Source organism: Lepisosteus platostomus, chromosome 10 (genome assembly GCF_059453375.1).
Source record: "Lepisosteus platostomus isolate fLepPlt1 chromosome 10, fLepPlt1.hap1, whole genome shotgun sequence".
In the NCBI taxonomy this organism is placed as follows: domain Eukaryota; kingdom Metazoa; phylum Chordata; class Actinopteri; order Semionotiformes; family Lepisosteidae; genus Lepisosteus; species Lepisosteus platostomus.
In genome coordinates, this window is record NC_142620.1 from 7,380,066 (window position 1) to 7,450,573 (window position 70,508).

General features: G+C 44.4%; 3 protein-coding genes and 1 long non-coding RNA gene across 12 annotated transcripts in view; all 4 read left to right on the forward strand.

Annotated features, from left to right (window-relative positions):
* Window positions 1–294, forward strand: part of LOC148653169 (hypoxia-inducible factor 1-alpha-like) — a 21,014-nt gene extending 20,720 nt beyond the window's left edge. The window contains exon 15 of the mRNA XM_088647809.1: window positions 1–294. This exon is cut by the window's left edge and continues 1,045 nt beyond it. The gene's annotated coding sequence lies outside the window, so the exon portion shown is untranslated.
* A 3,197-nt stretch (window positions 295–3,491) lies between these two features.
* Window positions 3,492–12,607, forward strand: LOC148653171 (snRNA-activating protein complex subunit 1-like). 3 transcript variants are annotated; one of them, XM_088647835.1, is made up of 11 exons: window positions 3,492–3,629; window positions 4,301–4,448; window positions 4,951–5,110; window positions 6,402–6,542; window positions 6,957–7,061; window positions 7,555–7,713; window positions 8,807–8,890; window positions 9,424–9,486; window positions 10,440–10,590; window positions 11,023–11,106; window positions 12,156–12,607. In XM_088647835.1, exons 2-11 carry the CDS (start codon window positions 4,318–4,320, stop codon window positions 12,191–12,193), a joined length of 1,116 nt encoding a protein of 371 aa, XP_088503961.1. In that variant the 5' UTR covers window positions 3,492–3,629; window positions 4,301–4,317; the 3' UTR covers window positions 12,194–12,607. The 3 variants fall into 3 exon arrangements, with proteins under 3 accessions (XP_088503961.1, XP_088503963.1, XP_088503962.1); XM_088647836.1 differs by lacking the exon at window positions 3,492–3,629 and adding an exon at window positions 4,117–4,194; XM_088647837.1 differs by lacking the exon at window positions 3,492–3,629 and having other exon boundaries at window positions 4,109–4,448; window positions 8,810–8,890.
* A 2,839-nt stretch (window positions 12,608–15,446) lies between these two features.
* Window positions 15,447–50,993, forward strand: syt16 (synaptotagmin XVI). 7 transcript variants are annotated; one of them, XM_088647819.1, is made up of 8 exons: window positions 15,447–15,638; window positions 33,489–33,668; window positions 38,345–38,975; window positions 42,343–42,540; window positions 43,876–44,135; window positions 45,961–46,404; window positions 46,759–46,948; window positions 48,223–50,993. In XM_088647819.1, exons 3-8 carry the CDS (start codon window positions 38,438–38,440, stop codon window positions 48,534–48,536), a joined length of 1,944 nt encoding a protein of 647 aa, XP_088503945.1. In that variant the 5' UTR covers window positions 15,447–15,638; window positions 33,489–33,668; window positions 38,345–38,437; the 3' UTR covers window positions 48,537–50,993. The 7 variants fall into 7 exon arrangements, with proteins under 7 accessions (XP_088503945.1, XP_088503947.1, XP_088503944.1 ...); XM_088647818.1 differs by lacking the exon at window positions 15,447–15,638 and adding an exon at window positions 31,033–31,403; XM_088647814.1 differs by lacking the exon at window positions 15,447–15,638 and adding an exon at window positions 32,293–32,546.
* Window positions 50,994–53,225: 2,232 nt separating this feature from the next.
* LOC148653173 (uncharacterized) lies at window positions 53,226–60,425 on the forward strand. The gene is made up of 4 exons (XR_015941621.1): window positions 53,226–53,723; window positions 55,518–55,623; window positions 56,576–56,691; window positions 57,523–60,425. It is a non-coding gene; the product is annotated as an uncharacterized LOC148653173 (long non-coding RNA).
* The last annotated feature ends 10,083 nt before the right edge of the window (window positions 60,426–70,508 follow it).

Genomic DNA, 70,508 nt, shown 5'->3' on the forward strand with positions numbered 1-70,508 from the left:
GCATATTGTAGATCAATCATGGAAGAGGTTTAGCAATTTTCCATCCTGTTAAGATGCATAGTACATTGAATGTTTGGTTTTCATGCTCTTGTGGCTATGATCATTACTACAGTATTGAAATCTACAACATACTGCAGCCGTTTTTACACTTATGGGGGGAAATGGAAAGGCATTTCCTAGTGTGATCGTGTCATGTAACCCTTTGTTAATTCATCTTTCTGCTGTCTGTGGTTTGTTCTCCGAACACTAAATGTATTGTTTTATTACATCAATAAACAACAAATGTGGACCAGGCCATGTTTAATTATGTGCGTGTACAATTTCACCACCAATTTATGCCACTTGGATTGTAACCATCAGCCTTAAAACCCAACCAAATCTGCAGGAAGACCACACTGCATTTGTGGTCACATCTTTTCGTTTTAATTATCGCTGAATTAATACAACTTATTAAAATAAGATTTAGCTTCTTCCCCTCCCGTTTTCTGCAATTTTATAAAACAAATATTACCATTACTAATAGATACATAATCAAAACTTCTGGTAAGAGAAGTGCACTGAATTTGTAAGATCCATCAGCTATGACCTTGTATTGCAACATATCTTTTTACTTACAGGTGGTGAATGTGTGTTAATCGTTGAACTATTCATCAGCACCCGTTTACTTTATATACTTAAGAAATAGTAAGCAACATTGTTTAAAACTGTGAGAAGGTCCGAAACTGAGCAGGTTTTAGAAGCAAACATTTCCACAACCTTGCTTATAAATATAAATGTGCATCAAGCGAAACCACGTACAAGTCCATGGGTATCGGGGAACTTAATGCTAACTTTGCAGTCTTTTGCATAGCAGGTGCAGTGACATTCATGCAAACATACATGACAATGTTAATTCATTATGTTGATTACCATCCATCAGAAACGTGGAGTCTACTGTGAAAGACACAGGCTAGTTGTATGACCAACATTAGAAGAATGTTGTACATCCGGGACATGCTTCATGCCGTGTTGCAGATGTTGTGTTTTAAGAGTCTGTCCCTTGCGTCTCGTAAAACTTTGGGCAAGTGTGCACTAGTTCACTGGTCTCCGAGGTAGATACTACAAGACGTAGTCAATTTTTCAGTGGGACTCAAACTGGCAAGTAAGGCATTAAAGGAATAATTCCAATCCTCCTCTCTCACAAAAGGTGCTGCTACAGAAGCACCTTGAGTAGGTGCTGTCCTGCAGGAATGTTTTCACATCGAAATGACACAAAGGGCAGCAAGTGTTCCTGGACTTGATCAATGTGGTGGTGGTAACTCAGGCTGCCATCAATCATAAGTGGAGCACTCTTCTGTCCCCTTTATTAAACAGCATCTGCATACTTGCAGATAGGATGACCCAGTGTTACAAGGTACAATATTGATTGTTTTATTTGAAGATCTCTGATGGGGAGAGATGGCATGAAGTCCTGGTTGCATTTTTAGGCAAAACAAGACTGCACCATAGTCTAATAAACATAAAAGTCTAATAAAAATAAATGAAGTGAACTTTTAACTTTTCCTCCCATGGAAATTGCCAATAGCCCAAATGCTGTGCAACACATTTTACTTATCACCATCTAACAGAAAAGAATGACTCCAAAGCCCTCCAAGTCTCCTTAGAGACTTCATTATTTATAGTTTTTTCCCCAACTGATTAATTATTTGATTGACAGCACACATTTACACAGTTCGCACATTTTGCTTAAGTAACTTGAGTTAAACACTTTGCTCGATTGGTATAACAGGAGTGCCACACCCTGGATTCGAACCCGGAGCCCCTTCTATTAACCATATTGCTGCATTTACAATCTGTATAGGCTGAAAAAAGTCCCCTGCTGATCTTTTTCACAACACGTCCACCGCGGTCCAGCCGTACAGAAGCCATACTCCATGCAACTCAAATCTACCATTATATTGTGCAGTATATTAATTTCTCCTTCCTGGTCCCCTTCCTAGTTATTACTGCCTATTGGGGGAGAGGGGAGAGGGGAGAGGGGAGGGGGGACGGGACGCGGAAAACTGCCGTCCTAAAATTCCATATGCGTATCCTTCCCAGGCTTGAACATTTACTGTAAATAAAAGCGTGAAGCATAATCTCTCAATTCTTACCGTGATAGTTTTGGAGTGCGCTATCCGTTGCCCCGTTCAGATCACGACTGCAGTCCGGGACATTCACACAGCCGAAATGGCGAGCGGTATGACTGCTACATGTTTTGAGTTTGTGTTTAGGCACAACCCACTCGTACGTGCCACTCATCAGGGCCCGGCGACAGGACACAGAGGGCCGCTGGGACTCATTTTTATGCGCAAAACGGCTCAGATTGACTCGTCATGGTCGAAGAGACAAGGGGCTACGTGTTCACACGCATGCCAAAGGAAGCAGAGTCCGATTATCAGGTCAGCTGATTAGTGAAGACCACAAGAGGCAACGCCTCTGATTATTAACCCATCACACAGTCCCAGCGCCCCCATTAAAATCTTTTGGAAAGAGGCTTGAACGCAAGCCGTCGGCATATGCGTAATGCGTCTCATTTGCTCTTGCTCCGGTAATTCAAAAACCCCGAAATCGTACGTGGTTGAAATGTGATGACGTGTGTCAAGGAAGAGAAAACGGGCGTATTTTAAGTGTCTTCAGTTACAAACACCGGGGAAGCTCATGGTGCACGTAAGTCATTCCCCTCTCTCTGCCGTGCACGTACATCACAGCACCAGTTGTTCTCTCACGTACACAACAGACCCGCCGACCTCACCCACGTGTCCGCCCCCCCCCCTGCTCAGCCCGAGAGCGCTCCTCCCCTGGAGATGCCGAGTCCTATCGGCGGCTACGCTGCCCGTGCATTTACCCACCAAGACTGAACCCACGGACGCTTCAATAAAAAAAAACAAAAACAGAATACTATCCTGCGTTCTGTTGTGACGTTTTAGTATTTGTCAAAGCCACCTTAATTTTCAGCTGTAAACCAATAACTAAAAAAACAACTCATCTTGTGCATCAAGAAAATGCGTTTCAAAATCAATTGAGCAAGATCGGTGCAAATAATGACCGTGATAAAAACACTTAAAGAACAGTCGACCGCACTTAAAATCAAACTGTTGTTGTTTGTTTCAAACCGCTGTTCTCCCCCAACACCGGGACCCCCCGATATCGCTCCACGCGTTTTTAACAGCAGCTATAAACCAGAACCGAGCCGAAGCACTGCATCCACGAGAAATCATTACCTGATCGCGCGTGCGGGGAGTGCGCTGTCTCTTCTGAACGGCATTCTGCTCTTAAAGCGGGACCTTCTTTCCCCAAATCGGCAGCACTACCATTTTTTAATCTTGAAAAACATTACCGCAGCAGACGTTCCTGTCCTGCCGTGCCGTGCCGTGCCGTGCCGTGCCATGTGACAAATACCCAGGTACCACGTCGCTGTCTGTAAGAGGACACTCGCCTCGACACAGCTGGGGCTGCAGCAGCGCCTTACTGTTATTAATTAGCGCACGCGCCGCTCGCCCAATCAGTTTCCAGCTGGCGCGTGCTCACGTGCCTGCCGCACCGTCTGCGCCGCCGGCCGAACAGCGCGAGAGCAGCAGGTCTCCCAGTGCGAGTGTCACGACCGGACAGTAAGTCGTTACCAAAAACACTGCTACCAGAAAGCGTCGCAGTATTTTCTCATCATCTCCCAAGAGCATTCTGTCAGAGACGAAAATCTGGCGACTGGCTTAATCTGCATCTATTGTTTCATTTTTAGTTGGGTTTTTTTTTTGCTTTATTATAATACAGACATTATAAATATTTTCCTCTCATTGTGTATTGTCCTGTAAAGCGCTTTGAGGAGCCACCTTTAAAGGCGCTCTATAAATAAAGTATTTTATTATAAGAATTATTATGAGTAGTAGTATAACTATTTGGGGGGAGACAATCGATTTTTTCCCACAGTTATTTAACGAAGATGCGGGCACTTGAACGGTATGCTTGATAACCACACGTAAGGTCGGGCAGAGTGGGAAAGCTAAAATAACTCAAAAAGCAGCCGCTTCAAATAGTGATCAAGTGGAGCAGATCGATTTTAAAAGTAGAGACTGTTTGTCCCTAACTGCAACCCGTACTACTGTGTTTAACACGGAAGTATTATCCGAACCGCTTCACTTTTCATTATTAAAAACACTACGTTTTGCGGGGCCGAAGGTAGACCGTAGGAATTTCTATATTAAAATCTATAACTATAGTTTATATGCTCATTAGCAAGATTAAGATGTACAAAACATGTTTCATTTTCACAAATAAAATTTAGGGGACTAGCTAAAAGCGATGGAAAACTTCTCAGACGCTGCAAAATCCGATTGCGAGAGCTTGCTGCACCGATTCCAGCGGACCGACTCCGTACGCTATGAGGAGTTCTCGGCGATATGGAGGGACATGAAATTCTCCACTGTATTTTAGTAAGTCTTTCTCTTGTTGAGCAGTTCTACTGTGCAGCCTGTAGTTGCATCTTCGTACCGCAGACAAAATCGCTTCAGTTTTGTTGTTGCTTTCGACGTCAGTACCACAGATTCGGGCTCTGGCTCCGGATGGTCACGAGTGCTTAAAAGAAAAAAGAGTTAGAAACAGATCAGCATCAGCCAGTTGTATAAACATTAAACGCCGGAGTAAAGATTAAAGCTACTCTTGCTTTCGTGTGCTATGATACACAAACTGCACTACTAATACTACTTGGTTTGCACTAGGAGTTCAATTTCTGCCCTCCGATTTCAGAGCGAGAGTTGGATTTGGAAAACATCTTTATTTCATGATTCTGTTTTGTGATTCCTGTACTTGTCTCGGGCTGTTCGTCAGCATCTGACAGGTGGTGGGGAGATGGTATTGCACAATGGGAGTGCGGGGCTGGTTCTGTAAATCCTGACATCACACAGTGTATTTAAACCTCTCTTCCTTTCTCTTCAGCGGTAAAATGGCAGCGAACGAGAAGAGGTTTTTCAGCCGCGAGATCCTGGCCATTGCCTCGCATTATTTCCTCCCTCCATACAGCTTCCAGATCCGAGTGGGCAGCCTGTACCTGCTGTATGGGCTCTACAACACGCAGCTGTGCAGTCCCAAGGAGAAGGTACCACAGGGGCACTGCTCTGTCTACTCTGCTCGAGTACTGTACCGATAATTCAGCACCAGTACCTATAATTCAGCAGCCATATCACCCTGCAACTCACAACTGGCAGCCCACTGAAGCTCAGCAGGTGTGAGCCTGGTCAGTACCTGGATGGGAGACCTCCTGGGAAAAACTAAGGCTGCTGCTGGAAGAGGTGTTAGTGGGGCCAGCAGGGGGCGCTCACCCTGTGGTCCATGTGGGTCCTAATGCCCCAGTATAGTGATGGGGACACTATACTGTAAACAGGCGCCGTCCTTTGGATGAGACGTAAAACCGAGGTCCTGACTCTCTGTGGTCATTAAAAATCCCAGGACGTTTCTCGAAAAGAGTAGTGTAACCCCAGCGTCCTGGCCAAATTTCCCATTGGCCCTTACCAATCATGGCCTCCTAATAATCCCCCTCTATGAATTGGCTTCATTACTCTGCTCTCCTACCCACTGAGAGCTGATGTGTGGGGAGCGTTCTGGCGCACTATGGCTGCCGTCGCATCATCCAGGTGGGGCTGCACACTGGTGGTGGTGGAGGGGAGTCCCCATTACCTGTAAAGCGCTTTGAGTAGAAAAGTGCTATATAAGTGTAAGCAATGATTATTAATTATTATTATTACTGGAGTGTGTGTCCAGTATTGTACCCCACCACAGTTCTCGCAGATTAACTCCTCACAAGCTAGCAATCAGAGTTCACATGTACTGTACCACTGCCTCACACTGAGGTTTTTATTGCACACTGCCTGTGCTAAGTTTTATTTAGCCTGGGTGGTTATTTCACTTTGTTGTTGCTGATGTTGTTCTGTGTTTAAGTTGGTGTTTCCTTCATGTCTTTGTATTGCAGCATGCAGTACACGTGTTCAGTTTATATGACAAAGAAACTGAACGCTGCAAGGAAAACCCTCAGCTTGAGAAACCTAAAATGGGTGAAAGAGCGATGCACTCCTGGGCTTAGCCTGGGATCTCAGGCCTGCAGTCTGCTTCACAGATCCGCAGTGCTGGGGGTTATCACAAGGGATTTTTGCTACCTGCACTGTATGAGCAGAGAGGGGAGTTCTGGGAGGGACACCCTGTTCATTTACACCACTGTACACTTGATATCCAACGCACCTTCTTGTCCGTGAAGATGACAGCGGTTATGTGTCAGTCCAAGCTGAATTCCTGACACCCTGGGTGAGAGGTGTGGGGGTACAGTGGTGGCTGTGGAAGGGAGCAGAGTGAAGCTGGTTTCAGTTCGTGAGGAAGGTGCCTTTCTCTCTTTCCAGATACGGATTGCACTGAAGGACTGGGACGAGGTGCTGAGGTTTCAGGAGGACGTCACTAGCGCCCAGCACTACGATGCAGCCTACATCATGAGGAGACTGTTTTTAGACAAAGCGTTTTACTTCTGTGCTATGCCGGAGATGGTATGTCACCTCCCCTTAAAAAAACCAGAAGGCAGCATCCACAGTACTCTGACATGCACAATGCACAATGAGCAACTGTTATGCCTAAAAGACAGGCTGGTAATGCTTTGTTGAATGAATGGTATTTTAAATTGGGTCACTGGTATGAACCCAAGAGGAAGCCTTTTGGCCCATCTAGTCTGTTTGGTAGTTTGCAGTTAATTGATCTCATCCAGCTGTTTCTTGCAAGAAACCAGGTATCGGCTGGTTAGATTTCCACCATGGCCTCCTGTTCTTGGTTGTATATTCACTTCCAGATTATGATTTATACATTCCATGCGTCACCCTGTAGCACATAACAGGGACATTTGTTGGACTCCGTTTCATGAATACTCATGTGTCTCCTTTCTCCCTGTCCGTTTTTGCCCTTTGAAGTTGTGTTACAGAATGGGTAAGAGACAGCACAAGCACCCCATCTGTGAGGAGTTCAGGGACAGACCAGCCCGAGTGAAAGACCTTGTTAATTTGGAAACGCTGGAGGTAGAGTCACCTGACGCACTCCGTCACATACGTTGCGTGTGCCTCCAAGATTACTGAGAAAACGAGGCTTTTCTCTTCCTTGCAAACTACTGTGCCTTTAAAAGCCTTCAAAATATGTGGATGCCTTGGCATAAAGGTAGTATAGAGAGCAAATGTTTGCCCGACATCTTTGAGTTATAGTTAAAATACTGCGTCAGTGTTTTGTGATGCTGAAACCTTGAGGTGATGGCTTGTGTTGGAAATATAAACAGTGCGGGAAATGTACATCAAAATAAATTGACTGCAGAGACTTTTAAGCCTAATATATATGGTAATATCCCTCTAATACATTTACAGTATAGTGTAATGCAGACTTCGGGTCAATAGATATTGTGAGTATGAGATGGGCTCATCATTGTTCTCCTTGCATAACCTAAGGTGTGCCAGCAGAATATTAGAAACCTTTTGTGTCCTTCTAATAATGGTTTCTTCCTTGTGTCTGGTGCGACTCTAGGAGGTCCTGAACGTTCACGAACACTACCATAAAATGAAGTGTGCGATCTCAGCCAGTGCCAGCCAGCCCGACAGTTCTTTGAGCCTCATCCAGCAGGACCTGGTGCCTCAGCTGAAGGACGTTGTTCTGGACTTCCACAACTGGCAGGAGAAGAGGACGGTCAGCACCGTGTCTCATCTGCATCTTCCAGCCTCGAAGCTGTTGACCCTCTGTGATTTTAGACTGCTCTCTTTTAGGGATACTGTGTCCCAGATGCTGAATGCCTCTAATTTGTAAATTTTCTTATGTTCTTATGGGGATCTTTACTGTATGAAGGTCTGGATCATCTGAGACACTGAGATCCCATCCAACCTGGAAGCATGCCAGACTTCCCGGCTTTCTGTTTGCTAGAATAGGGATGTTATCTTTAGTTTCATGACTAAATTTTAAAATGGGTTATGAAGTTTGACCTAACTAGTGTCTCCGTACTATATTTACAGCATCTCGGCCATCAGAATGGCACTAAGTTTAATGTTATTTGTAGATTGACCATGAATAAGACGCAGGCGTAAATTCAATTTATACAGCGTTTTACATCCCAAAGGATATCACAGTGCTTTAAATGTAGGAGTGGACCCACTTCACCTGTGCTTGAAATGCACCACCAAGCTGAGTGACGCACAGTAGATCGGGTGAAGAAATTACATTAACTGAATAGGGAGCTTGCAAAACTCAGAGTTTTGCAAGCTCAGAGTTGAATTTGACCAGGACACCGGGTTAATACTCCTACCCTTACGGACAGTGTCTCAGGTTCTTTAATTACTAAGTAATCAGAACCTTAGTTTCATTTCTCATCTGAAGGACACTGTCTCCAATAGCCCAGTTTCCCCCAGCACCATACTAGGGCATTGCTTTGGGAAATCCTGGTCCAGAAGGAAGAGCCTCCTATGTCTCCAATCCCAGTACTGACCAGATCCAGCCTTGCCCGGCTCCTGATGAGATCAGGCTGGACTGTAGCAGGTATAAAGGTTTATTCCAGGCTGAAAAGAAAAGAGACAATGTTTTGGCTGTGGAGCCGTCTTCAGGTGCCACACTCAGCATGGAATAAACCTTTACCTGTTCCTTTGCAGCCTAAGCATGCTGCCGCAGCTCCCTGCTTAGACTGTAGTAATGCTGCTCTTAGCTAGCTACACCCTCACTGGGGCTCAGTGCAGATCGGACAGCCCCGAGTGCTGTGCTGGGATTGACACCTGTGTCCCTTCTTGTGTGCCAGAAGCGGGTGAAGCAGTCTGTGAAGACCAACTCGGAAGAGGACAACGATGCAGAGGCAGGACAAGGAAGCTCACAGCAGGATGAGGTCAGTTCATTTCCTTCTCCCCTTGGGCTGGCATCAGGAACAGGAATAGGCCAACTTTATCAATTAATCAATTCAATTCAACTTTATTGTCATTAAACTTACACAGGTGCATAGTATAATGAAAAGTGTTTCTCATTAGTCACTCAGGTGCAGGATATAAATAGGACAGAAGATAAGACAATAGACAGTAACACAATAGCAATAACATAACATAAATAACATGTAATCTTATAACATGTAACTTAAATCTTCCACTTTGTGCAGTTGCAGGGCTTTGATTCACCCAGTATTTTATCTGTTTGATTCAATTTTAATGACTTAATTGTTCCTGCTCCTGAAAACGACTTCAGATTTCATGGACTGGCAAGAGCAATGTTTTGAAGTCGAGTGGAAGAGATGATATTTTATACACCTGGAATAAAACTCAGTTCTGTGATTTCAGTACAAAACATGTCATTCGCCGGTGTCACCTTCACCATCTCTTTCTTGGCCTGACAGCGCGCTGTCATATCCTCTCTTCTCTTTTTTTCCAGTCTTCCAGGAGAGCACAGCTGCTGGCGAGCATCAAATCCAAATCCTATGGGCAGTTAGTAGAGGTGTGCCGTCTTTTGTCATTATTCTTTTCTGAGCAGGAGCCTAGAATTCATTTCTGTGCTAATGTGTGCATCTCTTATCACCCATGTTCTTATACTAAGATGTGTGGAAATTAGATGTACATTTGCCGGGCGATTGAATTATCAATGATTCGTTTGCAATTGAAAGCTTAGTTCTCCTTATAGTTACCTTGAGTGCCTGCAAGCACGTATACGTGTCATATTTATAAATCACGTAATCCCAGTCTCTGTAGTTCTTCTTGCTAATGTGTAAATGTGTGCAGTGGCCCATTTAAAGTAGATGTGATGAATTATGTTGTTTCAAAGAAGCACAAATCCAATTATGTCGGTCAGTGTTGTAAGTGTTTTTTATAATTACACTTTTAAAAGATGGCTTTTCACGTCTGGCTTTTTTCAATACACATTGGCATAAATGTGTGACCCGTGTACTGTACTTCAGCAGAAAACAGATGCTCTCAATCTCAGTCTCATTCTAGGCCTGTGAAAGTCACTCCTGGCTCTGAAGGTCCACAGTCTGTCAGGGTTTATTGGTTACTTGATAAACTCCAAGGAGTGAAGACGTGGGAGCAGTGGCAATATAGACCAATTAAGCTGATCTTTTACAAGTAGTTCTTTTGAGCTCTCGAGAGTCCTGGGTTTGATTGCGATTAGGGGATGAAATAAAACGACACCACCAGTAGGTGTAAAATCTGCGAACGGTCACACAGATTAATCCTCTTATTAAGCCAGTTACGAATTCAGTGGTCTAACTGACAGCTTGGCAGGAACAGAAACTGACCGGGTCACCACGACTGGGAACCCTGGTCTACAGTCTGGTGAACGTTTTTTCTACAGGGGTTTTTAGTGTATAGTGTTTTCGTAATGCTAGAATTGTGAAGGCGTGACAGTTAGACCACACGTGGCCTTCAGAGTGGACTGGTTTTCCGCGCACTCAGGTGTCCAAGTCCAGGAGGCACCGCCAGACCGAGATGGAGTCGTCGGGCTCAGGCAGTGACCAGGGCTCGGCACAGGCTGGCTGTGGGGGCAGGAAGAGGAAGACCCCCCCCTCGCTGAAGGCCAGGATCGCCAAGGAGGTCTGCAGCAAAGGTGCGGCGCCCTCACCCTATTCCTGACTGCATCCCTTTAACTTACTCATAGCCTCAACCCAATGCCCAATGCTTACAGTGTAAGAAGGGTCACAGACGAGAGGAGGCCACTCGGCCCAGCTGGTTCATTTGGTAGCTGGTAAATGATTGATCCAAGGATTTCATCCAGCCTATTCTTGGAACCAGGGTTGGGCTCCAGCAATATGACTGGGGAGTTTGTTCCATACTCCCGCCACCCTGTGTGTAAAGAAGTGCCTCCTTCTGTTAGTGCACACTGTCAGTATCTCTCTGTTCAAGACTGAAAAAGTTTCAGTTTCCCTCAGCCTGTCAGTGTGGGATTTACACCTGATGTTGAAGGTGATCCCCCCTCACACCCAGGCCTGCAGTTGGGCCCCTGCTGATGAGGACCGTGTCTCCTGGCTTTGTCTTGCAGTGGAGCTGAAGGAGGAGGCGACCCCTTTAAGCACCCCGTGGCGTCTCAGCATCATCACGGAGAAGGACGAGGAGCTGGAGAAAGGTGTGGGGTGTGGGGGCAGTGTTGGGGTAACGCGTCTCTCCCGCCCACAGACCTGGTCTGTAACACCCTGGAAGCAGCGCAGACTTAAAAGGGTCAAACAAATTGTCCATCCAGCTATTTTCGAAGTGCTTTATCCAGTACGGGGCTGCAGGGGAGCCAGAGTTTATCCCAGCAAGCAACAGGCGCGAGGCAGGTTACACACAGACACAAACACTCGCTCCACGGCCGATTAAACCACCACGAAGACACGAGAGGAAACCGGAGCACAAGGAGGAAACCCACGAAAACAGAGAGAGAACATACAGACTCCACGCAGACAGCACGCCAGGTCCAGGGCCCTGGTGCTGTGGGCAGCTTGCACTGCGCCACCATGCTGCCCAGGTTGAACAGTCTTTACATGTCAAATCTAAATGACCAGATCGTAGAGCACGGGGAATGTAAATCTTACGCCTGCTTTAAGATGACAGAACGGCATGATTTGTTCTTGCACATCTTCAGGACTTGGAGCATGATGGCTAAAATGAACACGCCTGTGAGTTCAGCACTTTGCTGCAGACATGAGTGGTAAATGAATAGAGTGACAGAAGCTATACAGAGAGTGTCCAGTGCTCAGCAGGGAGGCTGGAAAGCAGGGGTCCTGGAGAGCCCCACCCCAGTTAGTCTTATAGGCCAGCTGTTTCTGAAGCTTGGGAACACTGGAAGCTACTGATGAATCAAGCACTCGAACTGTTCAGTTGGGAGTGTTGAAAACTGCGGCTATTTTGTTCACAAATGATCTCTAAATTGCTTAAGAGATCATCTGCTTAATTGAACACAGAAAAGTGCTCCAGACATTTAGAAATGATTGAATTAACAATGCCCTGCTGGATTGAGGCTCCCCAGACCGGGATTGTGGATGCCTGCTGTAAATCAACCAGGATAATAAACCATAATGTTGGGATACTGAAATACATTCGGAATAGATGACTTAATTTTTGTAGAGGGAGTGTGGTCTGAAAGTTCAAGAGGCGGAAAGAAAAATTTGAAATCGCTTTATTTATTTCCCATAGTTAAACCACCAACAAAAAGGAGGAAGTTTAAATGGTGAAGAACGGGACAAGGCGTGATCCGAGGTGACGGAAGAAGAGCTGGTGATCCCGGGACTCTGCACTCCTCTGTACCGCAGGAGGGTTTAGGAAAAGGCAGATCCCAGGTCTGGACTGAGTGTGAAAAGACCTGGTGTGTTGAACACTTTGGTTTGTCAGTAACGAGGAGCTTGTTCTCCAAAGGCAGTTTTGCCACAGTTTTAGCAACACACAACAAAGTGTTATTTTTTTTTTGTAATTCAACACACATTTGCAGGGGAGAGATTTGATTTGAGATTGTGACGTTTAAGGATGGTCTTGCAGACCTTCAAAGCTGAACCATGGGGAATTGAAATGGGGACTGTGTGAAAATGGAGAGAGAGAGAGTTCTTTTGGGGTTACAAACGTTACATTAAAGTCTGAAGTTGTTTCTTCAAGTAGTGTGCAAGATGCGTTTGTCATCCAGAGATGAAGGATGGGGTAAGATGAGGAATCGGTTGAGAAGGGATGTTAAAATTGTCTGAACATTCATCCCACAATTAAGCAAATCAAAGGCTGGAAAGCAGAGGTACAAATGGTTCCATTAATTAATTAAAAATAAGGAGAAAGAACTTTATTAAATAGACACACATGAAAGCTATTGGGCTGAGAGGACAATATTGTAATGAAGGCTAATTTATAACAACAAATAAGCAGTAATGTAAGAACTGAAGTGTCATGGCAATAATAGTGGGAAAACATTCGGATGATTAAGGTTAATGACTCATGTATTAAATTAGTATTTCACTCTTGTGTTTATCAAGGAGGAAACTGACAGCATGCCTCAGGATGAGTTCTGTGTTAAATATTATCATAGAAGTGTTGCTTGTGCTTAATGATGAACAGATCTCCAGGGTCTGATTGTATTCTCCCAGTTGTACTTCTGTAGGCAAGCTGTGCCAGCAGTCATCACTCAAGACTGGGGAAATACCCAGAGAAATTGCTAATGTAGTAGACCAATATGTCTTGTATTATATGTAAGATTTTCAAAACAATAACTAGAGGATTGTCTATTTGGAAATATAGACAGGGGTGGTTTGGCCTCCCCTAGCTCCTCTGGTTTTTAGTGGCTTAATTGATTAGTTAGCTAGTTGTACAATACATTAGTAAGACCAAGTTTAGAGTATTCTGTACAGTTTCGTTTACCACATTAAAAATTATAGTGCTCTGGAATTAGTCCAGAGCAGAGGAACCAGATACGCTTCCTCTCTTAAAGGATAGTCCCACTCTTGACAGGCTAAATGAACTGAACCTTTGTAGTACAAACAGGAAGGACTAAACGATCACGCTGATAAGAACAGAATATACAGCAATGGTTACAGAGTACAAGAGGCCGTTTGGCCCATGGAGCAATCCTGTCTTCTTCCATGAAACAGTTGGACAAAATCCTTGCATCAAGCTTCTAAGCCAATCAAGCTATAGGGGCTGAATAGCCCCCTCTCATTTCTAACCGTTCTTAAGTGTTTCTCACTGGGGACGGGAGGAAGGAGTCAGAAAGCTAACCGGTTACGCTTCAGTACAGATGAACAATCGCTGGCGCGTTCAGGTGTGATGCTGCAGTGTATTCAAATAGGTGATAAACCTAACGTGAGAAAGGGGCTGTCAATGGCTAGCATGTCTTGCGGGCCCTCTGTCAGTGTTGCTGTTAAGTGTAGACCCTTCGGGAAGTGTTTTTCACTGTTTCCTGACAGACTGTACATCTGCTCTTGACTAGTGCTGTCACCATGAATTATGGCAAGACAGTGCCACCCTGAGAGACAGAGCTCTGAGCAAGGCAGCCATACAGTGTCAGGCCCTCCTGCTCCAGTTCCCAGTGGTTTGCAGTAAACTGGATTTCCCCTGTGGTTCTGCTGTACTGCTTTGCTTTTCTATTCTCAAGAACAATCTGCGGGTCCCTTTAAAATCACAGTATACTCTGCCATCCACTCCAATACGTCTGTACACTCTGGTGGTTTAAGCCCATTGAAAGACAAAACGTGAAAACTTACATTACTGTCTGTGAATTGAGCCCCCCGTCTTCATTTTGAAGCTCAGAACAGGAAAAGCACCAGCTCTGTTTCTCTGCCTCTCCCATCCCCAATCCTCAGGGGACACCCAGAGCACAACCAGAAGCCATGCCTATTAACTCCCTTTTAATGCCAAGTGGAGTTCAGAGTGCAAGACTGTCTGATTTACAAGAATTGAGTGCTCAAGTTACAATCGATGCTGCTCACTACACATTTCTGCTCATAAACGAGAAGCCCTGCGGTACTTTTCTAAGTACTGTAACAGGTTTAACGCCTGTCAGGAGCTGAAGGTGCATCAAAGTTTCCTGCCAAAGTTTAAAGCCTGACATTTTTATACCACCACGGACGTCATAAACTGTTTTTGTTGTTTGGGCAAAAAACAGTCGACAAAATTGTATAGAAACGTCTGTAACAGAGCACACCTGGCCGGCCTTCTGTAAACAGCGAATCTCGCAGTGTTGGACTGGATTTAATTAATCATTAGGCAGGGAAGAGCTGCCAGCAACACAACGTGAAATTAATCTCGCACTGCGGATCCAGTGAGAAAGGTTAATAACTAGAATGATTTTTTTTTTTTTAGAAATGTCAACGTCTCATTTCTGGGGTTTATATTTAGTGATCTGCACAACTGAATCAACAGAAGCGTCAGCCGAGGCGTGGGTGACTACAGTGGAGGCAGGATCCGGTGTGATGAAAACACACGTTGTTCTCTTGCTGTAAGCTCGTTGAAGCGCCTTGCACCAGATGGGACTTCTGGTTTTTGAACTTAACATGAGTTTAATCAAACGCTTATTTATTAAAGATTTCCGCTGGGGGAAAACCGTTTGGCCAGTCACTGATTTCAGTGGGAGAGAAATAACTACAGAAGCTGACACAACGGCTCTGTTGCTGCCTCTCTGCTTCTCGTTTGTCAGAAGTCAGCATGTGGCCGAGATTTGTGCATCTACCCCCTCCCCCCCGCGCAGGAAGTCCAGCTTGTTTTTATTCAGCAGCTGGACGATTAAAATTCGGAGAAATTTGCGGTTCTCATTGTCTGCGAGGTGATGGACACTCCGGGGAATCCGATCATTTCACACCCTAGCGGAGCACTGGAGAAGCAGTATCTCTCCAAGTGCCGAGCGACAGAAAAGAAGGGGAGTATAGTCGCTTGAACCTCTAGGTGCCGGGAGACGGAGACTGAGCCGAGTTGACGGTTCGCCCGGCCCGACGGTGAGGCTGTTAAGGATGCTCGGGGCGGTTTGAGCCAGGCTTGCGTGACGCGAAACTGCATCTCGCCTTGACTCACTTCGTTGTAGGTCTTCGCACGCTGACCGGAGAAGCGCTGACTGAGACACGGACCTGCTCTCCTCTGGGTGAAGAAAGGGTAGTGCCCTGATCCCCAAAGGGTAAATCTTACTATATGGCGGTGGTGCAACATTAGTAGGTACGGTATTATCGCTTTTTAAAAAAAATATATAAATATAATTGATTGAAATTTAAAACCATATCAAAATGCTTGTTTAGTCAACGATGCTCTCGTCGTCTTGCCTTGCACACGTTCTCTTTGTCTGGAAATGCACGCCGAGTGTTGTGGGTAGTGAACCCCACCCCATTCCTCCGGGACCCCAGATCCCAGGAGCGGGGACTAGGAGTCTCAGAAGTGAATTTGCCGATTTCTGCAAAGCTGGTCTTGCATGGAACTGTGCCATGAGCGTCGCTCTCCTCCAGCACGGATGAATTACCGTCCTTCTCCGCTAGCATCCTTAAACGGGCTGTTGTTCGCCTTTCCCTGTGCCTGTACTTGTACTTCTGAGAAGTTCGCTTCTGTTGCCTGCTCGCGAACGCGACACGCCCTGCTCAAAATAAATGATGCATCTACAACATTTAGGAATGAGTTCTGGGCTGTTTATTTTTAAATACGTGGTTCTTAAAAAAAATGAAGAAATGAATTTATGTTGCTACGGGGACGTCAGTGTCTGTGATAAAAATGAACGTATTTGTGAACTCTTCAACAAGTGTTGCGGGTGAAGATAAATGCCCTTATCCGGTGTTCAGCGAATAGTTGTTGAATGAGCTTCCAACACGCTTACATTAAACGCCCAGACAAAGAAAAATACGAAGGAGGGGTGATTTGGGAAGGCCGGCGGGGGTACTGGCGCTGTCGCCCGGGCGCTCCTCTCGTTCTGCACAGCCGCCCCGCTGGTCGGTCACTGCGGGGCGACAGCGCACCTGAGCGAGGGGCAGTGGACCGCGGCCGGGGAGAGGTGGGGACGGTGTGGGACGCGCGGGGGAGAGAGACAGGAAGAGGACTCGGGAGCGCAATCGCGCGGCCGGCAGAGGTGGAGAGGAAGCGGCTCGCTCTCTCGCGTGCCATTAGCACCGGTCCCTCGCGCGCTCCGGGCAGGATGTGAGCCATTTAGGAAGAGCGTGACAACAGAACCCCTGCGTGATACATTGGGAGGGATTTTTTCTCGCCAGATCCACCAGATTTCCAGTCATGGCATCGGATAGTAAGTAATCCACCGGTTTATTTATTTTCACGTCGTTTTGCATTCTGCGCTCAGGTCTGCAGCTCGGGGTCATTTAAAATGATTTTTTTTGCCCCTTTATTTTTCTAAAAAAAAGAAACCGATAATCGATGTGCTAGTGTTACTGATTATGTAATGAATGCTGTCTACTGCAATTTCAAGTGGGCTTCAGCTTGCATATTTCGCCATCCATTTCTTAGAATTCGCTTGATTAAATTTTAAAATCTGATTTAGCAGGTAAACAGTGTCTTAAACGTGTAAAGCATAATATGATATCGTGTGAACACGCTTCGTTCAGTTACGGGACGTGTCCCTTCCTGCCATAATAAGGAAATAAAAATCTGTTTAATTTTTAACATTCAAATAGAATCCGTTGACGACGTTATAGTGTTGATGTTCCTTTCAGTTGTTCCAATCGGACATGCAGAGAAATGTTTTAATTACGCTGAAGAGATATGACGTGGGTGCATTCGTGTGAAGATACAGTGTCACCGGTTTGGTGAAAACTACGGAATCGGTTTGCAGTGAGGTACTATATACTGAGGGGACCACACTAGGAAAAATACAGTAGTGACGAGTCGCAGCCTAATGTGCTTATTCTTCTGAGAGCGCTGATGCATTTGATACAGGATTTGTATTCTCGAATGAAGGTACAGTAGGTGGCAGGACAACAGGACATCGCGCACGGTGGGCAGTAACACTCCCGCACAGAAGATCCGGAGGAAGTCTGGCGCTCAGCCTGAGCTTTTGTCAGAAGTCCACAAGACAGGTTGAAGGAGTTCACCTGTTTATCCAGGAAGCCTCGATGTGTACGATCTGGCACTGGCTTTGAAATACAAGTTTACCATCAGCGCAGTTAGCTCTGAAAAACCAGGATTGAGCAGGGTATTTTGTTTAACGCAGTACGTGAAAGGATCACCGGTTACTAACATTTTGTGCTCTTAGTTTTCAAATCTGACTATTGCACTACTTTTTCAACAAAATATATCTCTGTTGGGATATACGGTCATTTAGAATTATATTAATATTACTAATATATATATATAGACGTTTGTTACAGTGATTGCCCAGTGCGTACAATATGGAGGGGGGGTTTCTAATCCCCACAAACACAAAACATTTCGATAACATTATACAAACGTTATTCAGATGGTAAGGAATTAATTACAGGTGACATTTTCTAGATGTTCAGAAAACACTATTCATTGTTTTATGCATATTTTAATAGGGCAATAATATTGTACTGCAATATGACACAATACAAGAATTCTGCTTCCCTCATCAACAAGGTGATGGGAAAAGCCTGGCATGCTGTTGTGATTCTTTCTCTACAAATGGTATTAAAATGATTCTGAGCCCATCCATCTGCCTGTTACATGTCCAAAATAATTATGAGTGTCATTATAAATCAAGATAGTGTTTGCTGTGGATGTTTGATGCTGAGATTTGTGCTTTGAGAAATGCCCTATGTGGATATGCAGTACTATCTTTTTAGTACAACAGTGGGGTTGAGTCTGGTTTCTCACTTGTGGAAGTCTTCTCTGTCCTTCCACACAGCCCTGCCCTGGACCTGTGCAGCAGGTGTCATCTGCTCTGCTGCGCTGGCTGTTCCTTTTCACAGAAGCGCAGGAAAGGTGCTGAGGAGCTGCTTTCTATCCTAGACTGCCCATGTACTGACCAGCACCCTGTCCTGTATTGACCAACCAGTGCAGACTGGGGGACAGAGTACTGACCTCACAGTGCAGACTGGAGGACAGTACTGACCTCACAGTGCAGACTGGGGGACAGAGTACTGACCTCACAGTGCAGACTGGAGGACAGTACTGACCTCACAGTGCAGACTGGAGGACAGTACTGACCTCACAGTGCAGACTTGGGGACAGAGTATTGACCTCCGGCGCAGACTGGCCTTCCTGTATGTGTAGATGCACATGTGTTTCACCCCTGCTGTTATTTTCCCAAATATTACTGAGGGTGCATTTTAGATCTATAAGAAAATACTTGTCTAGAATACTGTGTTGGACTGCAAGGGTGTGTGGGGATCATCGAACCACTCTTTACTGAAATGACACTAGAGCACTTATCCAGAACTTCATTGGCTAACGTCCTGGTAGATGGAAAGGGTTGAACTTTTGTATGTTTAAATTCAGCCCACTGAAGCTCAGCAGGTGTGAGCCTGGTCAGTGCCGGGATGGGAGACCTCCTGGGAAAAACTAACCTTGTTGCTGGAAGAGGTGTTAGTGGGGCCAGCAGGGGGCGCTCACTCTGCAGGCAGTGGGAGTCCTAAAGCCCCAGTGTAGTGATGGGGACACTGTACTGCAAAAGGTGCCGTCCTTTGGATGAGACGTAAAGCCGAGGTCCTGACTCTCTGTGGTTGTTAAAAAAAAATCCCAGGGCGCCTCTTGAAAAGAGTAGGGGTGTTACCCCGGTGTCCTGGCCAAATTTCCCCCTGGCCTTTACCAGTCATTGTGGTTTTCTTTGACTAATGAAGAAAATGTATGAATAACTAATGTATGAATACTAAATAATGACATTAAATCTATAGAACAGTCAAGCGGAAACCGCAGCAAGAGTGACCTTATTCGATATGTGACATCATGACTGGCAATAGCTATGTGCTGTTAAAGGTAAAGGGTTTTAAATCCATGGAAGTACACCTGAAAGAGACTTTAAACCTACTGCTCAGTAGGTGTTATGAGGGACGTTGAATTGCACACGGCCATTTACATTTTGCTGACAGAAAAGTTTTTGCTTTGCCTAGATCTCAACAGATAACTGTTAAGTTCTTTTGTACAACCCTACTGCACAAGAGCTGGAGTTAATCAAGCTTTATATGCACTTTGCAGTTAGCACCTGATTAAGACCTCAAGCCACAGGTGGTCTGGCAGTGTTTCCTCAGTTTAGATAAGCAGCCGAGATCAGTGATGGAATCAGTAATCTGAGCATTCTGGGACTCTTGAAGACTGGGCTTTGTTCATCTGTGCTACACAGGAATAAAGCTTATGTTCTGTAGTATTAAGACCTACAGTTATTACAGAGAATTCTATATAATATATATTCGATATCATATACTATAGAATATATAATAATATATGGAGTTTGCATGTTCTCCTTGTGTTTGCATGGGTTTCCTCCAGGTGCTCCAGTTTCCTCCCACAGTCCAAAGACATACAGTGTTGCTGGGTTAGTTGGCCCTGGTGTGAGTGTGTGTGTCTGTGTCTCTGTGTGCCCTGTGGAGGACTGGCGTCCCATCCAGGGTGCACCCTGCGCTGCGCCCATCGCTCGCTAGGATGGGCTCCAGCTCCCCTGGGACCATGAATTGGATGAAGTGGTTAGAAAAACGGATGGATTGTTATAAAATACAGTCTTAACACCTTGTGAATAAACATTCTCGTGTATTAACAAGGCCGCCCCTCTGACTGTTGAGAGCCTCCAGTGCTGTTCAAACACCCACTCTCTCTCTGCGGTGTGTTTGAAGTGAGACTGTGGGAAAGATGGAGATTCCTCGTCCTGGCCCTTCTTCGGTGAATTCCCTCCCGCAGCCGCCACAGCGCAGCTATGTTCTCAATGAAAAGAATCACTTTACTGGTGGAGTGCTCTTCACCATGAGTGACCACTCGTTTCTTTAGTGAAGCTGGCATATTGGGAATGAAGCTTGTTTCGCTTTTTGGAAGTTGATCATATTCTTTGATAATATTAAGTGAATTCTCGACCCTGGTGTAATAAATGCATCTTGCCTTAAAAAAAAAAACTCTGCAGGCCTTGTTATTTGAAATCTTTACAATGTAGGTCTGCCGAAGTTCTTGACTGAATATGAATCTGAAGTGAAGTGATCTGTGGGGAGCTGTATCAGTGTGTGATCAAAGGAGCAGGTTTAACTCCACTCTGAGGAGTGGAAGGTAAAGGCCACCATAGTGTTTGGATGCGAGTCTCCTTCATGTGTGTCTCCACAGCTGAGAGCTTTTCAATTGTGGAATTAACCCCTACGTGTTCCTATGATTCTAGTGTGCTCTCTTCTGGCATCTCAGGAAGGGCAGATCCCCTGTGTGACAAATCTTTAGCGCCAGAATTGACTATAATTAGGAAAGAATAAACTAGGGGTCTTGCAAAATCCTTGTGCATATGAAAAGTTACACGTGAGAAGAGGGCGTTCAGCTTATCCGGCAGTTTGGCACTTAGTAGTTAATTGATCCAAAGACCTTATCTTGCTGTGTCTTCTTCAAAGAAGCCGGCGTTTTCAGCTTCAATCACATGGCTGGGTAGCTTGTTCCACGCTCCCACCACCCTCTGTGTGAAGAGGTGCCTCCTGTTCTCAGATTTAAATGCACATCCACATACTGTAGTTTCCACTTGTGATTTCCGATTCATATGTTCGTATAATATAGAAAATTGAACTAGCACGCACCTCGTGTCGTATCTTAATTCTATAGGATGTGCTTGGATTCACTGCTCCTCTGTTCAAATGAATAATTTTTTGTGGTTAAGAATCTTTCCAGGATGCTCAACTTTATCTTTAATCTTTCCAGGATGTGGCAAGATCGGAGCTGGGAAAGGTAGTTATGTTCTCATTGAATGGTTTTTACAAATGTGTTTGTGGGTGTGTCACACACTTGCATTTAATGAAACCACACGGGTTCATACAGCCCTGTTGAAAATAAATGATGACTGAAGCTTACCGACTGAACGTTCTTTAACCGATTGTGTAAAATTAAGGGAAATTTTCAGAAAAACAACTGATAATTATTTTGACTTGTGTTGATGAAATAAACATTATCAATAGATGAATGATTACTCGGCCCTTTGACACTAGATATGAGCTACAGCACTGCAGACTTGCTGATTGGCACTGAGCAATGAAAGCCTGACACTTTATAATCACTGACACTTCACTGGCTAGCCTGTCAACAAACCCCTCCAGCACTCAAGGGAGCAATCTGTAATCTTACAATTATTGTATTTCTGGAACCCACATTGAATAGTACACTTGAATGTTTTTGTCATTGCAGTGTTTCGACAGTGAATAGGTGAACAGACTGAACAGAGTCTTGGCAAAAGGATTTGCAAGAGGTCCAGCTGTTCCTCTTATCCAGCCAAATGTCATGGGGGGGGGTTGGTGCTAGGCTTGGCTATCTTGTCTGATGCTTCCTCACACACCTGCTGTGAGAAACAAAGTGCCTAACTATGATACTCCTGCCCAGACAGACTAGGGACAGCTTACTTTAGTTGGTAAAGAGCCAGAGGTACTTAGCAAGCTGATGGTCATTTCTTATGGGCAGAGCCTTGGGTCATTTGTATGTCCGAAAGTGTAAGGAAATCAAATCCCTTTCCCTTTCAGGTCCTTGACAGCTGAAAATAATGCTGAAATAAATCTGATAATGAGAGTTTTGTGCTGCTCTCTAGATGTGTGGTGTTTATGCTGTGCTCTGGTGGGTGACAGCCAGTTTTTATGTATCACTGTCTCAAATCTCTCTAATGGAGGTACATTAGAGCTCTCTTCCGGGCACTGTTTTCTTTCTGAACTGATTTAAGCCACCTTGTCATGCTGGAGACATTAATAGAGGTTATAGAGCTCATGTTGCCAGCACACTCCCTGCTTACGTAGGTCTTTGCAGTCTGGTGAGGATCCTGGAGCACATTACAGCTGAGCCCTGGCTGATTCTTCTGCTGCAGACTGATAATTGAATTGAAGGCTGAGGTTATGGCAGCAAAGACTTGCCCCTTGCCCTCTCGATCTCAGGTTCCTAACTCTACTAAATATAAGTTGGAAGCAGTATTAAAAATGGCACATCTTTAATTCATATTCACCTAACATTAAATGTTACTGTTGTTTTATCTTTAGCTGATTTTTTTTCCAATTTCACAGGTTCACATGAGAGGACTGGCCCTCTGGGCAGAGCTCAGTATAGTCATGCCAGTTTTTCTCCTTCGTCGGCTGGGCAGTGGGTGCATGCAGTTAAATCTGCCTGGGCAGGGTTCCTGGCACAGCAGAAACACGAATGTCCTGAGCCTGGCACTGGAAAAGACACACCTGTCCGTTCACCCAACTTTGCTGCAGTTTCTCTAACATTTTAATCTCGTGGGCTCAATTTCCGTAAGCGTCTAAGAGCTTTAGATGATCATAAGTCACGTTTTTAGACATATAGCCTGGGGTCTAGTGTAACTGCACTTTCTGAAGCATCTAAAATGTGTGCATTGAGGTGTCCTTTGGCGTCTATTGCCTCACTTTATGCAGGGAAAGGCTTGTTAACCTTTGCACATGAGAAGGCCAGTGTACACGACTAAAATTAGACGTTAGAAGTTACATCTGCTTCAAAACTGCTTCTTAGACAATAAAATGTTAAGAGTTTCAACTGTTTACCTGTTTGCTTAGAAGTGAAGTTAGAATGTCATTTTAGTTAGAGCGAAAGTTGGGCACATAAAATAGCTAACTTTAGGCAGAGGAAGTCTGCCTAATAGCATGGTTTGCTGTGTGTGATCATCTCCCTTGGGGCTGCCCAGGACACTGGACAGTGGTATGGTTCAGCTGCTCCTGTGCCAGGTGTGGCTTCATCTGCATGCATGGAGAAAGAAACAGCAGGAGCTGGCAGGAGTGCTGCAGAAAATCATTAAATACCGCGTGGAAGACGTAATCCACAGGGGCGGCCGTGCTGCAGTGCCAGCCCTCTTGGCTGAGGATTTGAGGGCTTGCAGCTTCAGTGGAGAAATGCTCATGTAGCTGTCAGCCAGAGCAAAGTCTGGGCTCTTGGGGGCTGTGCACCGCACTGTACATTCTATAATTACCCAAACCAGGGTGCTCATGACCTGCCAGTCTCTACCCGGTGATTCTGCAGCGTTTTGTGCTAGCTACCTGACCTAGGAAATCACTTCCTTTCTAAATGTCTGCAAAAGACGCACCCGTGAGTTTGGGGGAGCAGAGTCGTCGTTCGTGTTTGCTCTGAGTTGAGGTTTACTTCCTTGTTTACTTGCTGGGAACAGGGCAGCTGCACTCTATTTAGAAGGAGGTTATGCTGATGGTAATGCAGCAAGTTTTTCTTTGCCATCAGGCTAAAGAGGAATAAGCTGGTACAGATAATTATGTGCACCTCTCCAAAGTTCTACTGCTGTACTAAGTCTACCATAATGAACTTTCCTTTAAAGTAATCATTGTCATTGCAGACATTTTTGTCCTGTGATGCACACATTTCTCAAGCTTCGGAAAATAAAGAGGAAACATCTGTTTGCTCTGTGACACAGTTGTTCCCGATCTTTCATTGCCTTTCTTGGTTTCGGCTGTTGCACTGGCTCAGTGAGTGATTCATGCTCTGACTCGGTTACAGTCGCAGAAGGAAGAATTCCCAGTGTGTCCAGCTCATAGCCCTGGCAGTGGTTCAGAGAGCACGCTACAGCGGTATGGCACTCATCTTCGCTGTGGTCACTGAGGCCATGAAAAGCAATAATACATTTAATTTAGAACGTGTTACTGGTATTTACTATTTCTTCAGGTGAAAAACAAGAGTAACGTCATGACAAAATAGCACATATTCCAATATTACTGCATCTGGCAAAATGCTCTCTTCTTTGCACAATGATTCATGCATTTCCTAGCAATCACGGTTAGAGTGTGTTGTGTGATGATTTGTTAGTATTCAACAAGTAACACAATTGGTTAAACTCTGTTAAGCCATGAACTTCACACTAAATATTTAAGCTTACATCACTTTACTCTGAAAACCCTATACAACTGCAGCCGATGTTATGCAACATCAATCCAAACCTTACTTGTGGCAATAAACGATTCATGAGAGTCTGGGTGAAGAGTCCCCTGCCCTGCTCTTTCAGCCTGCTAAGGGGAAGGATTCTGTTTCCTCCCCTCCAAACACACATAATCAGTCACTTCATTCTGGTAAAACTAAAATCATGCTTTAGCCAGAGGAGAAATGTCAGATGGTAAATAGGAAGTGCAATCAATATGGAGACTACAGGGCTACTAATTGCCTTCATAAATTTCCTGCTTCCTGCCAGTGACTCTGGGGCTGCTGACACACAGGCATGGGTGTATAAGACTTCCAGCATTGCTCGGCGCTTGTCTCAAGAGCAGGGCGGAGGTTAGTATAAGGTAAAAAGCTTGTTTAATCAGAGAACCTTACACAGATGTCACATTGGGCAGATGTGTCTTTAATTTGGCACCTGTGTCTTGCTCTGATAAAACTGTGTGCAGGAAGAGTGCTGTGAGAGGTGTTTAGGGTCTCCTGTCCTGAGAGAGCTTTCTTTCTCTGCAAGGGGGTCGGCCTCCTGCTGTCCGATCGCAATGCCCAGATCAGGGTGCGTCCCTCACGCCGCTGCCATTACAGCATGGTGTGGTGTCTTGGGTGTTTAGTGTGGAGAAGACCACAGCGTTCCCTCTGCACTAGTGATGGCGGAAGAGAGTGGAGATAGATGGCCTCTGTGTCTCAGTGGAGATCAGTCAATGTTAAGGCAGGGCGCAAAGGGGGTCATACGAGAGCCGCAGATCAAGACTGAGCCGGCTGAAGCATTTGAGCACCAGAGGCAGGACAAATTAAACAGCACTGTGTAGGAATATATGAAAGACACTGTTTCACCTACAAAGGAGAGACGTTTTCGTTCAACTAATTTCCACGTTTGGTGTTGAGGCACAACAGAACTATTTTTGCAGTACAGTGTTAAAGAGAAAGAAATGCGGATATGCAAAAGAATGTTTGATCGGAGAGGTGTAATGCAAACAGCTCCATAGGTGCAGTTACAACAGACGTAAATACATCTTTGGGGAAATGTTACAAGACTATATAGTGCAGATATTGAAGTTCCAGTAGTCTGGAACAGTGTCCAGCCTTTACAGGCAGTTTTCACAGCACACCATTATACAGACAGATGAAAGAGGCATGAATGGGTATAGACTGCAGTGTCTGGTATTTACCCAGCTGTTTTATCTATTCTTGAACAAAGACAAGGTTTTATTAAACCCTATTGAAATGTGTAGTGTTAAGTTAAGAACTGAAGAAAGGTTACAAATGTGAGAAGGCCGTGTGGAGCATACTGCCCGTTTGGTGGGTAATTAGTAATTGATCCAAGGGTCTCATTCAGCAGTTTCTGGAAGAAACCAAAGTATCGGCTTCAACGACATGGCTAGGCGTCTTGTTCCAGACCCCCACAAATCTTTGGTAAAGAAGTGCCCCCTGTTTTCAATTTTAAATGCACTTGTCCACAAGTGTCCACTTGTGTCCTCTGGTTTGTGTTTCTCTGTCTGAAAAAAGATCTGTATACAGAGGGGAAAAGAAGAAGAGAACCATAAGAGGGTGGAAGACTCTGAGATTCTTCTAACTCTCCTTCAGACACCCAGCAGCTCTGGAGAAGTGCTTGAACTCGTCCTAGTTGACAGAGGGGATCATGGGCTCCTCTCTGGTGAAGTCCGGGTCGGAGTTGTTGACGTCCTCTGAGGACTTCTGCAGGAAACAAAGGGAGGGGGTGGGCAAGAGATACTGTCCAGGCCAGGGCCTGGTGTGGGCATTACCAGGGAGCTCCAGAGGATGCACAGTGGCACTGTTCTATACCACCATGACCCCATGAGCCCAGCAGGCTTTCAGATCATCCAAATGTTCCAGCTAGATTCAGTCTCACAACCTGCAGAGTTGCAGGTTGATTCTATGAGATGCAAAAGATCAAATGAGGATTTTCACAGAGACCACAAATTTCAGGAACTAAGCACTTCTTTAACATGTTTCCAAATACAGAATAAAACAACTATTTTTGCTTATGTGGCTACAGGGATGCCGATGTGACAGTGATAAGTGCTCTCTGTGCTTCATGCTCTGCTCTGTGTAGCCTTCCCTCTGGATAGGAAGGGTGTGGAACAGCATTGGGCAGGAAACACTGTTTCTGAGGGCAGCCTGTTCCTCTAGATAATAGCTGGAGGGTGGAGAGAAATTAGTCTTCCCTACTAGCGTCAGTGTTGTTTGTCGAGCAATAAAGGAATTGTCCCAGGCAGGGCTCTGCATGTGTCAAGACATGCAAGAGGACTATACACTGATAGGCAGATGATTTAAAATGAGAATGAACAAACAGGAGCTTGATAAGAGTGCTGTTAGCCTGGACTCAAGATGGTGTAAGAAAACCTAGAGCACAGGACAAAAGAACCAAATAAAAATGTCTCTCTGAAGTATTAACTCTCCTTGTAATTCATTTTTATTTGGAAATGAAAGTTGAACTGAGTTTATGCCTGCAGTCTAATCTCGGCGCTGAAATTGCTGTCAATAGCTCATTGATCACAGGATTAAGTCAGTGCTGGCCTGACACTTTTACTGTCTACAACTTTACAAGCTGTGCTAATGGAGACACTGGAGAATTAAGATGAATCGATGTTTACTGAGGTCTGTCAGGCGAGGGATTTCCTGTCTCCCAGGCTGGGGATTGGCAGCAGTGGAACAGTGTTTGTACAAACAAGATTAGGTTTTTACCAACACTGAGCCAGGAGCAGGGAGGAGCCCGTGCTCAAGAAAGATCGCCTGGACTGTTTAACCACCACCTTTTTATGGGAAACTGGGAATACAACCAGATTCTTCTGCTAAGGGGCACTGTGACACCTCTTCCTTTCCATATCACCCATCCATCGATTTCACAACCCCTTCTTCCGATTGAGTGTCACAGGGGAGCCAGAGCCTATCCCAGCAAGCAATGGGTGCAAGGCAGGGTGCACCTGGGTGGGACTGTTGACCCCAGGCCAATTTTCCCAGAAGCCAGTAGCTACTAGTCAGCTACCAGTTTATCTATTAAATATGGGGAGAAACTGGAACACCCAGAGTAAATTCATGTGAACATGGGGAGAACATACAGACTCCACACGAACAGCAACCGCTGGGACCACAATTGATCTGAATTGGGCCCCAGCACCACGATCCCACAGCCCTTTCTGTGTTATGTGCAATCACAAAACAGGCTTCCACAAACAAGGAAAATCTCAGCATCTCTTTTAACAGTGATTGCTGTCCAATGTGCACGCATTCCATTAGATTGCATGCACATTGGACAGCATCTTTTGTTAAAAAAGCCATGTGCTGTGGCGTTGCTTTTTTACTGGAGTGCAAATGTCTTGCTCCCGGAAGAACATCCTGAATGGTACCAGGCTGGATTCCGTTTGTTTTGATGGCATGATGTGTAAACGCCGTATGTTACCTCAACTAAGGATGTGGGGTCAATAAATAATGCTAAGAAGAAATAAGCCCATTGTGACTTAAATGTAAATACATGAAAATTGCTCGCATTTCCTCTTAGTTCTGTTCTTAAAATATGGTTCTTCTTCTTCTTCTTCTTCTTCTTCTTCTTCTTCTTCTTCTTCTTTTTCACAGCCTTAGTCCCAGACTGTCCTGGGGTCAGCTGCTTTGGTTGCTCTTCTCCACTTGTCTCTGTCGAGCACATCTTCCTCACTCACTTCACATCCCTCCATATCTTTTCTCACACAATCTATCCATCTCTTTCTAGACCTGCCTCTTCCTCTGTTACCTTCCACCTCAAATTCCATTACCCTCTTTGTTACTTCCTCAACGTCCCTCCTCATGATATGTCCATACCACCGTAACCTCGCCTCTCGCATCTTCTCAACCACATCCACCACCCTACATCGTCTACGGATTTCTTCATTTCTGATCTTATCCTTCATTGAAATCTGCAGAATCCATCTCAACATCCTCATTTCAGTTCTTCTCATCAAGTTCTCTTCCCTCTTTCCAACTGCCAAGCATTCAGCTCCATATAGTAGTACAGGTCTAATCACAGTCTTGTACATTTTGCACTTTAACTTTCTGGGAATTTTCCTGTCACAGATTATTCCAGTTATTTCTCTCCACTTGTTCCATCCAGCTTTCACTCTTTGTTTTACTGCCTCCAGTGTTTCTCCTCCCTTTACCAGTTTTGATCCAAGGTATTTAAAGTCATCAACTTGTTTCAGTTTTCCTCCATTTGTCTCCTCAACATTCTTAAAATATGGTTGGATTGCGTTAATACTACTATGAAAACCTCCGATTTAGCTTAAGAACTGTGAGTAGGCTGTGCCACTAGATGGCACTACGTTACTGCTTTTCCACTGTGAGAGTGGGTCCACTTTCATGTGCTATGTACTGTATGGACATGACACAACGTACTTCACCCACTGAGAGTCTGCGTCCTGTGATGGCTTCAGTGAATGACACCTCTCGTTTGCTGGGATATGCTTACAGGTCTACCTGTATAGCTATAATATAAGCTGTACAGCTATAATATCACAATATAATACCATCCAACTCACCAACAGCGTGCTTCACAGATGTCAGATCACATCTGTAAAACACAAGATGAAACATGCATTTGTGCTTTAGTGAGGTTTATAACAAGGATTCCCAGTACCCCAGGGAATCTGAGTGATGTAGAGAGGGAGTGAGCTAGGCGTTTAATGTTTTGTCCTTTTAGATTATTTACCTTTGAAGGGGCTTTTCAACAGTTTTTACTCCGGAAGCGTTTAAAGGTTTGAAAATGTTTTTTTTTCCACTCAATTTCAGAAAATGAGCCGATGTGTTTTTTAAGACCACCGCGTGAAATCCATATATTGAACCACTGAGCATTCCTCTTTCAAAATCACCCCTCTCTCCCGGCCACTCCTTCATCCCTCCTCTCACCTCCTCCTCTGCAAGCCCTGCGTGAGGGCAGAGCTGTCCAGCACTGACAGTCAGTCCTGCTAGACTGTAAACTCCCTTGTGCTCCCTGGGTCTTCAACACTTCCGTGGCTCATCAGCTGCTGCAGGGCCTTTGGCTTTTTTTCGCTCTGTGCTCCCAGAGTACCCCTGATTCTTTCTGTGAAGGCCTCTTTTCTCCTCTCCCCGTGTGGCCGGATGAAAGACAGCGGGAGCAGGAGCTGCACCACTCCTGCCGTTCTCTCTCTTTCTGTGTGTGGATGAGGAACGCTTCCTCTCCCAGCCTGCCCGTGGTTCTGCTGTTGCTAGGGCCATGCACTTCTCCAGTTGCCAGGTAATTAGGTGTATTCTTGGCCGCCCAAGGTCCTTGCCTTTACGAGAGTGTAAATGGACGGAAAAAGCCTCTTTGGGTGATGTCAGTCTAATGAAGCGCATGTGCGTGTTTGAGCTGTCGGTCGTGAATAACCAGTGGCAAAGAAATAGGAGCAACACTTCTACGCCGGGGTTTCTTGCAAAGCAGCCAACCCAAACCAGTAGTGAAGCAGTGGGATTGTTTATGCGGCATGTCCACCACCATCCATATCCGCACACAGATCATTGTTGTGCTATAATAGATGTTCCATCACAGCCACGAGTCCTCAAGGCTGTGCTGTTAGTAATAGAATGGGAACTGGCTTCGTAGTCACAGGTAATGACATGTATGATAAGGGAATAAAGTAAGAAGGCAGCGGGGGCGCACCTCATCCTAGCCAGAGGTCTGCGCTGGTTTATAAGAGGACAGCCAGGACAGCCAGAGGGGAAGGTGTTAGCAGATAAAAGGAACAGTGATGAGCACAGGGGCAAGGAGGTCCTCACTTATTATTTTCTGTCACCTAGTATGTGAATCCCCCCACCTCCTCTCAGGGCCTGGTGTTGCCACTGGCGGGGCCTGCCTCTCTCCTCAGGGCCTGCCTGAAAGCCGCACAACAGCCTCTCCTCCTTGTCCAGCCTCTAAGCTCTCACCCTGCCGCACAAGACTTCCGGGTGCCATGGCAACATAGACCTCTCCTTTTCAGCGGGAATGATGGAGACATTGCCTTTTAAGCACTCTGTGCGGAAGAAGAGGCCGGTTTCCAGGGAAACTGACCACTGTGCCTTCCTCGGGAGGGGGGAGGCCTTGTGCAAACCTCTGGCTCTCACAGGCACTGGCAAAAATAGCAGCCTGACATTTCAAGAACTCGAGGCCACGTCCCGAGCACTGTCCCCGCACGAAAACAAAGGGGTGACTGACTCCCAGCAAATAACATTTCCCAAACACCTTGAAAATGAATGTCTTGTGCAGAATATAATTCCCCAAAAGAACCTGTGTTTATTTTTTGAGAGGAGAAAGTACAGGTAGTGTAAATTAAATCCCTGATTTAATTAGCATTGCTAAGTTTGATGTGGCCCAGCTTTGCAGGCGTGGGTGAAATCTGATGCAGTTTCATGGATATGCAGGGACAAAGGGAGAGATTCAAGGATACCTTTTTAACAGGAAGAATAGATTTTGTTTTGGCTTTTCAATTCTCAGTAAATTATGTAACATTCCGAATTAATAACATGCTTTTTTTGTGCAGGTCTATACAATGCACCCTGGGACCAGCCCCTGTCCTTGCTGTGCTGGGAGGTTAACGTGGCTCAGCTTGGGTCTGCGCTGTGAGGTGCAGCCGGCACACACCTGCCACACCTGACACTGATCCAGGACCTTCTGCGGTGTCTGTTAATCACAGAGCAAACAGCATTCCAGCACAGCCCATACAGAGGCTGGTTACAGCCCGCAACTCTCTGGGCTCCTGATCCCAAAAGTCTACAAGGGTGCAGTTCCCACTGGGGCTTGTCTTTCTTCAAAGCTGGAGATGTAGCGCACAGTAGGAAGTGAAGGTTGTTTTGTCCTTTTTCTTTTAGAGGAAAACTTTTAAGCACACGGGCCATTTGTATGAGTTAGCATAAACCCCTAAGGACTGGCCAGACCTGCTTTTCCAGCCCTGCGAGTTGGAGGGAGAAACGGTATGTGGGATATTTCGGCGTCTGTTAGAGGCAACTGCTGTCTTCAGAGAATTTAGTCTTCTAGGTGATTCGGCAGATGGGACGTTGCAGAGGACCTGGTGGCTTCTTTGGTACAGACCTGGAATTCAGCAAAACAGCTCTTGCACAGGAAAGGGCAGAGAAAGGTGGGATTGTTTGATGTTGGCTGTGAACGGCTGTCCTCTCTGTGTTGCTCCTGCTCTCCCTTTTGTAATCAGAGGTTGCTGTAGCTGAAGAGACAGCGACAGAGAGATACACCGCTATTCCAACAGTTTGGCAGTGTTCTGTAAATGTGTGCTGCTCACTTTGAGACCTGTTGCAACAGGAGCAGTGATGGTTAATTCTAGGATTGTTCTGGTGAGGACTTGAAAGTTTTGAGTTACTCCTGCATCCTACTAGCTCTCATATAGTAACTATAGATGTTAGGAATAAATATGATAATAAAATATGTTAGAAAATGTGTTAAATATGTTAGGAACTTTAATTACTACACCTGAGAAAATAAAGATATCATTTGACACATCTCCGACGATAATTATTGTACTATTCGGCTTAAGCACAGTATCATGCTTAACATCTGTGAAAGTCTGATGTACCTATCTGGACTTCATAAGTGTCTAGATTTGCTCATATTTCTTGTCAGCTTGCGGAAGAAAATTAAACAAGAACAGAATGTGTACTGAGGGAGGATTGTGTGCGTGGTGCTATGTCAATAGAATGACAAATTGACAGTCTGAAATCCTTTGAAACGGAACAGAGGCAGTTTTACAGTAACAACGTTCAGGAATTATTGATGGCGGTTCTGTTATTTCTCGAACAAAGCCACTGTGGATCAGTCTAAAGAGAGACCTTGGCTTATTGTATCTGTCAGGGCTAAAGCGCTGTCAGAAAATGCCATGGGAATGGAATAAAGAGAAACTGGAAGGAGAATGGAAGGGAGGGACTGGATCCTGTGCCTTTCAGGCAGTCTCTCCTTCTGTGGCGAGAGATGAGCGTTGTGAGTAGGCAGGACCGCTTCAGTCGAGAATGGCAATCGGTGTCAGCGCACACAAAACTACACAACACCCCCACTCCCTGCCCGCCAATCAAGATATCTTCCCACACGACACTGGCACAAAGACTCTGGTAAATGTCGTGAAGCGTCTGAGAGGTGTTTGAATGCATAATGCGCTCGCCCTGCGTTTGTTCTCAGCAAGCCCTCATCTGGGGAGCGTGCTGCGGCAACGGGGAAGAGCACAGTTGCTCCTCTTTGATGTTTCCAGCAGCCTCTGAAAATTCCCCTTCAGGGGGCGAGCGCTCACTGAAGACGCCTGCTCCAGTGCTGGGTCCAAGACATCTTCTCTCCCGAAGACATTCGCTCACAGTCTTGTGTACCTTGTTGAAGAGCCTGGTTGGTTCATGAGACCTCTGAGCAGTACAACGACAGTTTTCTTTGACTCTCATCCTCAGTCTTCCCATCCATTCACTTTCATCTGCTACACAAAGATTGCTCCTTACCTCAGAAGATACAGAGTCTGAGCCGGTGACCTTATTGCTGAGTTGCCCGTCCTGTAAAAAACCTCTTTATCGAGGAGTCTGTCTTCCTGTCAGATTTGGGTGTTCTGCCTGACCGCTATCATGTCAGACTGAAAGATTTGATGTGGTGTTGGGTGGAGAACTATGACATCTGATTTCATTTTCTGCCTTGCAGGCTCTTTAGGCTTTGCGGCAGACAGGGCCATTCAAGTTGCTATGTAGATGTACAATGGATGCACTTCAATGTGCAAAAATGAGCCCAGTGTTTGTGCCCCCCATTTGACCAAGTACTCTGTTTGAACAATGAAACATGGGCTAGAGGGAACGAGTGAAAACTATGTGGAAGTGAAATTATGATTGAAAACAGGAGGCACATCTTTATCCAAAGGATTGTGAGATGAACAAGCTGCCCATGTTGTTTCCTTCAAGAAACCAGAGAGACCCTTGAATCAGTGACCTCCCATACAGGCTTTATGGGCTGAATGGCCTCTCGAGAGCATTTCTCTCCTCGCCTGTTCTGAAGTGCTGTTCTGTGTGTCTGTTTGTCTGTAGTCACACCTGAGGCCATTGGTTTCCTGTCTGCGGTGGGCGTCTTCATCGTGGTGCTGGCTGTGCTCTTCCTCTTCATCAGTAAGAAGCTCTGTTTCCAGAGGATCGGCGGCCTGCCCTGCCTGGAACACCGCAGGAAAAAGAAACGCTCCCGAGAGAAAGCAGGGATTCACGAGGGTCTGGGTAAGAGGCTGTCGGGTCTGCTAGGGGTCTGTGTGTGTCATTGTCAGGCCGACTGACAGACTGTCTCCCTCACCGTGTTCTGGTCTGTTTCCTGTGAAAATCACTGCAAAGTCACTGAACTGCAGACTGAAGCCTGTTAGTAGAAATATGTATTTTTAAATTGTTTTCTTCATTCTCGAATTACCTCTCACTCCAGTCATGTTTGCTGTGACTTTGAAGAACACATAGAACAAAAAATAAATCACAGATCTCCGCGTACTGCTTTTGGGCTACATTCAAGAATGGGAGTTTCAGAATAATTTAATTTTCTCTCTATTCAGAGGACAGTATTTCCGCTTCTACTGTTTTAACAGCTCAGAGACGCACACTTTGGAGGATACTGTGCCTCAGTGGATATTGTGGTATGTTTTAGAACCTCGCTCCTGTATCAGTGTAATAATCAATAATAATAATAATCAATCTTCTCTCCCTCTCTGAGCAAGAGCACCTCCCTGACCGATAGCTGTTATTATTGCCAGGCCATTGAAAATAAGGTTGATTATTTGTTAAAACAATTTTATTTTTCCAAGGAGTTTTTAAGAGTTCTCAGGAGTGTGGTTCAATTTTTTCTTGTGTTGCTACAAATGTACACCTGTCCCGATGAGGTGAATTATCAAAGACAAGTGAGCCCTTGTTAGAGTCTGAAAATGATTGCCACGCTGACCAGAGTTTCATTCTGTGTGAGGGAATCCCATGGCCTTGTTGACTGTGTCTTACAGTCAAAGAGTCAACCAGTTGGTTCCTTTTTGGCATGACTAAAAATGACTGGGACCTTGCCCTTGCTCTCCTGTGAGGAAGACAACTGCAGTATTTTACTGGGGCTCAATTCTTCTGTTAACTGCATTGTATAATGCTTCATAATCACAGAGCACCCTCTTCTGGGCTTGCAAATGTGGTCGCTGCTATCCACCAGTGTATTAAGCGACTATAGTCCCCTAGATAGCGTAATAGGGTTGTTGGTCTTGATTGCATAGTTGGGGGTTATGTTCATTACTAACTGCAGCTGTGACATTCCCATCCTCCCCCCTGACAAGCCTGTGAACACTGTCGTCTGATGCTCTTCATCAGTGCGTGCCTTCCCACAATGCATCTGCTCACTTCCTGACAGTACAGAACTGAACAACAGTTGCCGCGTGGTGAAAGGAGGCATTGTGGTTGGCGTTGCGGCCTCACAGCTTTTGGATTCGGGGTTTTTGTGTGGAATTGGCATGTTTGACTCTGCATAGGCTTTCTCCCACCTTCCAAAAACATGTTGACGAGGTTAATTGATGTCTTTACATTTTTCCTCTGTGCTCGTGTGTGTGTGTGTCTCCTGTGCCGCACTGGTGTCTTGTTCAGGGTGCAGCCCTGCCTGGTGTCCTTGTCTCCAGGAGATTGTGATCTTAGCCAGTCCTGGAGTCCTGCAGATGAGAGCGGTGCTCTGCTGCAACCAACTTTCTGGTCTTGTGTTTGTCTAACAGACGATAGAGAATTTAGCTTCTGAAGAAGGAAGGTGGAGCAATCAAATAGGATAAAGTGAGGTATTACCAACCAGGTGACCAGATCAACCTGTTGTACCATCTGTTTAAATAGCAAGGCTTGTGAACATTATTATCATATACAAGCTTACATGAGATCAAAGAGCCACACTCAACACACTTATCCATTAAGGTTAGGCTGAGGAATTATTTCACATGCCAGAGGTATTGTCAGTCATTTTTCCAAGAGATCTTGCCTTGAAAATGAAATAATAATCACGGGAGGCAGCCAGTCCACTGTCTCTTTTGCTGTGTTTGAACTATGGTTTAAACTGTAAGATTGAATGAATATAAGAACTGTGCAAATGCTTGACAGTGTGAGGTAATGGTGCCAATATCTGCTGTGCCAGGCCAGGCGACAGATAAGAGATTACAAAAGAGAGGAGGCTCTCGAACAATGTTGAAATACAGTCATACAAGAGCATTATGCAGATGTAACATTGCTTCCCTTTATTTGAATTCGGCACATTTTTCTTCACAATACGCCTCTGAGTCACTGCCCTGCTTGCTCTCCTGTTCCTGTGCCGCCCACCACAGGCCAGCAGTGATGTCACATGGCCAGGAGCTCAGTGCACAACGCGCTGGGTGAGGGCAAACTCCCTCTCTGAGGAACAGAGCGGTGAACCTGCAAAGGGCTTTCAGCGCAGTTTAAACCCAATTAAGGCTGCGATAATGGGCACTTCCCACCCGCTGAGTGTGGGTGAGTCCGAGTGTGTTTGTGTTACCTGGCGATGTGGAGGAGTGCAGTGCGCAGCAGGGCTTGGGTCAGGAGATTGTTTAATGAGCGCTGCGAGAGAAGTGGGAGCAGGGCAGCCTGGGAAATGGAAGCACTCTCGGGCAATTCTGCCGGCTGCCAGCTGTTAGCCGCACAGGCCAAAACTCCACATGGGGCGCCGTGGAGCGGAGTTTTCAGAACTGAGACACATGCTATTAATTTAGAACAGAAGACAGGAAGATCGGTTCTAAACAAGAGGCAGCCCTTTGTCCCAATCCTAACTTATTTGGTTACTAGTGGCTGAGTGATATATAAAGCCAAGTGCATACCTGAATGAATTTGTTGGATTATTCCCAAACCTCTCATTTATCAATGCTAGATTCCATGATCATTTCACTTGTATGGTATAGAGTAGAATTATATAGTAGTAATGATTGAAGCTTCTTTGAAAGGGTTAGAATGGGGCTGTAGTTCAAAGATTGCTTTACCCATCCACTCCCGTGTTGCATGTTTGGAAGTAATGTAGATGTTGCAGCCTGCAGTGACTCTATTCTCAGTGCACGTCCCGTGTCTCAGTCTGAGCCTGCTGGCGTTCAGTCACCTGGCTCAGTAACCAGTGCCTCTCCTCCTACTTACACTGTAGTCAAGGACTGCATTACTCCCCCAGGATTCTCATCTCTACACAAACAGGCTCTTAAGACCTTATCCTCTTCTCTTTCAAACATTTCAAGCAAACCTAGCATGGCATGAATGCATTGTACGCCCCTGGTACAAGTATGTGCAGATGCTTTTATTGATCTATAGTGCCTATTAACTATTTGTTCCAATGTAAGTGGAAGCGAACAGGTTTGCGATAACTGAATAACTTCACGTAGTGGTCTCTATGCATAGTGTTATGTAAGTGTCCTTGAAGATGTCTTGGCCTGTTTATTTCTGATTGATTGTGTAGGCAGCTGAGAGAGGGGTGAAGGATGAGTGTGGGCCACTCAGATTCTGGGGGTGTGGCACATCGGAAGGGGTGCAAGGCCAGTGCCAGGCCATGCACACAGAGGTACAGTATCCAGATGCCCTTTATTTCACCTGGCATGAAGACAAATTATTAAAATTTAAGGAGTGCGTTTCCCCTTCTTCTTTTCTCTGCAGTTTGAATCTCATCCTCCTTCAAGTGTTACCACCTTAGGGTCCAGGAAAGGGGTTCAGTTTAGTGAGCAAGAAAATCTGGTCATTGGTGGCTCATAGGATGCTCTAGTTAAGTGAACTGGGCCTCACAGTATCTTCGGCAAACTTCATTCGGCAGAGTCCCAGTCTCATAAACACATGGGACCCCAGAGGATGAGTCTTTACTCTAGTGCCCTTTCAGAGATACAGCGGGCATGACTGCTGGAAAGGGAGACAATATCATTGCCATGCTAGCTGACCCTTTTCTGACGGAGGCAGACAATAACAGGACAGGAAGCTTTTATTCAGAAAGGATCATTTTCTGAAAAGCTGTCAAACTCGGTTGTTCTGCCGCATTAGAGCTCTTCCTTTGAGGATCACTGGATATATTCTTTGAAACATAAGCTTTATTAGCACTCGGCTGGCATTTTGATGGCTACAGAGGTGTGTATTAATGCACTCGAGGGGCTCCGAAGCCGTGACTCTGTTATATGTTTCGGCTCATTACAGTTTCCCTCTCAAAGGATGCACAGAGACTGCAATCATGTATTAGTAATTTGAAAAAGCCCTGCTGTGCTGAGTTTTGGGAAGGAGGATTACAGTGCAAAAGCTTTGCTTTTGTGCCTCCAGTCTGCAGAATTGCAGTACAGTATATGGTTTACATTCCCTTCTCTAGGCCATTATTGGTTGATCATCATTGTTTATCCACCAGATAAAGAGATAGACTTTCCCTTCATGCTCATCTGTGGGACATTTCAAAGCAGGTGATTGATTTCTGCGATGTGTTGAGATCAAAATGTCATAGAGTTCCTTTCACTTATACCCATTTCATGAGTCACAGTACACGGGTGCCAACAGTTCAGTGTCTGGAGGATCTAGTAAGAACTCATTGATTACCAGCACTGTTCCAGTTTAACAGTTTTTAAAGAAGATTGTATTGTGTTCCCTGCATATAAATGCCACATTCCTCTCTTTCACATGAAGCGTACACCACCTTTTATCACATCTAAGGATTTTAAAGAGCTTCGCTGTATGTCTTGGAAAAACCATCTCTGAATGGACTTTTGGCTCTCAAACAGAGCAGCTTGTTTTTCTGAGTACAGGAGATCTGAATTTGCATGATATTCCTGTCTATGCAGGGCTCATTTGGTCTCAAGTGAACCTGCTTCCTCTTTGCCTCAGCTGCAGGACAGGTTCATTTGCACATGGGTAGGCCTGTTTTTATGGTTCTCCACTTCTCCTCGCAGAAGTGGTGCAGCAGTAGGAATGGTGTGTTGACCAGCGCCCCCTGTGTGTTGGAGCGTGCATGTTCACCGGGTGCCGGACAGAGCTGCCTAGTGATGACCTCTTCGCAGGAGACAGAGAGTGGCCTGCCCGCCTTCACTGCCTGGGTATCGCGCGTCTCTGATGCCCTATCTGCCACCTTCCTGAACCTCAGCAGACCAGGGTCACAGGGCACAGAAACCGGGCCGAGGTCCAGTCAGAGTCAGACCGGCACTGACAAGGATGTCTTGGGGCACACAGACCCCTTAGAGCAGGAGCAGGAGGCACTGACAGACAGCAGTGACTCTTCAGACAGCCCAGTCTTCCCACAGACGATCTCTGAGCAGCAGCTGGAGAGCCAAGAGACGCAAGCCTGTCACCAGGAAGGCACAAAGGTGGACACCCGAGCTGCTGGTACAGCCCCAGCAGTTTCCCCCACTGATGCCCAGAGGCCGGCTGAGGTCGGTTCTGGGCTGAGCTGCCCAGGTCTGATGGAGGAACAGATCCAGGAGCATCTCTACATCATCCCAGAAGAGGGCGAAGACCCGGAGAACCAGACCAGTGGGCAGGAGGAGGACTCTCTCGGGCAGAGCCTGTTTGCTCCACACACTGCTGGTAAGAACACAGCCAGGCCAGCATGCATCTCCACAACAGCACGGCTGTTGGTTTGCAAAAGTGACCTGGATCATGCTATTCACATAATATCAAAAAGGATGAACAAAAATCATTTACTCTCCCATATGAGACCTAGATTGATTTTCTTCTGGCATTTAAAATGTATTGAAGAGAAAACTCCTCCACATTTGTCAGGCTTCACGGTCCTTGAGTGATTTTCTGCCACCTCTATGTTAGGTCTCAAATGTTAAACTGGAATAGGTAACCTTTCCCATGTTTGCATGCTGCAAGTTTCCAACAGGGTTCAGGTCAGTGCCAGTGTGTGATGGAAGTGCTGTTTGCTGAGTAATCTCTTGGTAAACACAATGGCGGTACTGAAGTTTCAATATTGACAGGAGATAATAGTGCTGCTGTAAAGGACAAAGCTACCAGGCTTTAGTAAAAAGGAGAATGATTGTTTATCTTTTCCCCATGGGTGTGTGTTAAACTGCAAACAGAATTGCAAAAAGGGTTCTTATGCATATAAAGGTGTGCTTTTTCCTGAGTTCTCTTCCCTACAAGGAAAATAAAATGCATTTCAGGACCATCCTGTGAAAATGGTATCAATGTAGTAAAAATACTGATGTGAATTTATCCTGACAATAGGAAATATAACAATTGGTTTAATGGAGTCAATAATTCACTTTCATTTTTGTTTTGACAATATTATAGCAGTTATGTATAATTTTAGATTCATTAGGACACTTTTTTAGGAAACTTTTAAATTACATTTTAAAATACTGTATTTTCTTTCCACTGAAATTAGGACTTTGCTTGAGAACAGAAAATTAAGTACCTTATGATATCAAAACTGAAAAAGTCTTTGAATGTCAAATTGCTTATTTCTATGAAAAGTTATGAAACATTCAACCTTTTTTTAAGTTTTGTTTGTTCACAGATTAAAGTTCAATAGCCAGGCGTGTGGGGTGGTCAGTGTGGGACTGTCGGTAACCAGCTGTGTGTGGTGGTCAGTGTGGGACAGTCAGTAACCAGGTGTGTGGGGTGGTCAGTGTGGGACAGTCGGTAACCAGGTGTGTGGGGTGGTCAGTGTGGGACTGTCGGTAACCAGCTGTGTGTGGTGGTCAGTGTAGTTAGCCAGTAGGTGTGTTGTATGGTGAGAGAACTGTGTTTGCTCTTCCACCAGGTGGATAGAGAGGGAGTGTGGGTATTTTTAGAAAGCAGGTGAAAGACGTCATGTTTATCGACATGATTATAGTCCTCTGTTTACCTTGGAGGGAGCCAGCAAGCAGCCGATATGCCTGAAGGATTATTAACTGTTGAAACACAATGATTACAGAGATTTAAGCAATGAAAGCCAAGGTACATCTTCTGAAACTGGACATTTTGAATATATGTTTATTTTTATTATATTGATGACAAAGCTATCACCTGCTCTGACCTCCTTAGAAGAACTATGGGGGGATTGTTGAAAATGGTGATTTCAGTGAGAGAGACCTGCATTGTTTGCAAAATGATTTTTGTTTGAACATCATTGTTTGCTTTGCATTAGGAGATTCTCTTTTGCTCTATAACAAGTGGTTACTTTCGGTCATCTCCAGTATGGTAGGGGTGTATACTCATACGGGCAGAATGCTTCCTCACTCACCACCTCCATGTGTATTATTACAATTAGACAGCAGTCTGTTGTGTTTGAATCAGCAGCTAGTTCCCACTATACCCGTGCCAATCTCTTTCTGAACAGCCATGTATTTAATAGGCATTGAAAGCTATAGTCCCATTTCACTCTCTACATCTGGTTTTAATACTTGTAGCAATACCCTGCAATCAATCTACAATTACAATCATCATGGAAACACTTAAACCCTGCTGCACTGGAAAAAACATCTAATGAAATATCATTTTCTTTTAGGACAGAATTCATATGGCTTGTAATGATGGATATTATCTGTTTTTCTTTAGACCAAAATGATTAATTATGTGAGTGACAGCTCTGCATGCATGTGTAGCATAAGCTTCTTTATTAGAAGATCTTATTAAAAGGTTCCATCCCAAGAATGGTTACAAATAGCTTTTGATGTTTTCCTTAAGGTATTTCTGTAGCCTTGTTGCGTGTTAATTTTGTGTTTTTATAAAGTACGTAATATTAGTTAAAAACAAGCACTGGCAACCTGGAACTTACAGTCATTACGTATATAAATGGAACATGATCATTGACTGCAAAGTTAAATTTATAACCTTTGAAAAAGACTTCAGGCTCAATGTTTGTATTCTTCTCCTGTGGAAACTCCTCTTCATGGGGCAGCTTGGTGTGAAATCCAATTTATTTTAAAGAAACAGGGAAAATGCATTGAATTTACTAAATAACTATTCTTATAAATGTTTCATAGTATAGCTTTAATAACATTAGTAACATTTTATTTCTGAAAGAAATCCTTTATTACTGTATATGTAAGTTGTGTGTGCCTTTCCTTTAACTTTAATTCAAAGAAAGAGGTTATCGTTTCTTGTGTAAACCTTTGATGCTAGTTTCACCTCCTTGCACCTGAGCCACACAGTCTCTGTAGATCTCAGAAGCTGAGCGAGACCGGGCTTGGTCAGTACTGGATTACGGGATCTGTAAGTAGAGCAGTTGGTGGCAATTTTCCCTCTGGACCACAGTTTCAAATCTAATACCCCAGTATGGTGGGCTGTCTTGCAGATGAGATGTTAAACTGGAGCCCTGCCTCCTTGTTCAGTAAAAAGCCCATGGCACTGTTCCTAACAGTAGGGTTGTTAACCCCGTTGTCCTGGGTAATCTCCTCTTTGGACTTCAACAATCTCTGCTCCCTAAGGTTCCCACTTAATTCAGCTGGAGTAATTTCTCACTGTGTAGAATGGCAGGTGGGTGCTGCATTGTACTGATGGTCTTTTTGGGATCCCTTGGGAAGAAAAATGTTTTACCTGTCTGGAACTGGAAGATGCCCGAGGATGATGTTTGTTGGATGGGAATAAAATCACATCAAACATGACTGGAAAGTGAAGGTATAGGCATTCTTTCCCTGACAGGGCTCTCTCACTCTGCGTCTCCACCCATCTGCCTGTCTGCAGACGGCCCCTGTTCTTCACCTTAGCTTGCTTCCATCTGGTGCTCGTTCTGCTCCTTCAACAACCTTTGGGACAGCGTACCAGTTTGAAACTGGGTTAAGCAGTCCCTTCATCCTTCTACTCCTTTTTTTCTGTTGTTGTAAATGCAGGGGCTCATGAACGTCTGTTCTTTTTCGGCCTTCTTTGCACTCTGTTTTGGGTACTTCATCCTCCCTTCGGGGCCAGCAGTGTTGTCCTCTCGGCTCCCCTCTCTCTCTCTCTCTCTCCTCCTTTCTCTCTCCAGTGAACAGCTACGGGGAGGACGGAGCTCTGTCCACGTCGTCCGACAGCGAGGACGAGATCGCTAAGCACTTTGAGATCTCGGTGTCGCGCTCGCAGAGCTTCCGCTCGGGCACGCAGGCCGGCTCCGAGCGGCCCCACGGATTCACCCGGCTGCTTTCCAATCCAGAGGAGGGCAGCACGGAGCCCTCTGACTGCGAAGGTACCTGACGTGGCCTCCTGTAGCACTTGGCCTGTGTCCAGGCAGTTGGCTGTGTGTCGCTCTTCAGCGAAAGCAACATGAATTCTGCTGCAGGGGGGTACTGTATATATGCAGTAGCATAGCTGCTGGGGCTCTGGAAGGCTGTGGGTTCAAACCCAGGTGGAGCCTTGTTGTTGTACCCCTGAGCAAGGCACTTTACTCAGATTGTGCCGGTAAATTGCCTAGCTGTGTGAAGGAGTTCAAATGAAAGTTGTTTTGCATAAAACATCAGCTAAATAACCCTGTCAACCAGGCTATGTAGCAGAAGTGCTTTGAAAGGACTGAGCTTTTTGGTTTATCCTTGCAGCATGCAAACGTATACCATTCCAGTTTTTTTTACTCCAATATTTCTATGTATTGCATAAAAGCTCTGTTTCATTCTCTTTCTCTCCACATCCTCTGCAACAAAACTTTTGTGTTCATTCTCATGCACTTGAGCCCCGTGTAAAACATACACTTGACAGAACCACGGTAGTGATGGGCTTGTAGTGTAAATGGCCATTATCATGAGCCTCAGTATGTCCAGCCTCAATGGGATTCTCTCTGGGTCCCAGTGGTTTGAATTAGTCCTGTTCCATTCTTATTCAGATGAAGCCAGATTGATTACTAATGTGTTAACTATAAGTACATGAGCACCATAGGTGGAAGATGCGTCTGTTCTGTTTGAATTGTTTTGGTTGTTAAAGATGAACTTTATGATTGGAACCAGAATGGAAAACATGGGAGATATTATGTAAACCAATAGACTGGTGTAATAATAGCAGCGAAATGAGTCACTATTCCCCGTTGCCATGGTATAGCATGATTATTGCAATGAATGTAGTAGGTTTATGCATATATATATGTGGGTTTGGCAACAGAGGTCAAGAGTTTTTTCCATTAAAAATGAATATGAAATGAAAGTAAATGTGCTTTAGACAAATTACATTAGGTATTGTTCGTTCACAGAAGTATTATTCCTAAATATGAATTAAAATCCTTTTTTAATTTGAAAGACTCACTAAACCGCCTGATGTTTGACATCTGTTCAGGTCATTCTCCATGGCTCTATATTGGAGCAGAATTCTAATTCTAAAGTATAGTGTCGATTTGTAAGCAGTTTTAGAAATGAATGAACGCAATAAACCTCTTTGCCTATTTTCCAGAGATGAAAATAAAGCCGCCAAGAAGAAAGTTCTTGTATGAAATGTGAATTTGAAGAACACACTGTAAACGCAGGCCAGTTTGAGTTGAGTGTGCGCGGACGCTGCGCGGTTTCAGGGGGGGGGATGTCTGACGCTGTAACTCTGCTGGCAGATGGCGATGGGCTCAGCCGACTGAGTTACCAGGATGCCCAGTCGTACCCGGACGACGAGCGGGGCTCTCTGGGCTCCCGGGGCACTGCGGAGGGCCTGGGGCCGGGGCTGAGGAAGTGCTCAGAGGGCACGGAGGCCAGCCTGGCCCCCAGCCTCAGCAGACAGGCCACCGAGGGCAGCCTGGAGATGGAGACGGCGGTCGACAACCAGGGCTACGACAACAACGATGCAACGGACACCTCCTCCACCTGGAGCCCTGAGGTAGGGCCAGGGGCGAGGGGCAGGGGTGGCACGAGCGCAGGTCCTCAGATTGACATTGCTATGAAACAGCGAGGCACCTGGAGCGGGGCGGTGGTGTTGAGCACTTTTTAGGAGCCTGGGCACCGATCACTGGGTGAAGTGCAGTTCATTTTTCTGAGCAACAGGGTTGCTATGAGCAGATAAATCTGGCCAGCTGTGGTCCATGTTACAGGTGCAGCTGGCAGCAATTAACCCTCATTATCCAATTTCCATTCCACACCCCTTTCTTCACTATTTAAACCCTCCGCTCACTCCGAATCATTGCTTGGTATTGGGAATCTATCCACCTCCTGAGCTCGCATGGTCCTCTACCTCTGACCACCAGCACCAAGACCCATCTAGCCTTGGACCTCACGACTACCCTCTCGTCTCGCCCCTTTTCGGATTTGTTTGCCCCGCTGATCTCTGAACCCGTATTCGACCTCGCCGGGAACTACTGACCACTCTGCTGCCTCGCTCCTCTCGGACTCGTAAGCCATCGGACTCTCTTAGAGACCTGCACAGGGTTCATAACAACTCGCCCGTAACAGTCCAGGAGTTTGTTCACGGAGAGCTGCTCCCTGGATGAATGTTGGGTGTTTTGGGGGGTCATGTCAGGGAGACACCCCGCAGTTACTGCTATGTTCGGAGGATTGGCAATACATTGGCGCAGGATGGCATGAGAATCAGGTTTCAGTTCAGGGCCCCAGAAACTGGAGAACACAGTCTGAGATGTATTCATATACTACATATACCAAATCTTGCATATTGTGTTGCGTATATGCTACAAAAATAATTTCAGTGTAATCAGTGTATGCTCAGCTAGATGTCTAAATCCCACACACCTTACATTTTTGAAGCGCTGAAGCTAATTTATTGCCACTCGCTAATTACCGCAGTTTGGCTCTTAATGTGTTGTTGCTCATGGATTCAGATTTATTGGAGTCATTACCATTCCAGCATGCCCAGGGGGAGTGAAAGTCAATGATACAGACTGTACAACAAATGCTTCCCTATTAGAGATTATTGCAGAGAAGGAAGTGCTGGCCCTGGAGCAGGGCCAGCAGTACAGAAACTTGAGGAAGTGAGCTTGCTACCTGTAACAGGTAGGCTGTTGAAAGTGAACGATGAAGCTCTGGATCAAAGCTCTGGTTCATGCACTTTGGAGTTTACAGTGAGTGATGGTGCGTGTAGTGGAAGTCATGGCGTAGAGTGACATTTGTCGTGTTGTGTGTGCGTGTGGGTGGACTGTGCTCTCTTGGCTTCAGTGCTTATCTAATCTGCTCTGCCGCTGTGTATCTGCCAGCACCAGCAAACACTCTCTGTCAACTCTCTGCACCTAAAATGACATTCAAGGCTGCCGTTAGAGAAAGAACTCCTGCTTTTCAATCTTGTCCCTTTTTTTTTTTGTCGCTGCCCTCTCCTTTTAGGATAGTTCTTCTGAGAGCCCAGGAAACCATAAACGTGAAGGAATTATTTGGAAGTGTCAAAGCTGAAACATTGCATTGACAATTCATGTGCCTCAGGCTCTAAAATAAAGAGGAGGACGCTCTTACTCTTTGACCTGCACAGGCCCACTTGTTAAAAGAAAAAGATCTCAAGCAATTTAATTCTATTATGCACCAGGCAGTGCAGCACTCCTTCCTTAAGAGAGACTCATTCATTTCTCCAAGTCTTAGAATCCTAGAAGAGTCAATTTTGGGGCAGGATTGTTTTCTGCCTTGTGTGAATTAAGTAGCAGGTGATGGGTTCCATTCGTGATGGTGGCACTGCCTGTTCTGCCCATGCATGTGCCTCTCTCCCTCAGGAGCAGGGAGCAGGGGAAGTCTCCTCTCAGCTGGCGGACACTCACCAGCCCATCTCCAGATGCGGTGACCTCATCATCATCCTGGACTACAAGGTCGAGGCGCAGAAACTCCTGGTGACCGTGGTGAGAGCCAGGGACATCCCGGATAAGGAGCGCAGCGGGATGGACGCCTGGCAGGTGCATGTGGTGCTCCTGCCCAGCAAGAAGCAGAGGCACAAGACCAGCGTGCAGCGGGGCTCCACGCCGCGCTTCAACGAGACCTTCCGCTTCTCCAGGATCGACGCCACCGAGCTGGGCGGCTACGCCCTGCGCTTCCGCCTGTACGCGGTAGGCAAGATCGCCAGGGAGCGCATGATGGGGGAGCAGCTGTACCACCTGAGCAGCCTGAGCCTGGAGGGCGAGATGGAGGCCACGCTGGTGCTGGAGCCTCGCAGCAACATGAAGGTGAGACAGCGGCACACGGGCACGGCTGGGCTTCTCATGTCCCCGCACTGTCAGGGTGGTTGGCTGACAACCCGAATCCGAGCTGAGAGGAAGCCAGTGAGTGGAAATCCGAAACTCTTGAGCTCCCTTGGCACAAAACTCTGGATTTCCATGATGTATACTGAATGTGTAAAGTGACTGGTAAAGTGTACATCTGTTGGCCTTCTTGTCTTGCTGAGAGGTGGAAGAGGTGAAACTGCCATGCGGTCTGTATTAATCCCCACAGGCTGTGTGGTGTCCTGTTGTGTGTCTTACTGGAGAGAGGGGCTGAGCCGTGTCACACAGCACCTTCAGTCTGACACTGTCTTTCCTCAGAGTGCGGACTCCCAGGTCAGCTTGTCCGCCATCTCGCACAGCGACAGCGCCTCGTCCACGCAGTCCCTGTCGCATGGCGGCGTCCCCGAGCTGCTCATTGGCCTCTCCTACAATGCAACCACCGGCCGCCTCTCGGTGGAGATGATCAAGGGCAGCCACTTCCGCAACCTGGCTGTGAACCGCCCCCCAGGTGAGGAGACCGCTCAGTCAGAAAACAGGGCTGACTCTGCACACAGTCCAGTCAGCGGGTTCTGGGAGCGCACAAGACCGCTGTGGAAGATAACTGCGTTCACTTAAAGGGATATCCCAGTGAAAGCACTGCACACACCGGCTGCGCTGTAGGCCTAGAGTTCAGGTGCAGGGCTTTGTCTAGAGATACGTTGATAGTATTTGACAGACGGAGAATGTATGCATTTATGTGCGCCACACAAAATCAGAGGCAGGACTGACACTGCAGGGTCAAGTGACAGAAATGACCTGTGCGGAATGTAGAAACATGTTAGTTGCAGAAGTAAGATGTGGCAAATGATGGCAATTAGGGAAATGTAGCTTTCATGGTAATTCTGGTTTCCTGTTTGCCTTAATTTTAACCTTGTGATTTTACTGCTTCTCAGGGTGGCTAAAAGAGCACAGAACAGGAAGCAGAGCTGCACTTCAGGGATGGGACCCAGTTATAAATAGCTGCCGAGTATTGAATTGCAATCGCTGGTCACTTTTTGTGATCGTAATTGACAGAACTGACCTGTTTCCCAGTCTGGGGCACTGTAGCCTTAAGGGGCTCTGACTACCCCTGCTGTTCTGTTTCTGTGCCACCTCGGTCGCTTTTAATTCTTCCCTTCACACTCTCCTTTGTTTACTAATGGTGTTCTCACCCCACGCAGGGCGCAGAACGCTTTTCTCTCTGAGGCTCAGGGTTTCAAATTCATTCTCATCACGCTGCCTAATCACTCTCACTGCTGTGAAAATACAGGGTTTATAAATAGAACATCAACACTAATGAAAAAAAAAAGCCTTTGAAAAAGACAGATTCTGCTTCGCTGTATTGAAGGAAGGTAACAAGTTTATCTAATGAGAGCATTTACCAGAAGCACTGTAGCCCACGGCAGCATCATATGTGCTGCAAATTGGATTGGTTCTCTTTTGTTTGAAAGGTGCCAGCCTGGGCTTTAAGTACTCTGTGTGCTTCTTCTAGACAATTAATAATGAGTGGTGTCACAGTTACTGGACAGCTATGTCACTGTCCAGTCGGTTCTGTGAAAGTTCTTCCTAAAATTCTATTTTTTTTTAAACTAAAAATTTGAGTAGAACATTCAATTAGACAGGGAAATCAGAAGTTTTGAAACTTCAGGGACCAAAAGCTTTCGGTCATCAGCCCGCACACGGTGACCGGGCGATGTGCTGCTTCTTGGCGAGAGCCCAGCAGTGGGTGCGTTCCCTAAAACGGCGCTCCTCCTTCTCGCCCAGATACCTACGGCAAGCTGACGCTGCTGAACTCCGTGGGCCAAGAGATGTCCCGCTGCAAGACCTCCATCCGGAGGGGGCAGCCCAACCCTGTGTACAAGGAGACCTTCATCTTCCAGGTGGCCCTCTTCCAGCTGTCCGACGTCACCCTCATGGTCTCCATCTACAACCGCCGCAGCATGAAGCGCAAGGAGATGATTGGCTGGGTCTGCCTGGGCCAGAACAGCAGCGGCGAGGAGGAGCAGGCCCACTGGCAGGACATGAAGGAGTGCCAGGCCCAGCAGGTCTGCCGCTGGCATGTCCTGCTGGAGTCCTAGAGGACTACCGCCCGCCCCATCCCCCCCCTCCACCCACCACCCTCGTACACACCTGTCGGAGACTGGCCCGCACCTGGCAGGAGCTCCTGCTGCCTGCCTGGATCCGCGGGAGGCGTTGACTTCTGTCCCGCGACCGGAGCCTACTTCCGAAGAGCAGGTGCCTGCTGGCATCGCGTCTACTGTGTGTCGGGGACCCCACTCTTTGGCCTCCTCCCCCCCACTCGGGACGGGTTTGCAGCAGGCATCTGGGGTGGATTTTTTCGGTTCCCCCCGGAACTCATCCGTTTCTCCCTGCATTCACTCCCAAAGTCCGCTCGCTCAATCCGGAGAGGAACTAACCGACTCCCCGTGCTCGTTCATTGCGGATTCAAGACTCGGTGGCAGAGCAGCTGTCTCTCACTGTGTTGCGGAGCTGTGAGATTCTCGTGACGCACTGTGCAGTAGATCCATCTGCACCCAGCCACTCGAGTCGCATCTGCCCTGAGATGAATAGGAAGGCTGGGTTATAATAAAATACCAAAAAAAAAAGTCCAGCTGCTTTTTAAGATTGCTCAATGTTTCGCTCTTTGACAGAAGAGCTCTGAGAGCTGTTGATTGCTGTAATATCCTTTCGGAAGATATTAATGTCAACTAGCCTTCATTCCTGAATGTGAATTGTCATGAAAGAGTGGGTCTACTACTGCTGCCTTCCTCTCTCCTGGCACACCAGCTGCAGTGCCCTGTTCCTGGCTCACCATGCTGTCCGGGTACAGCTACGAGGCGTAGCGCCTTATTTACCTCCACCCGTTGTTATTTTGTTTGACAGGGCCGTGTCAGATGGCCCATTAACAGTGTTTGTCTCAAATTTAGTCCCCTAGACAGTTTGTTTTCTTTCTACAGTCCAGCAAGTCCTCTTCCTAAACCAAACAAAACCTGACTCCTTAAAAGAGTCCTAACTGCACTTTAAGGAACTTTTCCCTGGCCATAGAAGAGGCTGTCCTAATGCCAAACATCCCAACAAGAGCGACTGTTTAACTTTAATGCATGTCTTTTTTCTCTGTCTCTCTCCACTGCTCTTTCCTCCCAAAAGAGACACTCCTAATTAATTAACTTTACCCCTGTAATCAACTGCGGGCCACCAATCTCCATTTCACCGACTCCACCTGATTCCCTACAGGAACCAAGATGGTTGTTCCCCATGGAAGCCTCAAAGTGACACTTCAACTGACTTGTCCCCTCAGGAATATAGACTCTCTCACAGATTCCTGACATTTAACAGTTTATAATCATGGCGGCAAAGCCTGGAAAGAGATGTGCGACCACTAGTTTTGCAAAGGGAGTACTGTTTCCAAGACCACAGCTGTGGCAGTGCAGGGGGCTTCACTGCAACATTAAAGCCACCCAAGGTCAATATTTAACATGGCCAAAGGACACGCACTGCTTCCCTGGCAGACCGGTGACAGACACACAATCTGCAATGTGCAGTATATCAAACACACTCCAGGGTTACAGGGCTGCTGGTTGTTTGGCCTGACTAGCACTACGGTAGACTGAGTTCATAAGCTTGAATGCATCCTAAGTTTTCTTTGGAGCATCCAGATGTGGCCACCTGTTGTGTGATGATTAAAACAACACTGTGCGCATGCCTGCCTGCTTTCTGGTCCTGACTAAGGGTGGCAATACGGTGTCTCAATGGAGAAATCAAGCTTGTCTGTCCCCCGGTGCCATTTTATTTAGGCAGTTAAGATAAAAGAACAATACAACATTATCTAATGATGACTGGGAAAAGAACGTTTCAGTTCTTTCATTAACTGTACCAGGATTTGCTTTATTATTACTGTAGCACGGAGGCTGATGACATTTACGGGAAGACAAGATTAATGAAATTGCTGTGCTACACAGTGGATTTTTTTACTGGTATTCCTGAAGTGTTCAATTTGCAAAACTCATTGTTTTTTCCCTGAAATGATAAAAATCCCACGTGGTACTTCTAGGGAAGAGGAAAAAAACTAAGATCTTAATGAGAGTGACATTTCAGCATTCAAAACCTCCCTCTTTTATTCTATCTTCTCAAACTGGCACAAGGAAGCCACCGGCACTGAATCTATCTTGACTATGCATTTCATAGATGATGGTAACAAATGTCACATATGCATGGTAGAAGTTCATGTTGTTGTGTGCATATATATTTTTAAAGTAAGAATCACCTTCTGGATGCATTAAAAGAACTTTTATACAGTACGGCATGCATCTTTTGTATTACAGATTACATGTATATGAAGTGCCTGTAGCTAAGAATCTGTATGGGATTTTGGAGTGTACTTGTCATGAGAAAGCCTTGTGTTGAAATAAGCATGCATTGCTAAACAAATGTACTACTCTGTTAGCCAATGGAAGCATGGACCAGTGAATCCTGTACATGTACAGTGCCTGTACCATGCATGCAATGATTAAAGGATAATATATGTTTTGTACATATTTCATGGCCTTTCAGTAAATTGTGACCACTGCTTGTTTTTTTTTCTCTTCACTGTCGTTGTGCTCTCTCTGTCTTCAAGGCCATTAAGGCTGCATACACCCACAGTAATAACAAAAGATGTGAGCATTCGCCTTCTGTGAGGGTCAGAGACTGGGGACAGAAGAGCACAGTGCTCAGTAACAACACATAGAGATTATTGTAATTTTTCATGAACGCCTTTCTTGACTCATCATCTCAAGGAACTTTTCAATAAAACAAGGGAAAGGCAGAAACAGTAGAGCCAGTTACTGTGACCTGAAGCTCCTCTGCCTTTCACAACATCTTGCGTTCCTGTGTTTTGAATGACTTTTTAGAATTCCTAGAAACTACAGGCTTATGAATCAGTAGAACTGAAAAGATGAATGTTGGGTGCAAAGACATTTAGCTACATAGCAAAGTATATCAACTATTTTCTGAATCTGCCATTGGTTCATTGACCATATGCCTTATGTAATGATTCAGACATTTGTTTTGATGTGTGATTACTAAATGGAAGTAGGGGTGGTAATGGTACTGGTGTGTTTTACTTTAATGGACTGTGAATGGTTGGATGTGTTCTAGATTAGTGGATCCAAACTCTGGGCCTGGAGGAACACCAAGTTGTCTGGTCTTGCTACAACTGCGTTCTTAATCACAAGCTAATTGATTATAGTTTTCTATCTTGGGCATATTTAGAAATTTGCTTTCAGCTCCTAGGAGGTCAAATAGAATTTAAAATTAATTGGTATCAACCTTCTGCGTGTCTGTTACAGTGTCTTTCCCAGTTGTGGGGTGTCTGCTATAGTGTCTTTCCCAGTTTGGGGTGTCTGCTATAGTATCTTTCCCAGTTGTGGGGTATTCTCTACAGTGTCTTTCCCAGTTATGGGCTATCCTCTACAGTGTCTTTCCCAGTTATAGGCGTGTTGGTTACAGTGTCTTTCCCAGTTGTGGGGTGTCTGCTATAGTATCTTTCCTAGTTGTGGGCTATCGCTTACAGTGTCTTTCCCAGTTGTAGGCGTGTCTTTCCCCGTTGTGGGCATGTTGGTTATAGTAACTTTCCCGGTTGTGGGCTATTGCTTACAGTGCCTTTCCCAGTGTCTTTCCCAGTTGTAGGCATGTCTTTCCCAGTTGTGGGGTGTCTCTTACAGTGTCTTTCCCAGTGTCTTTCCCAGTTATGGGCTATCCTCTACAGTGTCTTTCCCAGTTGTGGGCGTGTATTTCCCAGTTGTGGGGTGTCTCTTACAGTGTCTTTCCCAGTTGTAGGCGTGTCTTTCCCAGTGTCTTTCCCAGTTACTGTATGGGCTATCCTCTACAGTGTCTTTCCCAGTTGTGGGCGTGTATTTCCCAGTTGTGGGGTGTCTCTTACAGTGTCTTTCCCAGTGTCTTTCCCAGTTATGGGCTATCCTCTACAGTGTCTTTCCCAGTTGTGGGCGTGTCTGTTGTAGCATCATTCCCCCTCGTGGGCGTATCTGTCACAGTGTCATTCCTGCTTGCGGGTGTGTGTCTGATAAGTCTGTTCATTATCAGGTGATCAACTAGTGAGAGCAACTGCCAGCAGGTGGAGGAGATGCTGTGTGAAGTTCTGTGTGCTGACGTTGCAGGAAATATGAAGTTGGGTATTTTGGACACTCAGGACTGAACGAAGAAACAAAAAGAAATATAAGTCTAAACAAAAATGAGCTTCAATGAATCTACTGTAGCGATGTAGAGAACTCGGCTGGGATGAAAACCTGACTGTTCTACCGGACACCTCGTCAGCAAAACCTACCACGTCTCCCAGCGCATCAGTAGTATAATAAATGTTACAAATCGACGTCACAATAAATCAATTAAATGTTACAAACCCACGTCACAATAAATACATTAAAAATGATTTGACGATGAGCAGTACCGTGGAATAAACCCGACTTTCAGATCTGGGTCACTTTTAAGGGTCGTGTGGGGGGAGACTTGATGCCTCTTTTGCATAGTTCCCAGCGGTGCCACGAAGCATTTGCTTGGGCAGCCTGTTGCAGATCACACACGTCGAGATCTGAAGGTATATTATTATCCGCAGACAGGAGTACATTAAGTAATGTGAAGCTATTTGTGTGCGTTCGCCAGTTCAGACCTGCCCGGCAAATGTCTGCTGCACTCGCAAAAATGGGCTCGCAGCACCAAATTCATTTTATTACCACTTGGACTAAAAAGGCGAAACAGTTTTTTTTTGGGGTTCTCCAAAGAGCACCTTGTCATCCGTGCTGTGATATCCTCTCCTTTTAGCGTGCACCGCGGTCAATAAAAAACATCTCACTATGCGAAATCTAGCACCCAAGTCGAAATGTTGCTGAGAATGAGGGAGCGTCATCATCGCCTAGCAACGCTCCTAGCAACAAGAAACATCTGCCGTTTTAAGGACCAATGAGACTGCGGCGCAGCTGTGTTGTTGCCTGTTGCTCAAAAAAGGGATATTTTAAGATCTTGGGAGCGTTGCGTGTTTCAAGGGGGTTATTGGGAAAGCGATACAGCGCCTAGATATAAAAGGGAAACTTCAGTCAGTCCCTGGATCTGGACAGCTGACGCATATAACAAAAGAGACTCAATGTTAGAGCTTCGGACAGGAACAGAGCGGAGACTAACCCAACTAGCTCTGAGCGAGGATCAATTTTCATCCCAATTCAACTGATCTGCCAGCTCTTTGGGTGTCGGCAAGCTTGAGTAACCTTCAAGAGGTATTTGTTTAACTTCTTTTAAAACAAAAACAACGAACTGCAATTAAACAGAGGGAAAAACACTTTTATAGTATATACTCCCGGGTCTGTGTACGTGTTTCATACGTTATAGTTTCTTTCTTGTCTTCTCGGTTCAACTATATATTAAATTCGCGGCGGGGAATGTTTGCTTTTCTGTGTATAATAAAATAAAACACTTCAGAAATCACAAGAGTGTTTAGCGACGCTACCAGCGACTGTGTTTTAATTGGTCTGACATAAAGTGCAAAATATTTTTCTGTTCTTTTTGAAGAATGCATTCCCTGCCTCACTCTTGGATGTCGCGGATACTCGCGTTCTCTGTCTTGCTCTCTGTAGCGGAGTATAGTGGTCGCTATTCGCTGCTAGACAGCGGAGCAAAGACGCTCGCAGGCTGTGATTTCTGCACACTACAGGAACTTGCAGTTTAAAGGGTTTTGGGAGACGAAACTATACCTGTTACGGCACGGGGGACAACGATTTAGTAAATCGTTAAATAATTTCAATACATTAAGCGGTTTGACTGACAACTACTGCGGAAGTGTAATCTCACGAGCGCTTTCCACACCATTTAAAGACCGGCGATGTATAAAAACTAAGTCTTTTGAACGCACATCTCTCGAAATGAAGTGGAAAAATATTGCCCTTGAACTATTACAACAGAGACCATCAGATTTTAAAATACACAATTACGGAACTGTTTCTTTTTCCAATTACCAACATCGGGGGGTGTAGATAGCTGACCTTTTTTAATTATAAGAATAATGCTTAACTAAAATCTGCCAGAAATAGATGATGATGAATATGCTTGAAATGCTTGAAGGATTATTCTTTAGAGCTGTTGTAGGTTTGCAAATTCACTCAGCCTGAAAAATAAAGACTGGGCACTCCGACCGCAGAAACGTGTAGACGCCCCTGTGCTCAGTAAATTAATAAATGAATTGTTTTTTTTTTAAAATGAGAAACGCTAAAACTTGCACAGAATCAAAGTAAGCCAAGGAAACAAATGCACAAATCCTTTAATGTATATACTGAAATGTTAAATGTTGTTCAACTCACAACTGAAGGTGTCTGGTCATTTTATTTTGTATGTCTACATTTTAATTCAGACATATTGTCTGCTTTTTAACAATGAAAAAACCCGACTTTTTATTTATACTTTTAATTCTGTCTTTTTAAGCAGCTGTAATTAAGCGGTGAATTAGAATGTATTGTATGAGATAGGTGTTACACAAACAGCCCTGTATTTAGATTTAATAGTAGTCCACGCTAATCTAGAACACAGTGTAATAACTGTTTTTGGGCACAAATTGCTGAGCTCGTCAGTGCTGTGGAATGCAGTGCATATACCAAGCGAATCCAATACATTTCCTGAACTCATATGTTGAACTCCATAAGTAGAAATGTTATTGCTGAATGACCATGCGTGTGAAAGGTGGCTTTGCTGCTTGCCATTAATAATTGGTGTCAGTGAATTGTCTACACGTTCTCTTTCTGGCACTATTGCGTGCGGTGCAGTGGAATGACAATTCCAGACATGGGAAAAGCAATAGGTTTGCATATTGTTTCCAGTGATTGAACTGAGACTGGACATAGTGCAATGACTTTGAAGAATGCTCATATTGCATGAATCATTAATGTCAGGAAGTCTCTGAGATTCTCTTGCAACATTGTGAGAATACAGTGCACATTTTGTTATTCTAGGCAATCTGCCTACTAACACTTATTGCTTGGATTAAGTGCCACCCCTAAAGCCTTTCTTTATCAAATACACAGCTGTAAAGAGGAGCTTCTAAAACAATGTTCACTGTGGAGAGGCTGACTCAGAGCACAGGGACCCATTCCAGAGAGCAGTTTGACGGTTGATTGTGATCTCCTTCAGGTACGTTTTCATTTGTGTTCCTTGTGGGATTATTCACCTTTTTCTTGCAGCACTATGCAGTTGATTAGGCATAACGTGGCTTTGCAGCTGTGGCTCCAGACTCGATGATGCAACTCCAGAAGGAAATCACAGCAGCGCTGTGTGAATGGCCCGTCTCTTCCCAGAACCTGCCTACTGGCTGGATTAGCAGGCTTCTGTTTGGATGAGGGATAAGGAGCGAGGTGGTTGTTCATTTGGGTTCCTGAGATGAAGCTAGGCAAAAGTAAAGCATTCTCTTTCATGTTTCAGGAGTTCTCAGACCTGATGTCTTTTGTGAGGGGTGTCGATTTTGCTCGAAGAAGACATTGAAGATGATGTCCTTGCCAATTCAAATTGTAAATGAATTGTTCTGAATTTCCCAGTGGTTCTCACAATGCACACAGCGCCCAACTGGGGAACATCCACTCCTCCAATTTTCTCAGTGTTGACAATATCTGATATTGAATTCTCTTCCAAGAAAAAGAGGCACAGATCCCTAGGGGTGAATCTAACAAAATGTTGTGCAACTCTGTTAGTAATCCATGACAATAAAGTGCTGATGTATTTAGCATCAAATTCAAACAAATTAGAAACTCACTTTTTGTATGTATGAAAATGACATACTGTATGAGATATATGTATCTCTAAAACAGTACATGATTTTTGGTGTTTATATGTCCCATAGTGTTTCAATTTGCCATACTGTTTGAGAAACGCTGGGACCTGTTAGTCGTTATTTTCATTGGTGTCATTCAATCATCTTAAATAATGACATCAGAAATTCACATTCAATCCGTGGAAACACTGATGAAATTAAATTCTGCCTGCTTTGTGAACCAGCAACAGCAGGAACTTCAGGAACCCAGAGAGATTGCATGTTGAATTATTGTCAGTCACACAGCAATTCCTTTTTTCACTTTGTATCTTTGAACAGCCAGTTCCTTCCAAGACAGACCAAGTAGATCAACAACGTCGAAAGTCGCTTACTTTAAGAGAAAATATGCAGAAGAGGAGGATTTACAGAGAGATTACCATGGGTATTTTCAGAAAGTAAGAGCATCTTTTATCTTTATGGGATAATTATTTCTGGCATTGCTTTGTTGGCTTGTGATGTGTAATTGTCTAAGTGCAGCAAACGTCTTTTTTTGCTGCTGAACTTCTCTTTGGTGTGTGTTCTTGAGTCATGGAGAGATGTGAATGCCCATCTCATCTGCCCTTTTCTCTGAGTGTGGGGCAGTGCTAGCAAGCTCCTGAACCCAGATGCAAGAGAGAATTCTGCGCATTCTGGCCCCCTTAGCAAAATCACAACACTGCTGATGTCTCCTACTACACAAACATTCATGCTAACTGCTCTGCCAAGGGCAGAAGTACAAGCTGTGTTGTAGTTTAGGCTAGTAATGTGTATGTGTTTGGCATTCAAGCCCATGTCTCAGCCCACATACCATTCCACCTGATGTCACATGAGTAGCACACTCACATGATTTGCACTCTGCACAAGTGCACAAGTAAATGCTACTTCCTTTTCTTCGCACCGTTGCAAATCTCACCTCTTGTATTTTGCCCACTATACCAGTCTACCTACATCTGGTGGCAGGAAGTATTCATCTTGACGGAACAATCCACAAGAAGATTTTGTCATGAGTAGAGGCCACTCAGTCATGAGTGCCATCTTCCTACATATCCAATACTTTCAGACTAAGCTTTGGAAGCTCTCACTGTGTCATTCTCCGCTATGTGACTTGACATTGATCAATGCAGTGTGTGAAAATGCATTGTAGCGTCAATCCAGAATGCACTCTTAAGACGCACCCCTTAATTCCCTCATCCTTTGCTTGGTGCATATAGGACCAAACACTCTCGTGCTTCTTTCTCTCTCGTTAGCACTTGATATTGCCTGAGGATCGGAGCTGTATTCTAAAACTGTCCCTGGAGAAACTCAGATTCCTGGAAGACCCAGAAGCCTACCTGCGCAGGTCCGTGCTGATCAACAACCTCCTGAGGAAGATCCACAATGAGGCTGAGGTGGAGGAGGAGGACTTCCGGGCCTATGACAGGAGCCCGGGGCAAGGGCTGCTGTACGGGGACGGCAGGAAACGGGTGAAAGTGGTGGTGGCAGACTGCTGCGCGGAGCCCTTCAGCTACGAGGAGCTGCAGCACTATCATGTGGTGCCTTACGGGTCTGGGAACTGCCTGTACGGACTGGGCTACCCCAGCTCCCCACCAGACCACAGCCCTCAGCTACTGGTTTATAAACTGGATGACAATGGGTGACACCTTCTGAGCTGCAAACTGTTGGAAACCAGCACGTTGTGACCAGTCTTATTGACTCGAAGAAACAGATTACATGCATGTTAAAATGCTGTCAAGTTCAGAAAGTCGTAGCCAGTGATGCCTACCCATCACTGCTCTGTTAGGAGTCACCTCAATGTAGTTTAATTGACTTGGTTTCAAGGCCAGTAGCACAAGGAATTAATTGGAGAAATCAGATATTTGGTTACATTTACAATGCTTTCAAATGTTATTAGGAAAGAGAGAAATAATGCACTCGGTAAAATAAAACTTTTAGAAAACAGTTTCCAGGTCAAGGCTTATGCAAACACAAGCACAGTTGATGTTTTCAAGGTTATTCCGATCTGCTTTTGCTGAGAAAAAAGTATTTTATTAATAAGGCATGAGAATGGCTTAACCTCTTTGAAGCCAAGAATGTTGCATCTTTGTAGACTGGTCATGAGACTTTGACAGCGGTGCTGCTGTATGGTACTGTACTGTTGTGTTTTAAGCTGTTTGTGTTACGAACATAATTTACTAACACATTTGGGAAAATTAATTCCGTTACAGGACCACTATGGATGATTCCAAATCATTTTGCTTTTAAATAGCTGAATTTATGAATATATTTTTCCAGTAATTGGAAGGGAAATTGCATGTGAGAGTGATTAGGGTTTTGATGTTGTATGTTTTGACACCATTTTGATTAGTGTTGGCTTTGTGGACACAGGCCAGTTGCTGAAAGCGCTGCGGTCTGTTCCCCAGGAAGTAAGGTAGTGGTTTGTGTCGGTGTGAGTGGTAGCTGACAAGTACCAGTGCGCAGACTCATCCTCTGAGTTGTTTCCAGCAAGGCTTAAAGAGGACATGCTCCTGCAAAAACAGTCTCAAAACTTCTGTGCAACTTTCTGCGTTCCTTACACACCACGGACTTCAGTTCGCTCTTTAGAACGAAGTAGACATGGAGTTCGCTATATCCTGATTTTAGTGGTATGATAAAACTTAAGGTTGTATGCATTTAATTTAGGCTTTTCATGAGTTATATTGTATTTGAACGAAGCGTTCTGCTTTTGTGGTGGAAGTGGCGTGTAAATGTAGTATTGATTCAGTGGATGAGGGACTACCGGCACCAGTCCCACGGATTCAGCCCACGGTGGATTTAGATGTGGTTTTGCCGCCCTCTGCTGGTCACAGGAAATTCGATGGAAAAGAGATGCGTTTCAGTGGATCGATATTTCTATAAATGAGATGGAGATTATTGAAAAATGCAAACTAATCGGCTCAGAACAACTGGAGGTTGAGAACACAGAGTCTGCAGACCATGACAGGTCGGAAAATGGATCCAATGGTTTATTTCCTTTGTAACCTTATTCTCTTTTAATTGTGTCCTAATAATGTGTTTACGATGCTGCTGAAGACATGTCAGATGAGTTTACTTGAGTACGTCTTGTTTTTTTCCAATACCGATGTAGGACAGGCTTAATTAATTGGTACAATCACTGCCAGGATTCCGATATTTTACGACTGTTTCCTACATTTCCTTTAACCTGAATTGTTTCTATACTGCTTTGTAACTGTCTAGATGACGTTAGTTTTAATACCGTACGTTGCAGTGTGGGGTGCATTTATTATTCAAATCGTCGTTGAAAGAAATTCCCTTTGTTAACGAAATGATTAAGGAAAGTTCAGAAATATAACCACAAGAAAACGTAATCATTCACACCACAAACAAGCGACTTGTAGGTCCGCCATGATACTTGTCTTATCGTGGATGGGCGGGAAATTCAGATTTCCATTGAAAGTAGCTGGATTTTGTTACCTTGAGCCGCTGTATACGACACGGCGATGGGCTGTTTCTTGGTGTTCGTGATTAAAATGGTGTTTTTATTCGTTTTTGAAAAATGTACACTACTAGCGCTTACATACCCCGCGGTGTATGAGAGAAGGATTTATCACTGACGGTTCCTGAAGAGTAGGGACCTATTTAAAAACCGCTTCACCCCGGCCAATTTATCATTTATTTATGATATAGCGTTTTTGACAGTGTTTATTTGAAGAATGTTTTGCAGCTTGTGCCAAAATACTTAAATTGACAATGATTGTAATTCGGGTAATTCAAATCTAAAGCACCTGTGCCCTGGATAATTGATTTTTTTTCCGTCTCGTTGTTTATCTCAGTGGAAGAACTATGATATTAACGAAGATGATTGAATTCGCATTTTATTAATGACAATTTATAGTTGTATAATGTGTGTAAATTAATGTTCGCAAGTATAATATATTTTAATATGTGGCAAAACAAGTCCGATATGCACACCTGTTTTCAGATTTTAAGACAAGAAAACTGCGCTGGAAGAGCAAAAATAGAAAAGTTGTTTCTTGTCGGAATTACGTTTTGTTTGGGTTTTGAAATACACACACTATTTTACAATATTTAAAAATATTTTTGAAAACATAAGAATGCATATACTTTTAAAATGTTATTTTGTTTGAGAGTGCTAAATAAATTTCAGAAGTTATTGCGTTGTGTTTCTCTCACAAGTGAATACTGTAAGTGCTTATAAACACCAGAGCTACAACACTGCTATCTTGTGTCCCAGTGACGAAATTACAGCAGGGCTGCAAGTTCAGCACAGCCGCTGGATTACAGAACTGAAAGGATTCATATTCCGCAGGATTTCAAAACGTCACAATGAAAGACAGTCATGTGACTTGAGGCTGCCGACACATGGACACGGCTCAGGTAAAACCTTACCTGCTGAAATATTCAGCATATTTCCAGCCATTTTCTAACTGCTTTTCCCAGTTCCAAGCTGGAGCACCTCCTGGCAAGCAATGGGTGCAAGGCAGGGTATAACCAGTCCATCGCAGGGCAGAACAGACACAAACACAGATACTCAAACCTAGGATCAATTTTCCCAGAAGCCAGTTCACCTGCCAGAATGTCTTTGGACTGTGGGAGGAAACCGGAGCACACACACAAACAAACTCCACACAGGTCGAGAATTGACCCCAGGGCCCCAGTGCTGCAAGACAGCAACGCTAGCCACTGTGCCACCATGCCACCCTTCTCCATATTCCAGCCTATTTAAAATTCTAATGCTATCTCTTGTGCAGCAATTGGTATACAAATGTCCTGAAATTGTGCTTAAATAGCTGGTCCAGACTGTGCTTAATAGAGTTAAATTGGACTTTGTCTTTGGCCTCGCTGGTTGTTATAGCAGGCTTTTGCAATGTCAGACGTTAACTGAGAGCGTGATTAAAATAACTACCTAGACTGTTGAAAACGGTATTAAAACCTTTTAAAAGCAATTTCTACCATAACCCCACTTGGAGAAAAATACCTCTTTTGGCCTAATTATATTGGTAAGAAAGCAGCTCTGTTATTTTGCATTAATGGTACGTGCTTTACAGATCAGCTGCCTGCTTTGTAATTGCAGTTTGAGTGCATAAAACTGCAGTCCTATGACTACTGTGGTACATTACATAACCAATCAAAATACCACTGGGCCCTTGACACAAGAAAGATAAATGATGGAAAGGGGCAGGCAAAGCACTTTACAATGAACAGCCGAGTCCGTGCTTTAAAGAGGCCTTTTGTACTCAGCTGCTGAAAAGCTTTGGCACCGTCTGGCTCTTGATGGGTGCTGCCTGCAGCTGGCTTTGATCTTTTTCACATAAAAACCCGTAGTGCTCATTGCAGGCCACTCAGGAACAGTGTGACAAGGGCCACATTCTCCCCTGTGCTGGAGATGTGCGTTTCCAAATTCTGAAGACCTGAATATTTTGGAGTCCATTGGTTTTATCCATAAATGCTGCTTGTGGTTAAATTGATCCTTGGATCAATGAACTGCTAACTACCGAACCTGCTACAGGTTCGCTATTTTAGTTTTTCAATCTGTCAAATTCAGCAAATAGTATTTGTGCATTAAAAGGTGCAGGGGTATGGCATGCTTAGGTTTGTAGCCTGCAAAGGTTGTGCTAGCTTCTTTTCACTTCGAGATTAGGTGAAACATGCAATTTCAACAGGGGCGTTCAAGCTGTTGCACGCAACTGTGTGTGAGCCGAATGGCCCTCTCTTGTTTGAATCCTTCCTTATGTTCTCATGCTTCAGTCAGTATATCTCTGCATGAGGAGTTTACAGCACAGATTCCATTCACTACTTCATTGCAGAAGCATTGCTGTTGCTTGGCTCAAATGCTTTTCAAATTTAGGTGTGGCAGGTCCGCTTCTCCCAGCCATCCTTCTGTTATCAATGTGTTTCTCTGGGTGAACCCCAGGGCCAGATCAAAGTCTTAGCGGTCCGTCTGTAGATGAAAGATGGACAAATCCTGTGCAGTAAGGATATTATGATATACTAATTGCAGGCTTTACTTTTTTTCTGGACTGTGTTTTAATATCTTATCATCTGTTGCTCTTCTTTGGACTCCCTCCAATGCTTCTTGATCCCTTTTGTAAAGTGGAGACCAGAGTTGTACGCAGTACTCCAGATAAGTGATACATAGTACTGTTTCAGCATAATCTCTGTTGACTTGTATTTGACACTTCTGCTATGTCATCAAGCATTTTTTTGCCTTTTTAAGAACACAAGAAATATGACAAAGGCATTGCCGGTTTGACAGTTTTATTACTTAACGACATTGCTAAGATGCTGAATTAACCTTCTACAACCCCCTTTACTTATTATGCTTTCTGATTCTGAACAGGGTGATGTTTTTTAAGTGTGTGATTTCCACTATTTCAAGGTGTTCTGTTCTTAATTATATATCATTTCTAGTAAAGGGCATATCTGTGATGGCCTTCTAATTCATTATGATGAGCACTATTTTTCCCCTACAATTTTTATTTTTTATATTCCTCTACACTTTTTATACACTTTAACTTCATCTCAACTTTTCTTCTCCAAATAAAATCCCGATGACGGCATTGGACATTATTGCTAGCTTGCACTTGGACTGTTCTCTTCAAGCTGCCCTTTGAAAGTTCTGCTTTCTTCTTGCAAAAGAGATCTTATTTCAGGACATTCTTTTTTCAGTGTCCTCCAAGCTGTGAAGTCTGTGCAACAGTCATTTTTCTTCACCAGCCATTCAAAAAACACTTTGCAGAGTTCTTAATTAATTCAAATTAAGTTTATTTTCCTGACTTTATCCTGCATGTTTAGATTATCATTCTAGATTTCTCCCAGGTTGGTCAGCTGTGGCTAAGGATCTGCACCTGTGGCTGGAAGGTTGCCGGTTCGTATCCCGCGGCCGGCAGAGGAATCCTACTCCGTTGGGCCCCTGAGCAAGGCCCTTAACCCCAACTGCTTCAGGGGCGCCGTATAAATGGCTGACCCTGCGCTCTGGCCCCAAGCTTCTCTCTCCCCATCTATGTGTCTGTGTCTCATGGAGTGCAAGCTGGGGTATGCGAAAAGACAAATTCCCTGTGTAAGAAATTGTATATGGCTAATAAAGTGATCTCATCTTAAAATAAGTTAATTGACGGTATGACAAAATTTGACAAATTCCAAAATAAGCATAAAATCATGAACTACTGTGAGTCGTCTTGTTGCCGCAAGTCCCTGATCTGGGGCAAAACTAAGAGTTTGTGAGAAGTGCGTCGTGAAGCAGCCCTTCCTGCTCACTAGTCACTGTGATTACTAATGTAATGTGATGTACAAGCGAATACGTCCAGGTTTTCCAGCAGACATATCACAGCAGAAATGTTCCAGCATGACCTGCGTACAGAGCTAACAAGTAACTAGTATTTGTCCGCAAAACTGTTTGGAAGTTGAGAGCAGTATTTCTATTGGATTAAAAGAGATATGCTTGCAAGCCTGCTTGTTCATGATGTTATAGGGACTCTTCACATTACTAGATGTTTTGTTGCCTCGTTCTGAATGGCAGAATATGGCGCTGTGTGTACCTGGAAATTTAATGTATTTTGTAATGTAATTTGTAGATTTTGCAAGGTACTGTGGTACCTTTTACTTTTATTGCAGTTTGAAATGCACTGCTCAATGCCTATTCTTTCTAACCCTGAAATATAAAAATAGCATTGCATTTCCCCTTTAATGGGAAATACAACTACAATACTAATAGTGACCATTAGAGGTCCTCACAGCCCATTGACAGTATTCTTTGTACTGGGGGGGAGGGATGATGCTCAGACAAGTTAAAATGAACCAGTTCGATGTTCTTCATTGTTACAGTTTAATGAACTGAAACATCTTCTCCCAGCATAATGAAAATTCATAATGTCTGACAGTTGTTATTGTATAACAGGCAGTATTTAAATTCTAGTGCAAAGACTGAGACGATTAGGGGCTTTGCTGGAATAGAGAATAGTGGAATGTTTCTAAATTAGCATTATTTAGGGTGGCCCATGTGTGTCCGGTTAGTGTCCATGCCAGAGTGGGTAAGGGAGTCAAAACCGAGAGGCTGAGTTACTTTAGTGTAACAGACACATACAATCCCTCTGCCTAGGTTACAGAGCCTAAACATTGGTGTTGAAATGGAAAATGCTGATCTCTTTTCCATTTCACTAAAGTGTGGGTTGATGGTAAAGTAGAGGGTTTGAATTGGGCAGCTCAAATAAGTGAGAAGAAACAGTGGGAAACTAAAGGTAAATACAGGATTATCACTTTGTATTGCTTCTAAAGCCCTGACGGCATTCCATTATCTTGTAGCAAATTACAGCTACTTGACTATATAACGGTACATAAACTCAAAGTATGGATTGAGAGCAATGGCATAGATACATGCTGTATACTGTATATGTTGAAATATGTCTGTGATGGTGAAGTCAGTGATAAATATCATGTTTCCCGCTCCTGTGAGCAGTGCTCTAAACATTTCTATGAAAATAAACTTTTCATTTAAAATACTTTACACATTGGAATCCTAAAGATCTGAAGAAAAATTCCATAAAAAAACTCAGGGGTATTTAATGCACTCTGGAATTAAAAAAGTGTGCCGCCAAACAATTGTGCAGAAGGAAAATGGAAATATAAATGGAAGATATGTTACTTCAAAACTTCAATCTCCACACTGATACACAGACGTGGGCTCCGAAGGGTCTCCTGTGAGACATAGGATGCAAGTGTTTCAATGAGAAGGCTTTACTTCTGGAAATATTTTGAATACAAAAGAATATAGCCAGCAGCCATATCACCCTGCAACTCACAACTGGCAGCCCCACTGAAGCTCAGCAGGTGTGAGCCTGGTCAGTACCTGGATGGGAGACCTCCTGGGAAAAACTGTTGCTGCTGGAAGAGGTGTTAGTGGGGCCAGCAGGGGGCGCTCACCCTGCGGCTCATGTGGGTCCTAATGCCCCAGTGTAGTGACGGGGACACTATACTCTAAACAGGCGCCGTCCTTCGGATGAGACGTAAAACCGAGGTCCTGACTCTCTGTGGTCATTAAAAATCCCAGGGTATTTCTCGAAAAGAGTAGGGGTGTAACCCCGGCGTCCTGGCCGAATTTCCCATCGGCCTTTATCAATCATGGTCTCCTAACAATCCCCCTCTATAAATTGGCTTAATTACTCTGCTCTCCTCCCCACTGATAGCTGATGTGTGGTGAGCGTTCTGGCGCACTATGGCTGCCGTCGCATCATCCAGGTGGGGCTGCACATTAGTAGTGATGGAGGGGAGTCCCCATTACCTGTAAAGCGCTTTGAGTGGAGTGTCCAGAAAAGCGCTACAGTACAGTATATAAGTGTAAGCAATTATTATTATTATTAATATGTTTACTAGAGACCAATGGATTCATATAAAAATCCTGCAACCCACTATGGTGCATAACGGATTCTGCTCTCAATCTGCTGCTCTACAACCTGTTCGTTATCTTATTAAACAAGATAAAAACACGGTCATATGCATAAAACGTGTTAAGTTCTGCCTGAGACTCTGACTATGCTGTTTTACAGGGCAGCCTGCAGATATTTACAAAAACAGATGCTTGGGTGAAAGACTTTGTAATGTAATTAATGATTGCAGCAAATCAAAATGAGTATGTGAGGCAAGATAGTGCTGAAATATTTCCCTTCCCTGGCAGCCTATACAAGCTTAGAATGGCACTGTAAGTGTATTCCTTACCAAAATAGCCCCAGGGGTTCAATAGAGAACTGGTACTATTCTATAGAACCTAAATAACCTATTTTTTAAAGATAATAAATACTTGGAAGTTATTTACTCATTTCAGTAATTTGTTTAGTTAAGGCAGTCTGATTCTTGAGGGGTGAAGTGTATTCTATTTTATAGATCTCTAAATTACTTGTTTAATTGATAACTGTTTAAGTGTTCCAGGTGTTTAGAAAACAGTGATTTAGTGCTTATTTATAAAACCCACTGGATAGGGGCTCTTGGGGACTAGGATTGGAGATTTCTGCTATGGACACCCATAAATCATCTATACTGTAGGTTATATTCATAAGGGATGACCAGTACTGCACCTCATTTACTGTAGGAAAACAGAACTATATACACATCCTACAGTACATGTTCCAATTAGGATCTTTTCATAATATACAGTAAGTGAGAAGAAGCTCACTAGAACCAAAACTCTAGAACAGTGAAGACTGTGACAGGGTTCCAGGAAGAAAGGGAAGATGCTTATGAAGAAATGCACCAAAAATAATCAAATATTCACTGTGTTATACCACTGCTGTATCAGTATGTTAGTGTGGTATACAATGGCTTCCATTGTAGAACAGTTTTAGTCATTTCAGGTGGTAGGGCTAGTTATAATGTGGGACCGGGTGCTGGTTGTTTTGTGCCTGTTGTCATATCCTTATTCCCTACGCATTGACTTTCAACTGACTTTACATTTACGTTGCTCTGCAATTTATAGAGGACATTTGCGGCTTGTGAAAACTGGAATGGATCAAGCTGTTCCACGGCGGGAAACCCTACTTTTGCCTCCGCAGCCGGGGAAGAAGAGAGACCAAGAAAACAACGATTGTGGGGATTGTGAGGAAGATGAAAAATCAGAGAGCTGGACAAAGGAAGAAGGAGAGTTCACCAAGGGAAAGCAGAAAGCACTAAAACTGTTGTCATGCCATCAGTCCTGATTTAGTGTTTCATTTTTAAGAGTCAGCTGGCTTCAGGTCATGTGAGGAGCTGAATTCCCCCTGTCCTCCAGGTTAATTCTCTGATCCAGCTTGCCAGTCTAAGCTCTAGACTCTGGAATCACTAGGCTCTGGTTTAAATGGAACAGTGATGCTGCATTTCAAGAAAAACAACAGAGAGCAGATCAGATGAATAGAAATTCAACTCCAAGCCCGTACAACTAGAGGCACAATTAAGACATCAGTCACTTGCACTGACTTAAAAGAAAACAGCTCAATAAAGCAGAATTTCATTTGCAAAAACATTTTTAAAAATCCTTCAGGGTACCTAATAATGTGTATTTATCTGTTAGAATGTGTCTTTTATCACTCTCTTGAGTAAAGCTAGAAATGCATAAAAGGCAATTAAAGAACTCCAATCTCATGGGAAGTACAGTAAATGAATATAGATCATCTCAAAGTTTAGTTAAGTGATTTTTGCCTGTTGAGTAACCCTCAAAAGACTCAAAGCGTACTCACAATATTTGATTTTGTATTACTTGTACCACTGCATCACATGTTGCACATTAAGTAAAGTACCAGATCATTTGTGAACATCCAGAGAACAGCAAAGAAAGGATATTTAAAGTCCCGTTTGGCAGTCCCTGTGGTTGTGTGTTCGTCTCTTTCTCCCCATCATTCTCCTGCACTCCTGGCTTCTTATGAAGGGTGAGGTGGCAGCTTGTCTCCACCCCAGGATTAGCAAGAGGTCAGAGAGCTGCACATTGGTCCGCTAATACTTTGTTCAGCAAAATATTTCAGTATTACTGTACAAAGTAAGCAATTATAGGTAATTCAGTAATGTCATAAGCCTTATTATCACAAGTTCTCCTGCCTGAGTATTTTACTTTCACAAGAATGAAAAAAAGCAAGGCGGAGGTTTTGAGTTCACGTTTATTTATAAAAATGCACAGGAGGCACTTTTGCAGAGAACTCCAGGTACTCTCCATTTATCTTATTTCTCCTGTCAGAATGTGTAAATGACAAATGGCGACATGCGTATTAATTTAACATGACACACTTAGGATTTATAAAGTAAATTAGTATCACCTTGTTACCTCTGAAAGGGAAGAGTGATTTGTGTGAATGCCTGGGGCTGGATCGCAGGATAAACCAGCAGGATACAAAGTGACTGAGATACGGCACTTTATTTCCCTGCCTGCTGCTGCGGTGATATGAGGCAGGCATATATACAGAGCTTGGAGGAGATGCCCCTAACACTCCCATTGAGACATGGGAGCACATCACGTGAAAAATAGTCTCTTGTTGCCATTCCGCTGGCAATATAATTTCCTCTATGCCAGAAAAGCCCTGTGCAAACCTCTTCAGAAGATGAGCTCCGAAATGCACTACTCCTGAAGTAAATAGAAAACCGCATGGGAAATAATACACAAACGCCGTTTCATTACATGAAGCTAACGCAAATCTAACTCCCTCAGATGTTACTGCTGAAAGGATTTTACTGCAATGTAAAACAAAAAGCAACCACCTCACTTTGTGAGCTGCCCAGTATTTGTGTGTGTTTATGGTGTGTTTGACCGCAGCACCCCAGAGCACAGCTCAGACTCAAAGCTGTGAGGCTGATCGGTTATGACCTCTGTGACAGTGTCTTGGCACAGACCCTGCAGACTGATAATGACCTGGAGGGAGAGAGGGGAGACAATGATATAACCCAGCAAACCTAGCCCTCAACAACAACCAAAATGAGGCTAATGGCTTCGTGTTTGCTCTATGATTTAAGTTCACTGTGTCTCCAAGTGGTATTGATAGGTCAAGAGTACATTTGCATTGGCTCCAATGAGAACCTGTGCAAAGTGTACAATTACAATCCCATGGAAACGGCAAAATTCCAAATGACATAAAATTTACAATGGACTTAATTATTTAATGGAACTAGAACTTTGACAGCTATTGTTTGTTTTGTGTGTCTACAGCTTACCCTCTGTTTTCGAAGGGCATTCTGGAACTGGGAAATTCATATGCAGATACAAATCGGTGCAAATAATAAAGTACATCAACAGTAACAGCGATAATTAAATAAAAGAATGCTGTGATGTACAGTATGTGAACACACTGAGTTCTGTATTTGGGACAGAAATGTAGTTTTTATACATATTTAGGAAGGATTCTCACCTGTACTTTCACAGGCTGCAGGTAAGCACTCTTAGTACCTATGGTGCTATCCCATGCCATGCATCAAAAGAGAAATTAATTTAATGTATTATACTCAGCTGAGAAGTACAAAACAGTCAAATGAGACCTGATTTTTGTTTAGATTACTTATGATCTTTTTGCAAAATACGTTCTCTGCTATACGTATCATAGTTTAAAATTTTCTAGTTGCTAGAATGTATGTGTTGATTAATTCTAATGATATTCAGAGTTGTATAATTCTTTGCATTACATTTCCAGCAGTGCTTGTAAGGCCATCTGTCTGGTGATCGTGCTGAGTATTTATCCAAAATTTCCACACATTGTGTTGCCATCTGTGTTGCTTCATTTGTAGTCCTTACTTGAGAAATCTTGATAACTGACTTCCAGGGAAGCAGAGAGATTGGCACAGAGAGCTCTTGTGCAAGGTGTCCTGCTGGGAGAGGTTTATTATAATTACACTCAAACAGCACAATGGTCCCGCCCACTCTCAGGACTGGAGGGGTGTGGCTAGGTCATTAGGATAAACAGCACCTTAATCCTTGTTAAAGCAGAACACAGAATGTGAAAACATCCTGGAAAAGAACATTATTAGGCAGAATCATTGTGGAATTGTTCTAAAAGATAAACTTGGCAAACATGCACACAAAATGTCATCTTAACATCAATGCAGTTACCGAAATGAAGCTTTATAAACCCCTTATACTGTATATATGTGTAAAAATAATTTTGTAGAGGCTCTTTGTTGTTCAGATATCACATGCACGTTCTCCGTTGTCCTGGAGGAATATGGTTTCTTACTTCAGCCATTTGATCACATTCAGATTGAACCTGAAATCAGTAAGGCTGGTGGTGGGAACAGGCTCCTGTTGCCTGTCTATTGAATGTATGTGACACTTGAGACTTTCTATATCACTATGCTCCTCTACACACCTTATAATAACCTTGTTTATTATAGTTAAGTTAAAGTCTTAAAAAAATTATACAGACATGATGTTGGGTAGAGTGCACATAATGTATATTGTGCACTAGCTGAAAGAAATTTCGAGTGCATTTTGTTTTGCTTTTGTTGTGAAATTTTTGTCGACTTGGCTCGAGTTATATTCAAATTGGAGACGAGGAAACACGGTTATGAAGAGCCTAGTCTGTCTTTTCAGATCTGATAACAGCTTGTCGGGAATTGCAAATCTCTCCCGTCACCCTCGTGCTAAATGCCTCAAAGTGTTAATGCTTTCCGTTCCTTGCTGTATAAACTATTTAATGTCGTAATTAAGATGAAATTATGAGAGCACCTCATTAGCAGCCCTTCTACAACCGTTCGCCAATTGGCGTCTCACCACATGTGCTTGAAAGGAAAATTTCTT

Coding starts and splice junctions, on each gene's coding strand:
- LOC148653171 (XM_088647835.1), top strand. CDS start 4,318: ATGGAAAACTTCTCAGACGCTGCAAAATCCGATTGCGAGAGCTTGCTG. Junction 9,487..10,439: donor CCTATGGGCAGTTAGTAGAG/GTGTGCCGTCTT, acceptor CCGCGCACTCAG/GTGTCCAAGTCCAGGAGGCA. Junction 10,591..11,022: donor CAAGGAGGTCTGCAGCAAAG/GTGCGGCGCCCT, acceptor TTTGTCTTGCAG/TGGAGCTGAAGGAGGAGGCG.
- syt16 (XM_088647814.1), top strand. CDS start 32,448: ATGGCAATCGGTGTCAGCGCACACAAAACTACACAACACCCCCACTCC. Junction 32,547..33,488: donor ACACTGGCACAAAGACTCTG/GTAAATGTCGTG, acceptor GTTTGTCTGTAG/TCACACCTGAGGCCATTGGT. Junction 44,136..45,960: donor CCTCCACCTGGAGCCCTGAG/GTAGGGCCAGGG, acceptor TCTCTCCCTCAG/GAGCAGGGAGCAGGGGAAGT.